We start from the raw sequence: 60,948 nt of genomic DNA, 5'->3' as shown, positions 1-60,948 counted from the left end.
ACACAAAGACCCACATTGAAAATATATTTGAGGAAGTACAGAAATAAGAAGAAGAAAAAAATCCTTTCTGAACTCCCTGGGCGGGGGCGGGGGGGTGGGGTGGATCTTGATGTGTTTTACAAGGTATCAGAAGTAAGAATATTATATACTTAAGTAAACTTTTTATAAACTTAAAAAAGAAAAAGCAACTAGGGCCAAAGGAAAGAGAAAGAGAAAATATATCCACTACAACACAAAACTAAAATTCTGGATATTATTGATATGATGGACACTTTGGGAGAAAGTGAAAGGGACAGGAGATCATGCTAATATATATTTCTTTTGTTATGGTAATAATTTGGTTGTGACATGTTTAAGAAATAAATAAGGAGAAAATAACTAAGGTTATGGTTATATCAGTCAGGACACAGAAACCACATCAGTAATTTATCAGGGAACCTCTAATGTAATAGTTATGATCTAACAGAGAAGGTGGTTCAACTTTTAACAAAGTTAATAAAACTATTGAGAGAGGTAGCAGACAACTATAGAATAGCAAATGTAAGCAGCACTACTACCACTAAAGTTAAGGAAGAATACCCAAGGGAGGAACAAACTTGGAAGAGGCCCCATCCCCAAGGCTGAGATTCAGACCTCCTTGGAGAGGGCAAGGAGCTCACTAGATGACAGAATTTCACCGGAGAGCTGCAGCTCCCAGCTGGGGTGCAGCCTGCAGGCCAGAGGTGGCCAGCTGGAAGGCGTCCACTAGGGTGGCGATGAAATTTGCTGGAGAGTGAGTGCCACTGGGTCTCCACAGGAGACGTCACAGAAACCGGAAGATCCAGGAAGGGAAGCCACCTTCTCTGCTCTGCCTTGCAGTGTCCCTCCAGTGCCCTCTGCTGATAAGGCCTAACATTGTACCAGCTGGCAAATGAGAATGTTCACAGGGTCCAGTTCTAGGTGGCACTGGAGCCGACAAACAAGACATTGATACCTGGCACAGTCCTCCCCCATTTTTTCCCCGCTCAGTGCTATATTGTCAATATTCATCTACGTTCTATGTGTATAGTATGCCTTGAGCACGCTTCCTGGTTATCTTTTTCTTCCATTGTTTTTGGACTGTTTTACAGTTCTGTAAGCTGTAGAAAATGAATAATAATGCAAACAATTTTAGCCTGTAGAAATGGAAATGAATTGTGTCCAGTGAAATACAATTGATTATTTTCCTATGGTTAGACCATTTTGTATCTTTTTGTAAATTCATTCTAGCATTCCTAGTTGCCTATATATGTGTGATTGAGTTCTCCTTTGATCTAGTTGTAACATTTTACTGGTTTCCTCATTAATTAATGAAGGAAGTAAAACCTCTGACACATATTCATTTTGTATTTGTATGCGAGTTATGATCTTAACTTTCAAAAAAATTATATCTTAAATAAGCCAGTCCTAGAGTAGTCAAGTTCATCAAGATAGAAAGTAGAATAGTGTTTGCCACACCTGGGGGAAGGAGGGCATGGGGAGTTATTATTTAACTGGTACCAAGTATCAGTTGGAGAAGATGAAAAAGTTCTGCAGATGGATAGTGGTGATGGTTGCACAAAAAATGTGCATGCTTCATGCCACTGAACTGTATGTTTTTAAATGGTTAAAATGGTAAATTTTGTGTTATGTATATTTTACCACAATTTTTAAAATTAAAAATTATACTTTAACATCAGCTATATTAATTGCTTCTCAAATTCACTCACAGTTCTGCTAAATATTCTATTACCTAAACACTAAATTGTAAAGTTAGCCACCAACAACTTGTATGTGAAATAATGGGAAAAAGAAGAAAATATTTAATATTTACAAATAAACACATACATACAAGCAAAGAGAAAGCTACTATAGTCCTTGTTTCTGCAATGGGTCATGAGCTATAGTTGATATTTATGACCCCCTTCTTTCATTACCTATTTCATATTTCCTTTGCTCTCAGCTAGAAGCTTAGCTGGTCAGTTTCCTAGTAGAGTGACCTAACCTTCATTCTTGAAGCATATCAGTCTTTGAAATTCCTGCCTCTTTTTGGTTACATTTCCTTAATTAATGCTTACTATTGGGCATGGAAGTATTAAGAGATACCCCAGGAAATGCCCTGGGTTCCAGATATAGTCCTGTTTGTACTCAGTGGTTAGCAGCAATCTAAGTTTCCCCTTGGTAGTTGGGATCAATAACTGCAGCAGTACAGAGACCCCTTTTACTGCCTGTTACTTTGTGACATAATAAATTCAAGATGGCCAGCTGGCAGCCTCATCTTCCAATTCAGTGCATGCACTGTTGTGTTCTCTGGTGGAAGCATTTCTCCTTTGGGAACAAAGACCTTTAAAGCAGCAAATCTCAGAGTTGCCAGGATGGGAAGCAAAAATTTGTGAGTGGGTTGTTTGATACAACAGTGAGAGAAGCCACTCCTACTTACACCCCTTGATTCCTGAACCCATGTGTTCTGGGATGTGGAGGTGATACTACTACATATTCATCTCTGATTCAAAGCATATACAGCATCTTGCAGGACAGAACCCTGTCTTTAAAGTTGTCTCATAACTGGCACCATAACTTAGTTTTCAGTAAGCAATTCTACCTTTAAGCTAGAGCAGCCACTTCTAGATGACGAAGTATATGGTAAGACCAGTTAATTCCATAGGTATAAGTTCACTGCTGCATTTCTATTGCTGTGAGATGAGTTTCTTGATCAGAAGCAATGCTGTGGGGAATACCACAATGGTGGATAAGGCATTCTGTGAACCTGTTGATAAGAGGTCCTGGCATAATTATTACGAGTAGAGAAGGCATCTGTACTCAGAATACGTGTCTATTCTAATGAGGAAGATTTTTCCACTCTCTCAACAATGGAAAAGTTCCAATGTAATCAGCCTGCTACTAGATGGCTGCTCATCACCCTGAGAAATGGTACCTTATCAGGGAGGGCCAGTGCTGGTCTCTGCTGTTGGCAGATAAGGCACTCAGCAACAGCATTAGCCAGGTCAGCCTTGGTAAGGAGAAGTCTGTGTTGTAGAGTCCATGGCTAGCCTCCATCTCTGACATGACCATTTTGTTCACGGGCCCATCACTGGGTATCTGGAGAAACAGGTTGTTTGACATCCACAGAGCCTATCGTTTCCACTTCATTATTAAGAGCCTCCTCTGCAGTGAATTCCCTTTGGGGAGCATTCAAATATCTTTACAGTCTGTCCTTTCCAAGATCATCGACATTCCTCTTCTCTGTATGTCTTTGTTGCCCACCTTTCAATCTGCTCCCTTCCCTAACCATCCAACCAAACTGTTAACAACCACACACGAATTAGTGTACGTACATCTGTCTTCTCACATCAGACAAAGCAGATATATTAGTTTCCTAGGGCTTCCAAAACAAATTACCACAAATCAGGTGCCTTAGAACAACAGAAGTTCATTGTCTCATAGTTCTGGAGGCTAGGAGTCTGAAATCAGAGTGTCAGCAGGGCCGTGCTCTGTCTCTGAAGGCTCTAGGGGAGGATTATTTCTCGCCTCTTCCTAGCTTCTGGTGGTTGCTGGCAATCCTTAGCGTTCCTTGACTTGTAGATGCATCACTCCAATCTCTGCCTCTGTTGTCTCATGGCGTTTTCCCTGTGTATTGTGTCCAAATTTCCTTCTTATAAGGACACCAGTCACTGGCTTAGGGCCCACCTTAATCCAATATGACCTTATCTTAACTTGACGACATCTGCAAAGATGCCACTTCCAAATAAAGTCACATTCACAGATTCTGGGTGGACATGCATTTTGGGGGAGAACACTACTGAAGCCAGTACAGTGGATAATCCTGCTGGGAAGATTTCCCTTTGCCACTGCCCATTAGGGTCATTTCTGGCCCTAAGCACGTTGCAGTGAAGTTAAAATTTAATTACAGGGCTTCCTCGGTGGCGCAGTGGTTGAGAGTCTGCCTGCCGATGCAGGGGACACAGGTTCGTGCCCTGGTCTGGGAAGATCCCACATGCAGCGGAGCGGCTGGGCCCGTGAGCCGTGGCCGCTGAGCCTGCGCATCTGGAGCCTGTGCTCTGCAACGGGAGAGGCCACAACAGTGAGAGGCCTGCGTACCTCAAAAAAAAAAAAATAATAATAATTACAAAAGGATAGATAAAATTTCACATATTTGAAAATTAAGTTATGTAATACTGAATAAACTTTATGTTAAAAAAGAAAGTGCAAGAAAAAAAGAAAAGAAAAAAAGTGCAAAGTAAGTTGATACTTAGAAATAAATAGCAATGAAAACAATACATGTGAATACATATATTTATTAAGAAACAAGATAGTTTTAAAACAAAGCAGCTAAGCATTTAACTATGGTATTTGAATAAAAGTAATATCCAAAGAAACAAGAAGGAAGCAAAAAATAAAAATAAGCACTAAAAATAAAGGGAAGAAATAAAAGCAACAACATTTTTTAAAAGACAGAAAATAATAATGAAATAATAGATAAGAAGGGCAGATCTATGGCAAGATTGATGAAAAGAGAGAGAGACAGAGAGAAAATGCAAATAAATAACAATGTGAAAAAAGGGAAATTAACCACAGTCTCAACAGAAATTAAAACTTAGCAAACAGTATTATGAATAATTGTGTGTAAATAAATATGAAAACCTAAATTAAATGGACAAAACTCAAGAAGAAATACAAAACTGCAAAAATATTTCAAGGAGAAATAACTTGAATAGATCAATAAAGATTAAACAAAACAAGATAAAACCTCAAGGCCTAGATGGTTATACAGACAATTTCTACCCAAGTTTTAATGTATAATTAATGTGTAGTATATTCTCAGCAGCAAACATGAAAACAAATAGAGAAATCTTAAATGTATATCTTTGAGATCAGGAAAAGGAAAAATGTGTCCAATACTACTGGTGATATTTAGTATAGAATAACTGGTCTTGGCCAATGGTATTAGGAAATTTTTTTTAAGTTGAAGGGCTAGGGACTTCCCTGGTGGCGCAGTGGTTAAGAATCTGCCTGCCAATGCAGGGGACACGGGTTTGAGCCCTAGTCCGGGAAGATCCCACATGTCGTGGAGCACCTAAGCCCATGTGCCACAACTACTTAGCCTGTGCTCTAGAGCAGGTGAGCCACAACTACTGAGCCCGTGTGCCACAACTACTGAAGCCCACGTGCCTAGAGCCCCTCCTCCGCAACAAGAGAAGCCACTGCAATGAGAAGCCCAAGCCCTGCAATATAGAGTAGCCCCCGCTCACTGCAACTAGACAAAGCCCGCACGCAGAAACAAAGACCCAATGCAGCCATAAATAGATAAATAAGTAAATAAATAAATTTATATAAAAAAAAGAAAAGACACCATTTAAAATAGCAACAATACATCTGTGAAGAAAAATGTAAAACTGCAATAGAGAGCATAGAGGATGATCTGAACAAATGAGAGGACATTCCTTGTTTTGGGGTGAGATAATATTACTAAGATATTAATTTTCCCAAATTAGTCTATAAATTCAATATAAGCCCAATCAAGATTTTAGTTGAAAAATTTAAGGAACTTGAGTAACTCACAGAGAGGAGTAAAAGTCTATAAATAGCTAAGTCAACCTTGGAAAAGTAAAATAAAAAGTAGGTCTTGCCCCATCAGATATTAGGGCATATTACGAAAATATAGTCATAAATACTGGATGTTGTTGGCACAGGAATAGACAAATAGATAAATGGGGGAATTCCCTGGCAGTCCAGTGGTTAGGACTCTGCACTTTCACTGACAAGGGCCAGGGTTTGATCCCTGGTCGGGGAACTAAGATCCCACAAGCCACACAGCCACATAAATAAATAAATAAATGGAAAACTGGATCGCCATATGGAGACAATAAAACTGGATCCCTTCCTAATATTATGTACAAAGGTAAACTACAGATGATCTAAGAGCATAAATGTGAATGACAAAACTCTATATTAATAGAAGAAAATGTAGGAGAATTTTTTTTTTTGAGCAAGGAACTTGGAAGGTGAAAGCTAAACACACACAGTTGACAGTAAGGATGAAGGAAGATATTTCCTAAATATCTTCAGATGGAAGATATTTAGGAGGTTAACACTGACAGACTCCTTAACTTTCCTTTGTACTGCTGTCTCAAAGTTTAGAGGAGATAGGTGAAATGGGTATAAAACGCACATATATTGCTTTATATAATGTAGTTACTTATGATAATTTTGTGGCACAGTGTTATAAAGGGGATAAAATAAGGGGATAAAATTTGGAGTCAGAAGACCTGAGTTTAAGTCATGGCTCTTTCACTTACTAAGTGTGGCCATGAGCCTTAGTGTTCTTATTTCCATAGATCGCATGGTTAAAAAAGATAAAACTTGCAATGTACAGTACTAAATATAGAGCTCAACCCTACCAATACCTGTTTTTCCCACTTGCACAGCCTTCTTCCTGTTATAGTTTGTCTTTGGTCTATGTCTGTATCTGGGAGTATTCTTTCATTCACACATTATAGATAGGCCAATTCAAACAGGATTAAACCAAACAGCAAAACAAAAAGAGGAGGGGGAGTTATTAGCTCTTGTAGATGTAAAGTCCATGGGTAGATAGATCTAACTTCTAGCATGGCTGAATTCAGGTGCTCAAAACGTGTTTCAGAAAGCTATTTGTCAGGGCTTCCCTGGTGGTGCAGTGGTTAAGAATCTGCCTGCAAATGCAGGGGACACGGGTTCCAGCCCTGGTCCGCGAAGATTCCCACATGCTGTTGAGCAGCTAAGCCCACGCGTCACAACTACTGAGTCTGCACTCTAGAGCCCGCAAACCACAACTATTGAAGCCCACGTGCCTAGAGCCCGTGCTCCGCAACAAGAGAAGCCACTGCAATGAAAAGCCCATGCACTGCAATGAGAAGTCCATGCACTGCAACGAGGAGTAGCCCCCGCTTGCTGCAACTAGAGAAAGCTCACTCACAGCAATGAAAAACCAATGCAGTCCAAAAAAAAAAAAAGGCTATAAAAAAGAAAGCTGTCTCTCTCCACCTCCTGGCTCGATTCATCATGGATCAGGTGTGCCCTGGCCTGTGTTCCCAGTGGTTTCATACTTATACCTTCACAGTTTCAAGAAGAGCTTCTTTTGCTGTAAACTCTCACAGAAGTTCTGGATATACATATGCTGGTTGGGTTAAATTTATTCCTTTTTTCATCCTTGAGCCAATCACTGTAGCCAGACAAGTGGCACTTGTTTTGATTAGCTTAAGCCAGTGTCACATGATCATTCTTGGAGTCAGGTGCACCCAAACTATAAGTACTAAAGGTGGGTTGGGGTAGTTTGCCAAGGAAAATGGAATTCTGTAATAAAAAGGGAGAGAAAGAGGTGCTTGGCAGAGAAAAACAATAGATATTTATTATATCTCTTCCCTTTCCTTTGTCTTTATTGTTCGTTCTGAAAAGAGAACACATATATGAAACCATTGCAGGAACCAGAGACCTGGTGATTAGTCCTTAGGGAAGACCTTGACTTGAATTCAAGGATGGCTGGGTATATAAGACACTGGGCTGTGTAGGAAGAGTAACCTGGAAATTGGAAGAGTCACTTCCTCGCCTCCTTATCACACAATCAGAGGGCTTTTTTACTTTTATTTTTTTTATTTTAAATTAATTAATTTATTTTTGGCTGTGTTGGGTCTTCGTTTCTGTGTGAAGGCTTTCTCTAGTTGCGGTGAGCAGGGGCCACTCTTCATCGCGGTGTGCGGGCCTCTCACTATCGCGGCCTGTCTTGTTGCGGAGCACAGGCTCCAGACGCACAGGCTCAGTAGTTGTGGCTCACAGGCCTAGTTGCTCCGTGGCATGTGGAATCCTCCCAGACCAGGGCTCGAACCTGTGTCCTCTGCATTGGCAGACAGATTCTCAACCACTGCGCCACCAGGGAAGCCCTACTTTTATTTTTATTAAAAAAATTTTTTTTAAATGTGGACCAGTTTTAAAGTCTTTATTGAATTTGTTACAATATTACTTCTGTTGTATGTTTTGGTTTTTTGGCTGCAAGGCATGTGGGATCTTAGTTCCCCTACCAGGGATCGAATCCACACCCCCTGCATTGGAAGGCGAAGTCTTAACCACTAGACCACCAGGGAAGTCCCCAGAGGGCTTTTAAATTTTATTTATAAAATTTATTTATTTATTTTTGGCTGTGTTGGGTCTTTGTTGCTGAGGGCGGGCTTTCTCTAGTTGAGGTGAGCATGGGCTCTAGGCATGTGGGCTTCAGTAGCTGTGGTTTCCGGGCTCTAGAGCGCAGGCTCAGTAGTTGTGGTGCTCGGGCTCAGTTGCTCAGCGGCATGTAGGATCTTCCCAGGCCAGGGCTTGAACCCGTGTCTCCTATATTCACAGGTGGATTCTTAACCACTGTGCCACCAGGGAAGTCCCCAGAGGGCTTTTTTTAAAAAAGAACTTTATTGAGATATAGTTCACGCCATACAATTCGTCCATTTACAATGCACAATTCAATAGCTTTTTGTAATTCATAGAGTTGTGCAAATATCATCACAATCAATTTTAGAACATTTCATCATCTATGTACCCTTTAACTATCATTTCTCCTCCCTTAATTTCCTCATCCCCACCAGCCTTAGCAACCATTAATCTACTTTTTGTCTCTATAGATTCTTCTATTCTGGATATTTAATATAAATGGAATAATATAATATGTGATCTTTTATAACTAGATCTTTCACTCAGTATAATATTTTCAAGGTTCAGCTGTATTGTAGCATGTATCAGTACTTCATTCTTTTTTATGGCTGACTATTCCATTATGTAGATATAACATGCTTTTAAAAATCCCATTCTTTAGTTTATGAACATATGGGTTGTTTCCACATTTGGGTATGTTTTTGGGTGGCAATGTGTTTTCATTTCTCTTTGGTATATACCTAAGGGTGGAATTTCTGGGTCAAATGGTAACACTATGTTTAACTTTTTGAGGAACTGCTAGACTGTTTTCCAAAGTGGCTGTACCAGACTTCCTTGGTGGTCCAGTGGCTAAGACTCCGCGCTCCCAATGCAGGGGGCCCGGGTTCGATCCCTGGTCAGGGAACTAGGTCTCACATGCCACAACTGAGTTCACATGCCACAACTAAAGATCCTGCATGCTGCAACTGAAGATCCCGCGTGCCGCAACTAAGGCCCGACACAGCCAAATTAAAAAAAAATTGGCTTGAAAGCAGATTTCAATAATACATATTATGTTTAAAAAAAAAAAAGAAAAAGAAGACCAGGACATCCCTGGTGACACAGTGGTTAAGAATCTGCCTGTCAATGCAGGGGACACGGGTTTGAGCCCTGGTCCAGGAAGATCCCACATGCCATGGAGCAACTAAGCCGGTGCACCACAACTACTGAGCCTATGCTCTAGAGCCCACGGGCCACAACTTCTGAGCCTGAGAGCCACAACTACTGAAGCCTGAATGCCTAGAGCCTGTGTTCCACAAGAGAAGCCATCACAATGAGAAGCCTGTGCACCAAAACGAAGTGTAGCCCCCACTCGCAGCAACTAGAAAAAGCCCACGCGCAGCAACGAAGACCCAAAGCAGCCAAAAATAAATAAATAAATAAATACATTTATTAGGGGAAAAACCCCCACCAAAAACAAAAAACAAGTGGCTGTACCACTTTACACTCACAATAAGGGTATATGAAGGTTCCAGTTTCTCCACATCCTAGCTGGATCTTTTTATTATCTGTCTTTTTAAAAATTACAGCCATCCTAGTAAATGTTAGGTAGTGCATCTCATGGTTCTGATTTGTATTTCCCTAATGGCTAATGATGTTGAGCATCTTTTTATGTACTTATTGGCCATTCATAAATCTCCATTGGAAGAAGGTGCTGTCAGATGATATATTATTTGCAAATTTTTTTCCCATTCTGTGGGTTGTCTTTTTACTTTCTTGATAGTGTCCTTTGAAGCACAAATTTAAAAATTTCGATGAAGTCCAATTTATCCATTTTTTCTTTCATTGTTTGATTTTTTAAAATGCCACCCTTGCTGCTTCTAAACCTGGTACTTTATACAAAACTTATCTCTGTTTTATCTTATACATAAAAACCTCGGAAGCACTTTAGGCGAATCCTAGGAATGTTTTTTAAAAAATGTGACTCACCAGCATGGGACATCAGAGCCTGAATAAGGTGAGGAGGACATCCACATGGGGGTGATGTGATGTGAAGGATCAGAGCCCACATGGGGCTAGGAGGACATCCATGCATGAGGATGGCCCAGCTCTGGGTATTGGAGCCCAAAAAAGGGAGGAAGGGCATCCACCTATGGGAGCAGCCTTGGCTAGGGAGTCAGACTCTGAATGAGCTGTGAGTTCACGCAGGGGACAGCTCTGGGCAAGTGAGAGACCAAATGGAGTGAGAGGGCTTTCATACAGGGGGTGGGGTGGTCAGGCCTAGAGTACTGGGATATAGGTGAGATGAGGAGGGTTTCTGCATGCGGAAGAGGACAGCAGAGGTGACGGGAGATTGATTATATTAGGAGGAATGATCAAATATTAAGGATAATGAGGGCCAGGTTTCTCACTATTGGAGAAAGGATTAAAAGTATAGAAAGGAAGAAAACTAGACTGAACCTTATGGTTGTGAATTAGAATTGGAGGTATTGGTGTAAACTCATGGTTTTTAATATAGAGAGATATAGAAATACAGATGTAACGTATACAGGTATACACACATTTACATATATGTATGCATACACGTGTCCATATAGACATAAATACACATATACACATATGTATTGATTAGATCTGTCCTCTTAAAGAACCTAGGAGTAGTGACATCTCAGAAGCAATGAGCAAAACTGGTACCCAGATATTGATTTCTAAATACCGTTTTGAGGGCTTCCCTGGTGGTGCAGTGGTTGATAGTCTACCTGCCGATGTAGGGGACACGGGTTCGTGCCCCGGTCCGGGAAGATCCCACATGCCGCAGAGCGGCTGGGCCCGTAAGCCATGGCCGCTGAGCCTGCGCGTCCGGAGCCTGTGCTCCGCGGCGGCAGAGGCCGCGGCAGTGAGAGGCCCGCGTACCGCAAAAAAATAAATAAATAAATAAATAAATACCGTTTTGCGAGCAGGCAAAGAATTTGGCTCATAAATGAAGGTAGGCATGGATTATTGGGAGACCTGTCAATTCCAGGAAGGCAGAGAGTGGAGCCACATACAGTGAGAGTACAGGGGCCTGCAGTAGTTTCAGGACCAAGCTTTGGGTCTACACCAAGAGTGAGTAGGATCTCGGCCCTGGATTTGCTAGCTAAGCGATGTATCAGCATCAGGTTCCTTAACATTTCTGAGCCTCAGCTCTTCATTTGTAAACAGGATAGTACAATGGTAGAAAGGGACAATTAAGTCAAATGCCTGGCATGTTCTGAGCACTCAGAATTCTTGGGAACACCAGGAAGGCATGCTGCAGCAGCAAAAATCAAAGAAATAAAAAGTCTGTGAAAACTTTCCAAAATCTTCATCTTAGCTCAGAAGGCCAGGAACTTGGTGGCATTCCAGGGGCTCTCCAGTCCCATATACCAGCCTTGAAATTAATATGTAACATTTTCATGTTAATTAAGCCTATTAATAAAATTTGTGGTAAGAGATCTGACCTGTGTGTTGGATATTCCCAAGAGTGGGGTGTTGGATGGGGCTGGGATGAGAGGAATTATGCCACTTTGATTTTGTTCCACAAAACTAATGAGCTGGGGAAATTCCTATGAAAATAGACAGCCACTGGGATCTCACTACTGCTCAAACCAGAGTATTCTAAGTTTCCTCCCTCTCCCAGCAGTGCTTACATCCGATGAGTCACCAAGACATCCTTCCCAATTTCCCACAGTTGTTCTGTTTCTCTTCACCTCCCCTCTTTAGTTCCAGCCCTCAGTTCTGACTTGATTAATTTGTGCAAAAGTTTCTAACTGGCCTTCCTGCCCCTAGTTTTGATGTTCTCCAAACCATTCTCCATCCTGCCATGTAGTGATTTCCCTTTTTCCAAGCATTAATCTGATCATGTCACGCCCACAAAACTCCCTGAATCCTTTCTTCCAGGATAAAATTGTGCACTTCTTAGATGTCATTCAAGGACCTCCTGCCATACAGTCAGCTAAAACCAATAGAGACCATTTATTCCCTGTCCTTTGGGATGGTGTTCTCACATTTCTACCTAAACTTTTTACCTAAGCCTTCCTTTTCCTTTTTGCAATGATAGTTTCTTTTTATATCCTGCTGTTAAAATATTTTTAATCACATTTTAAAATGCCTATAGAAAAACAAAGAGTCTACACAGACTTAGAGAATGAACTTATGGTTACCAGGAGGGAAGGAAGGGGGAAGGATAGTTAGGGAGTTTGGGATTGACATGTACACACTGCTATATTTAAAATGGATAACCAGCAAGGACCTACTATATAGTCCTGGGAACTCTGCTCAATATTTTGTAACAACCTAAATGGGAAAAAATTTTGCAAAAGAACTAGATACATGTAAATGTATAACTGAATCACTTTGTTGCACACCTGAGACTAACACAATATTGCTAATCAACTATACTCTAATATAAAAGTAAAACAAACAAACAAAAAAAAAAACAAAGAGTCTAAAAGATTGCTGTGTAAAAGTCAGTCCCCTGCCCCTGTGCATCACAACTTCCCTCTCCTCAGAGGTTACAACTTTCACTCGTGTTGATTATTTTCGTATCTTCCTCCATATGGTTGCTACTCAATTTTAAAATTTAAACTTTCTACTGCTGAAGATTTTGCTCTTTTATACACACACACACCCCCTTGCTGTGCACACATCTTGCCAGTAAAATTATATAATAATTTTGCACAAATACATGTTCATGCAAATGCTAATCCAATTTGAGATGTAGTATATTATGACAACTTTTCCTTTTCTGCTTAATTCCCCCATTTCCTTAATTTCCTGTCAGTTTTATAAAATTCCTCCCACCATATTCAGAAGCATCAATTAAAAAAAAATCATTTCATTTCCTTCTGCTTTATCTCTTGTAGAAGTACCCTTGAAGTTTGTCTACAGTTGTTGTTATGGGACCTTTCTTCACTTCTCATGACGGAGGTCATGTCTACTGAATCCCATGTCATCTTCTTTTTTGTTTTACTTCCTCATTTTGGAGAAGCACATTCTTTCTAGTTTCCTAGAGAGAATTCAGTGTACGTATATTTTTTGAGACCTTGTGTGTACTAAAATATTCTTATTCTATTTCATACTTGAATGATAATTTGGCTGAGCAGAAAATTTTATACTGAAAAAATATTTTCCTTCACAATCTCATCATCTAGCTTTCAGGGTTGTTGCTGAGAAGTCTGATTCCATTCTGACTCTTGATTCTGTACGTATGATCAATTTACTTGCCTTTAAGGGCTTAATTCCCACCATATCCTCTGCTTTAGTTAGGATGCCTTCAGCAGCAAGTGAATGGAAATCAACTCCAGGTGGCTTAAAAAATAAGAAAATTTATCTCATATAAGAAGTCCAAAGTAGGATGGCTCCCAGGATACTTAACTCAGTGATAAATGGCTTTATCATTAACCTTAATCTTTCCATTTTCCAGCTTTTCCCCTCGTCTTTTTTCCTTACATTAGCTCTCATTATAGTCACGAGATGGCTGCAGCAATTCTAAGTGTATCAAATATCCAGACACAAGAGGGTGTAAGGGAGAACAAGATAATTCCTTCATAATGTGTCTTCTCTAGGAGTGAAGAAACCTTTTCTAGAAACTCCTAGTCAATTTTACTTCATGTTTCTTTGGTGAGCATGTATCACCTGCCCAAGCCTAAAAATATCGGTAATAAAGCGAATGGTATTACCTTGACTGTTTTAGATTAATCAGGATTCACCCTCAGGAGCAAGCACATGACCAAGTGGAAGAAGTAGATGCCTGAACAAAACCGGAGCTGTAACAGCAAGGAAGAAGGGGAAATTGTTTTGGAAGGCAAACAACAACGTCTACTGCACTCCTGGACATACTTTAATTGATGCTGACTTTATTACAGTTCCTTCAATGCTCATATTTTTAGGCTCTGACTTTGGATTGACTCCTGCTGTTTCTGCCACTGTCTATAGAAAGCTGAAGAGTAGGCTTGATTTTTGGAGTCTTCCTAGGAAATCATTTACCTCTGTGCACTTGACTGTCATTAGATTAACCTTGTATCCTCTATAACTAAAGTTACAGTGTTGATATTGGGTGCTCCCCTATTCCCTGAGATGGGGCCCTGGCTGCATGTTTGTACTGAAGCTCCCCACTACTCCCATCACCACCAAGGCTAATTGGTCCAAGGAGAGGACACTGAACCCAAGTTTAACCAATCAGATTCTCTCTGTATTTGATATCAGAATGGAAAGAAAGCCAGTCTCCATTTGCTTCAAACTATAACTTCAAACTCAAGAGAGGCAGCTGTATTTCAACTTGTGCTTTGAGGACTAGAAAAATCAGCTTGCAAAAAATCAGCAAATGCACAGAGAGAAGCAGAAATGAGATGGAGTGGAGTGCTCCTGGCTTCCCACTTCTTGATTTCAGTCCCTGCCTGAGGGCTGGCTGCATTCCTACCCTTGGGTCTCATGAGATAAGTCAGTATCCCCATCCCCCTTTCCATTTAAACTAGTTCCCTGGAAGTTCTGCTATTTTTAACCAAATTACAACTAAGGGGATTATGACCAGTCCTTCTGGACTAAGGCAATAAAACTTCAGAGCTTGTGACTTTATCATGTGGCTCAGGGCCTCTTTCTCTCTGCCTTATCACCAGGTTTTATTTATTGGTGTACCTTGTGGGGAATCTGGTATGGTTGGGAAGGGGATCTGAGGTGTTGTAAACAAGAACTGGTAGAGAGGGTGTGTGTCTGTTTCATGCAGAGACTGGTAGGATATTTCACTTTTCTTTTTTAAAATATTTATTTATTTATTTATTTATTATTTGGCTGAGTCAGATCTTAGTTGCAGCATGTGGACTCTTCGTTGTGGTGCAAGGTCTTCTCTCTAGTTGTGGCACACAGGCTGCAGAGCACATGAGCTCAGTAATTGTGGCACATGGGCTCTCTAGTTGTGGCATGCAGGCTTAGTTGCCCTGCAGCATGTGGGATCTTAGTTCCTCAACAAGGGATCAAGCCCAGGTTCCCTGCAATGGAAGGCGGATTCTTTTTTTAAAATAATTAATTAATTAATTAATTAATCAATCACTCTTTGGCTGCGTTGGGTCTTCGTTGCTGCGCGTGGGCTTTCTCTAGTTGCGGCGAGCGGGGGTTACTCTTCATTGTGGTGCACGGGCTTCTCATTGAGGTGGCTTCTCTTTGTTGCAGAGCACGGGCTCTAGGCATGCGGGCTCAGTAGTTGTGGCTCGTAGGCTCTAGAGTACAGGCTCAGCAGTTGTGGCGCACGGGCTTAGTTGCTCCACAGCATGTGGGATCTTCCTGGACCAGGGCTGGAACCTGTCTCCTCTGCACTGGTAGGCAGATTCTTAACCACTGCGGGAAGGTGGATTCTTAACCACTGGACCACCAGGGAAGTCCCTCACTTTTCTTTCATGTGGCAGGCATACAGTAAACATTAATAAATATTTGAACAGATGAGCATTCGACACCTCCTAAATCTGAATTTGATAAAAGATTAAATTTTAAACTGATTGTTAATAGCTGTTGCTATTAGACACCATATAAAAACTCAGCAACCATCCTTAATTGTTGCACCTGTGGTCGCTGTGTTGGGGTGTCAGCCTTGCATTTACCAGCTGACTTCCATCTACATGTTATGCAGCCAGTTTGCTGTGGGTAGGACAATTTTAGGGCTGACATAGGAGACCACTGAGAGAAGTCCTGAGGAGTTACCAACAGCTTAGGACCCACTTGAACAAGCACTTTTGCTCAGAATCTTGGCATTGATTGTGTCACCTTGGATATGTGTTTGCCTTCTGGCCAACTTCCATCACTTCTTGACCCAAATCTTCCTATACATGGTGTTTTGGACAAGTTGGAACTACGGTTCCCAGAGTCCCTTTCCTTGTGTGAATTGTGTTAGAGTTGGAGAAAAAGAAGCTGGTATGAGATTTGGTAGGTAGAAGTGAAACAGCAGCCATGTGCTGGGAGAAGCATGCAGAGAGGTTGGCATGTCCCAGCTGGCCCCCACTCTCCACCGTACTGGTGCAGGTTCCATAGGTCCTTGCTCTCCCCTGCTCCACACCCAGCTCTTCTCTCAAGTGCAGGCCCTGCTGACCACCAGTAACTCCAGGTTGGGTGGTTCCACTCTGATGACTGAAGTGCCTGGCTTTCCAGACGAGTTGACCAGCTCCATCTTGCCCACCTGTGCCAGCACTAAAGGAGGGCTGTTTAGTGACTTTTCTCTGATCCTTCAGCTTCTGCTTTCATACGCTTAATTTCTCAGCTTCTCCAACAATAGTGGGTAGTAACTATGTCTTGTTTGCTATCCCAGAAGTCATCATACCTTCTGGCATATAATGAATCCTCAGTAGACATTTACTAAATGAATGATCTTTAGTTTACAGAAAGAAGGAAAGAAAGAAAAAATTTCTTTTCTTTAAAATTAATTGATTATTTATTTATTTTTGGCGGCATTGGGTCTTCATTGCTGTGCACAGGCTTTGAGCAGGGGCTACTCTTCATTGTGGTGCGTGGGCTTCTTATTGCAGTGGCTTCTCTTATTGCAGAGCATGGGCTTTAGGTGCACAGACTCAGTAGTTGTGGCTCATGGGCTCTAGAGTTCAGGCTCAGTAGTTGTGGCGCATGGGCTTAGTTGCTCCATGGCATGTGGGATCTTAATTCCCTGACCAGGGCTCAAACCCGCATCCTCTGCATTGGCAGGCAGATTCTTAACCACTGCGCCACCAGGGAAGCCCAGAAAGAAACTATTTCTGACATTGAACTGGTCCAATTCTCGTCTGCATAATTTTGGCTATGAGGAAAAGGTGCTTTCCAATCTCTTCTTACTTCTTAAAATAATTCCACAGTCATATTCCTTTAAAAAAAATTAAAAAGGCATGGTTGATATAGAGAAATGAGGGACTCCCCTGGTGGTCCAGTGGTAGAGAACCTGCCTTCCAATGCAAGGAACGTGGGTTCAATCCCTGGTCAGGGAACTAATATCCCACATGCAGTGGGGCAACTAAGACTGCGCCCCACAACTACTGAGCTCGCACGCCTCAACAAGAGAGCCCACATGCCACAAACGACAGAGCCCATGTGCCCTGGAGCCCGCACACCACAACTAGAGAGAGAAAACCCACACGCCTCAACTAGAGAGAAACCCAACCAGACCGCATGCTGTAATGAAAAAGATCCTACATGCCTCAACAAAGATCCCGTGTGCTGCAACTAAGACCCGATGCAGCCAAAATAAATAAATAAATAAATAAGGAAAATAAATAAAATATTTTAAAAAATCTTAAAAAAAAAAGAAATAGAGAAATGAAAGTAGCTTGCTTAAGATCCCAGGGCAAGAGAGGAAATAAACCAAAATTAGAACTTGTATTGATACTTATGTTCTCCCTAACTACAACTTAAGCCTACTTAGCAACCCACTGAATTTTATCTTCCTTCCTTTGTCCAGTCCACTTTTGTGCACCACCACCTCTTCTGCCCCTTGCCCATATACATATGTATACTTGTCCAAACGCCAGCACTAAGAAATAAACAAAAGTACTTGTTGAAAGTATGGCTCTCCAAAGGGGAATACATTCAAGTCAATTTAATGGGTATTTATTGAGCATCCTGATGTAAGAAAACTTGCTCTACAGGCAAAGTAATGATGAATAAGAGGGCAAATGTGGTGTGCTGTTCCTGCTGGGAAACTTGACCAAAAAAATCTTTGATGTGGAACCATTGTTGGTTATTACTTAATTCCTATTCTCAGTACTGTGTCTTTTTCTCATTCATCATTTGAGTCTTGGGGTTGTGGTTTCCTCATGAACATACACCCAAAGTAGCTTAATAACATTCAGCAGAAATAGGTCTTCCAGCCCATGGACCATCTAAGAGAACATTTTGTTATTCCCTAGGCCAGTGGTTCTTAAAACTTACCAGTAAAACTTCACCTGGGTAACCTCTTTAAAATGCAGATGGCTGGGCTTCCTTGGTGGCGCAGGGGTTGAGTGTCCGCCTGCCGATGCAGGGGACATGGGTTTGTGCCCCGGTCCGGGAAGATCCCACATACCGCGGAGCAGCTAGGCCCGTGAGCCATGGCCGCTGAGCCTGCACGTCCGGAGCCTGTGCTCCGCAACGGGAGAGGCCACAACAGTGAGAGGCCCGCGTACCGAAAAAAAAAAAAAAAATGCAGATGGCTCGGCTTCCTTCCTCACTCTCCCCCTCCAGCCCTGCCCCTGCAGATTGAATATTCAGGATATCCATGAAATTTGTATTTTTCACAAGACACCAGGTGCTCATCTGACACAGTGGTCTTCAGGCCACTTTTGGAGAAATGTGCAAAAACACCTGAAAGAGAATCACCTGGGAACTTATTTTTGAAAAGCTAATTCTTGATCCCTACCCCCCATACCATCTGAATTAGAATTTTGGCAGCAAGGACTGGGTTATGCATATTAAATTAATTCTCCACTTGATTCTTATGGCTCCACAGATTCCCCCTTTGAGAAGTATTGTTAGATCTCCCAGTCTACATTTAAAGGCCAATTTAGACACAGAATCCTCTGGAGGGAGAAACAGAAAAAAAAGGGAAGGCCTTCCTCTCTAATAAACATTGATTTTAGATTCATCCTTTCTTAACTCTTAGAATCTGTTCCCAGCTTATTGCTGATCTGAGCATTTCCTGGGAAATGGCTGGGTTCCCGAGGTCGGGCAGCACTCACACCCTCCGGGGTGGTCAGGACTGCTGAGGGGACCATCCCAGCTAGCCCTGATTTGCAGACGAAATATTATCTGCAGGCCCATCAAACAGTAATGGGAACCTCAGAAGCCTAGGGGGTGTTGGGAACTGCCTTCCTGGATAATGGGGGCCGTGATCTTTCTGGGGCCAACCTCTGGTCACCAGTCTGTTTCCCACCCCACCCCCTGGCATCCCCCATTCCCAAAGCCGTGTCTAACCCGTCATACCACATGCCAGTTTTGTAAAAAAATAACTCTTATTCAGATCATTTGCAAAGGGCACGATGTGGCTGTGTGGAACAGAACAAGGATCCCGAGGTGGCTGTGGGTTTGAATCTTGACCTCATCCAGTACTAGCCTAAGTTTGGACAAGCTACGGACCCCCAAGACTAAGTGCAGAGTGCTAACTGCTGGCAGGGGCTGTGTGAATCACGAGAGAGCACCGAGAGCCGCAGGGTGATTGCCTCTCTTCCTGACTCCACACTTCCTTTCGACCTTGTGCTTGTCTCTTCAGTCCACTCTTCACTCTCCCGGCTCCCGGACTCATTTGCAAATTTGAGAACCCTTCCTTGCGCCCCCTCCGCCCCCCTCCCCGCTTTGTGGAGGACTCTGCCCCATAAGGCACTACTTTTTCTCACCAACCTCTCATAACTGGGGCCGCCACTGCGTCACCTTTACTGCTGGAATACCTCCTAGGACTGGAAGGGAACATTTACTGAGCACTGCGCATGGGCCAAAAGCCAAGGATTAAAGATACTGCAGGAAAAGTGCTTAGGGAAGGGCTTGGCGGCTTTAGTAATTATAGCTATTATTCACCACTGTTTTGCCATTTATTTCTTACAGTGACCCTGGAGAATGGGTCCTGACTGCTGATCTGCTCCTCTTTGCCGGTGAAAAAACTGGGGCTCAGAGAAAGTTAAGTAATTTGCTCCTGATCACATAGCTAGGAAGTGGTGAAACTGGGATTAAAAAAACCCAGTCTAGAGATGGCTCCAAATCCATACTTTTCAACTGCAATTATTAAGACCTCAGTCTGAGTTACATTCAGAATAAATATAGGAAAACTTTTAAAAAATGCTAGTTTTGGAGATATATACACATATTTAATTATTCTGGTGAAATTACAGTGACTTATCAGTGACTTCAAAAAAATTACCCAGTATTTATTGGGAAAGTGATAGGTTAAACAAGCTTTGCAGATGTGTTGATAGCTGCTGACACTGGGTAATGGAGATTCAGTATTTGAGTCTCTTTGCTTTTGTATCTGTTTGAAATTTTTTTCACTTAAGGGTTAAGAACTAAATTCATTCTACATCTGCCCAAGATCTACTAATTACAGCAGCAGATTACCTGTAGGCCTTAAATTGGTAGTTGATAGGCTTCACATTTCGTGAGGATTCTCTTGTTTTTCAAGATTTTGAATACGAAGTTTTTACTTTTTAAACTCTCAAAATAATGAGAATTTGTATTTATTATATAATATGGGCAAGGCAGTCTTTTAAGTAATGTGTGTTCTCGGTTAATGACCCTGACAGTCCTGTGATGGAAGCATAATTGTCTCCACCTTATGGATGGAAAACGGAGGCACTGACAAGGTACCTTCCTAACTTCAGGGCTCCTTGCTGCTGTGGAAGGAGATTTTGAACACAGTTCATCTCATGCCCACACATATTATGTTGACCCGCTGGAGGGCACCACCTTTAAGCAAATATTCATCTTAGTATCAGTTAGGAATGGTTTTACCACAAGTAACAGAAAACCATACTAGTCGTAGCTTGTGTGGTCAGTCACGGCTCCAGGGTTCCAGCCACTTTTTGTCCTGATGCTCAGCCACCCTCTGTGTGATACCTTTCCACCTTTAGGCTTGTCTTCTTGGCACAAGATGGAGGCCTCTTACAACCTTTCAAGACATCTAAGACAGGAAGAAAAGTCAGGAGCAGTGCTAGCAAATTCTTAAGTATGTTTCTCTCCTTAGCAGAAAACAAAATATTTCCCAGAAACTCCCAGCAGACTTCCTCCCATGTCTCATTGGCCAGAGCTTTGACTGTGGCCACCCGAGTTATAAGGAAAACTGGGATGTTGAGGATGTAGGATAAAATTATGAGGGTTGACTTAAATAACTGGTTCATGAGCCTGGGGACACTAAATCACTGGTCAGTGTTAGATTAGTATTATTTATTATTATTATTTAAAATATATAGATCTTTACTTAAAGTTTTTCAGGAACACAGGGGAGAGATTTATACCACATAGCCAAGCAAAATTTCCTAAATATACTTTTTATTTATTTATTTTTTTGCAGTACGCGGGCCTCTCACTGTTGTGGCCTCTCCCGTTGCGGAGCATAGGCTCCGGATGCGCAGGCTCAGCGGCCATGGCTCACGGGCCTAGCCGCTCCGCGGCATGTGGGATCTTCCCGGACCGGGGCACGAACCCATGTCCCCTGCATCGGCAGGCAGACTCCCAACCACTGCGCCACCAGGGAAGCCCCCCTCTTTTTTTTTTTTAATAAATAAATAAATTTATTTATTTTTGGCTGCATTGGGTCTTTATTGCTGTGCATGGGCTTTCTCTAGTTGCGGTGAGCGGGGGCTACTCTTCGTTGTACTGCATAGGCTTCTCATTGCAGTGGTTTCTCTTGTTGTGGAGCATGGACTCTAGATGCACAGACTTCAGTAGTTGTGGCTCGTGGGCTCTAGAGTGCAGGCTCAGTAGTTGTGGCGCATGGGCTTAGTTGCTCCGTGGCACATGGGATCTTCCCAGACCAGGTCTCAAACCCATGTCCCCTGCATTGCCAGGCGGATTCTTAACCACTGCTCCACCAGGGAAGTCCCTTCTTTCTCCTCTTAACTCCTCCTCATTTCCAGCTCTTTCCTTCTGTGTTTATTTCTTTTTCATGTAAGAGTAATCTAGTCTATTGTGTTAGTTATCTACTGGAGTAACAAATTACTCCAAATTAAAAAAAAAATAAATTTATTTATTTATTTATTTATATTTTTGGCTGCATTGGGTCTTTGTTGCTGCACATGTGCATTCTCTAGTTGCTGCAAGTGGGGGCTACTCTTCATTGTGGTGCATGGGCTTCTCATTGCAGTGGCTTCTCTTGTTGCGGAGCATGGGCTCTAGGCACGTGGGCTTCAGTAGTTGTGGCACACAGGCTCAATAGTTGTGGCTCGCGGGCTCTAGAGCACAGGCTCAGTAGTTGTGGCACATGGGCTTAGTTGCTCTGCGGCATGTGGGATCTTCCCAGACCAGGACTCAGACCCACGTCTCCTGTATTGCCAGGTGGATTCTTAACCACTGTGCCACCACAGAAGTCCCTACTCCAAATTTAGTGGCTTAAAATTGACATGTTATCTCACAGTTGCTGTGGGTTAGGAATTTGAGAGCAGCTTAGTTGGATGTTTCTGGCCCAGGGTCTCTGATGAGATGGCAGTCAAGATGTTGGCAAGGGCTGTAGTCATCTGAAAGCTTAACTGGGGCCGGAGGATCCACTTCTTAAGATAGCTCACTCATATGGCTGTTGACCTGAGGCCTCAGTTTTTCATTCCATGGTATCTCCATAGGACTGCTCAACAGGGTGGCTGGCTTCCCCCAAAGCAAGTGATCTGAGAAGGACATGCAGGCAGCCACATGTGCCTTTTATGATGGAGTCTCTGAGTCATACACAGTCACTTCTACTGTCTTCTACTTGTTAGAAGAGAGTCACTAAGTCCAGCCCACAGTCAAGGGGATGGAAATTAAGCTCCACATCTATACATATTACCTGCTTTAGATTCCAAAATCCAGGAGGGAGCGAAGAACAGGGTAGAGGTTGTGTCCTGACCAATGGGGCCAGAGAGGGAGGAGTTTGGTCTTTTTGTAGAGCAAGGTAAGCCCTATTTCCCCTCAAAACTCATACAGGCACATTCTTCAATAAAGGAAGTAGAGCAGATCTTGGGAAGCCAAAAAATGAAAACTATCCACTACTAATTCCGAACGAACATTGTAGTACTTGAAACGGGAAGGGGAAATTTCAACTTAGAATTCTAATAAAAAAAATATCAGGGACTTATTAAGACACCATGGGAAAAAGAGAGATCCTCCTGGGCGCCTTGTCTTCTCTGAGGTGTTATAAATTAAGTGACCTTGAATCACACACAGTGATGACCCAACTCTTGGGTTTGCAGTTGCATTCATACCGTGTTGGTTTTCTGTGCTGCAAATCAGTACTACAAAACTTTAGCAGTCTAAAAGACCACCCAATTATTATCTCACAGATCAGAAGCTTGGGCTTGGCACAGCTGGTTCTCTGCTTAGAACTTCACAAGGCTGAAATGAAGGTGTCAGCTAGGCCACATTCTCATCTGATAGACCCTTTCTATCACAGGCTCTTCAGAGCCTCTTCCAAGCTCACAGCGGCTGTTGGCAGAATTGAGTTCCTTGTAGTTTAAGATTGGGGTCCCCGTTATCTTGCTGGCTGTCAGCAGTGGTTACTCTTGACTCTTAGAGGCCAGCCTTATGTTCTAGCCACAACATGGCAGCTCACTTCCATGGCAGCTTATACAAAGTGTGTACATAGGTAGGTGGGAATTTTGGGAGCTATATTAGTTTGCTAGATCTGCCATAATGAAGTACCGCAGCCTATGTGGCTTAAACAACATAAATTTACTTCCTTGTCATTTCTAGAGGCTAGAATTCTGAGATCAAGCTGTCAGCAGGGCTGGTTTTCATTCTGAGACTATTCTCCTTTGCTTTTATACGGTCATCTTCTCCTCCCTGTGTCCACACATTGTTTTCCCTCTGTGCATGTCTGAGTTCTAATATTCTTTTCTTATAAGGACACTGGTCACATTGGATTAAGGCTGACTCATATAACCTCAATTTACCTTAATTACCTTTTTTAAAGGCCCTATCTCTAAATACAGTTATTCTAAGCTACTAGGTGTTAGAACTTCAACATATATAGTATTGTGTATATGTCAATCCCTAACTCCCAATCTAGCCCTCCCCCACCTTCCCCCTCCCCCGGTAACCATGTTTGTTTTCTATACCTGTGATTCTATTTCTGTTTTGTAAATAAGTTCATTTGTACCATTTTTTTAGATTCCACATAGAAGTGCTGTCATGATATTTGTCTTTCTCTGACTTGTTTTACTTAGTATGATAATCTCTAGGCCCATCCATGTTGCTGCAAATGGTATTATTTTGTTCTTTTTTATGGCTGAGTAATATTCCATTGTATATATGTGCCACATCTTCTTTATCCATTCATCTGTCGATGGACACTTAGGTTGCTTTCATGTCCTGGCTATTGTAAATAGTGCTGCAATGAACACTGGGGTGCATGTATCTTTTTGAACTATGGTTTTGCCTGGATATATGCCCAGGAGAGGGATTGCTGGGTCATATGGTAGCTCTATTTTTAGTTTTTAGGGAACCTCCATACTGCTCCCCATAGTGGCTGCACCATTTACATTCCCACCAGCAGTGCAGGAGGGCTCCCTTCTCTCCACACCCAGGGATCATTTTAGAATTCTGCCTCCCATATGTACATTTTGGCTAAAGGTGTAAGGCCAATGTTGGCTCTTATAAATATTACTAGAAAATCATTAATTGTCACTCTGCTGTGGGGTTTCAAGTCTTCTTTGAAAGACTCACAACTTGCAAAATATAAAGCACCCCCTGGAATATGAAGTATTATTCTGAACATTTCCAATTCCTGAGATTTAGAATAGAATACTTGTTTTAGATATTCAAGGAAACTATAAAGCTACTTAGATACATTTGAGAGAATTTGCTTAACTTTGGCATAGAAATGAGTTTGTCCTAACATTGTTTTGTCTCTGTTATTTCCTTTCTCAAATATACAGTATATATGAAATAAACCTTAAAAATTAAAAGCATTTTTTAATGTTTTTATTGGAGTATAATTGCTTTACAATGGTGTGTTAGTTTCTGCTTTATAACAAAGTGAATCAGTTTCAATTTCATTTCTTTTTTATGGCTGAGTAATATTCCATTGTATATATGTGCCACATCTTCTTTATCCATTCAACTGTCGATGGACACTTAGGTTGCTTCCATGTCCTGGCTATTGTAAATAGAGCTGCAATGAACATTGTGGTACATGACGGTTTTGGATTTTGGTTTTCTCAGGGTATATGTCCAGTAGTGGGACGGCTGGGTCGTATGGTAGTTCTGTTTTTAGTTTTTTAATGAAATTGAGTTATTTGTAGTGAGGTGGATGGACCTAGAGTCTGTCATACAGAGTGAAGTAAGTCATAAAGAGAAAAACAAATACCGTATGCTAACGCATATATATGGAATCTAAAGAAAAAAATGCTTATGAAGAACCTAGCGGCAGGACAGGAATAAAGACACAGATGTAGAGAATGGACTTGAGGTGGGGAGGGGGAAGGGCAAGCTGAGACAAAGTGAGAGAGTGGCATGGACTTATATATATTACCAAATGTAAAATAGATAGCTAGTGGGAAGCAGTCGCATAGCACAGGGAGATCAGCTCTGTGCTTTGTGACCACCTAGAGGGGTGGGATAGGAAGGGTGGGAGGGAGACGCAAGAGGGAGGAGATATGGGGATATATGTATATGTATAGCTGATTCATTTTGTTATAAAGCAGAAACTAACACACCATTGTAAAGCAATTATACTCCAATAAAGATTTTTTTTAAAAAAAAGCATCACGTTAGGGTGCAGTGCCTACTAATAAGCTGCAGGGGGTGTCCTTTAACTTATTGTTAGTACATTGAAAGTAGAAATGGAAGCTGAGAAACAATTAAGGATCGGTGACTACAGACATAGAGATCAGACTGGTGGTTGCCAAGTGGGAGGGGGTTGGGGGAAGGATAGAAAGGGAGGTTGGGGTTAGCAGATGTAAGCTTTTGTACACAGAATGGATAAACAGCAAGGTCCTACTGTTATAGCACAGAGAGCTATATTCAATATTCTATGATAAACCATAATGGAAAAGAACATTAAAAAAGTGTATATATATGTATAACTGAATTGCTTTCCTGTACAGCAGTAATTAATACATCATTGTAAATCAACTATACTTCAATAAAAAAATAAATATAAGAATTTGTGACTATAGGGGCTTCCCTGGTGGAGCAGTGGCTGACAGTCCACCTGCCAATGCAGGGGACATGGGTTCGAGCCCTGGTCCAGGAAGATCCCACATGTCATGGAGCAACTAAGCCCATGTGCCACAACTACTGAGCCTGTGCTCTAGAGCCTGTGCGCCACAACTACTGAGCCCATGTGCCATAACTACTGAAGCATGTGCGCCTAGAGCCCATGCTCTGTAACAAGAGAACCCACCGCAATGAGAAGCCCATGCACCATGGCAAGGAGTAGCCCCCGCTCACTGCAACTAGAGAAAAGCCTGTGCACAGCAACGAAGACCCAACGCAGCCAAAAATTTAAAAAATAAAGTAAAAAAAAAAAAAAGATAGGATAATCTGAGCACGTAAAAGCTATTGCAGTGGACTGAAACAGTGATTGTAGGTAAAGCTTCCAAATTCAAAGTGAAAAAATGAATAAACGAGAATTGGTGATTATAGTTAGTAATACAGTATTGTATACTTGAAAGTTGCTGAAAGTAGATCTTAAGCATTCTAAACAAACACACACACACAGAGTTAATGTGTTCACTATGTGGGGTGATGGATGTGTTAATTTTCTTGACCTTGGCAATCATTTTATAATGTATATGTGTAACAAAATCATCACTTTGTACACCTTAAATACATACAATTATATTTGTCAATTATCCCATGATAAAGCTTAAAAAAAGAGAATTTGTCTTAGAGGTTCAAGCAGATGACAAAAAATTAAGGAGTAAAATTCACAGATAGGTTTAACATTAGGAAGTCAGTGTTTGAGCAAGTATAAGAAATTCTATGCTTTGAAATAATTCCTTTTTTTAAAATCCAGAATTTTAGTAGATTGTTATTTATTGCCTATGGGAGCTTATATGCATTCTAATTTTAGATTTTGTCTTAAAAAAGGAATCTTAATTATTTCAAGACAACTTTCACAACTGACAGAAAGAGAGGCAATGATTTCTTTTTTCCATATTTCTCCAAGCTGAGAATGTATCTTTTTCATAACTGACTTAAATCTTCAAGGGAAAAGAGCTTTTCTTCCACGTGGGGGGAGGGAGGAAAGGGAGGACAAAGTTTAAACTGTAGGGGCCAATCACAGAACCCTGCATACAGAAAGTGCTCAATAGATATGTGTTAAATTGCCTTAAGTTTAACTGAATTAAAGCTTAAGATGAAATATGAATCACTGAAATGAATAAAGTTAAAAAGTTTATGGATACGGTAAACCTGGAATATTAATATTCAAAAGAAAAAGTTTTAGGACAAACAAAATTTATAACTTTTTATATACTAACTTTAATGAATTCTTTACACAAATATGCCAAAATATAAAATAGGTTAAATTATTGTCCTTTACTAACTTATTAATGACTTAGCACTGAAATATTTATGTGAAGGATTTAGACAAATTCATGGACTCAATCATAAAACTATTTCTGAGAGCTACATATTAGGTTTCATAAATTATACAAAGGCTTAGAAACCATTCATATTTATGAACAGAGTCTACAGTCCAGGTGTTTTGGATTCCTAGTTAGACCCTTTCTATCAGAGCATACCACCTCTTCAGATGGTCTCTACCTCCTCAGGAAAGGAGTTCAATTGATGTGATTTATAATATATTTGAAAAATCAACAAACTGTGAATCATTTTAACTAATATTTAATGAATAATGAGAGATCTCATCTATTGTTTTCTGATTGCTCCTAATTTCCTACTTACTCTTAAAGTAACATTATGAATTAGCATGAAATTGAAATGTCAATTGGACTGAAGCAGATAAATTCTTTGTTTTAATTTGAACCTTATAGGGTGATGCTGTAACATCCCAAAGGCCTCATATATTAAGCTGTGCAAAGAAAGACCTTTCTTCCCATTCTTACAACAAATGTTTTATGCTTGTGCAATGGAGGAATTCAAGTTTTGCTGTCAGGGGCTGAGCTCTTCTGGTGTAAACAGCTCCATGGTAGATGCAGTTTGTGGTGCCCTCCTGAGAGCCAGCCAGGGATCCCCACTGCTCCAGATTTTGTCCTGGGGAGAATCCTGGGCTGTAAATCACATGTCATAGTCTTGGATCAGGATAACGGATTCTGATCTGCTTTGACTCCCAAAGAACAGGAGAATTCGGTACCTAGAAAATTGTAACTTCTGCCTCTAAGCAGAGCAAAGAAGACACTAGCTGAGGCTATTATTCTTTGTTCTGGTCAGAAAATCATGTGTTTACTCCATTAACCTCAAATAAAATGGGTGGGTAGTGAATGTTGTAAGGATACAATGATGGACAAAAGGACATAGAGTCCAGTCATAAGATCCGGAGAACTCAAGGAGGTAGGTCAGGAGTGAAACAGACCTGGGTTAAATTTGACTCTGCAACTTACTAGTTGTGTTATTGTAAGCAAGTCACCTTGTAACCCTATAAACTCTTTCCCCCTTTACTGTATAGGGAAACTATTTTCTTCTTCCCTCCTAAGCTGTGAGGATCAGATGTCACGTAAGATGGCCAAGAATGATGGCTGGCATGGACTAGCTACCCAACAATATGCTTTAAAATGGCTTGATGCTCTAAGTGTGGCTCATGGGAGACTCCTGGGGCATCCCCAGAAATAGAAACAGAAGAGATGGTTTAGGGAGTAGGTGATGAATTACATTTTGGATATGCTGAAATTTTCAGCTGAACAGGATATTCAGGTAGGAAGTTCCCACAAACCAGTGTAAATGCAGGATATGAATTCAGAAAGAAGGCAAGGCTGGCTAGAGATCAGATTTGGGGTTCATCCAAAGAGAAGTGATAATTACATTACTGAGAGTAGAGCCACTGAGAGTACTGCGGTAGAACAAATAGAGGAAGAAGGGCATCACAACTACGGGCATAAGCCAATTTAAGTGGAGGAACAAAGAGGGAAACACGGGAGGGAGTAGCTAGAGAAGTGAGAGAATTAGGAAGGTGATAGTACAGAAGGGTTGAGAACATTTAGGGTTTTCAGTGCTGTTAAGTTCTTTGGTGATTGTAAAGTTTTTGCAGATGAATTACTTTATCACTGTCTTCGAGTTGGTATCATTCCTAGAGAAGTTTTGGGTGTAGCCATGAAAAAAGTGTAGGTTGCACCTGTGATTTACATAATAAGTTAAAAGAAATAAAACATTCCTCTTTGAAAGTAGAACGGATACATATATACTGTATATATGATGAGAAATTAACAGAATGTTCGAAAAGGGCAGTTTCAAAAATATTTACAAGTATATACTCTAACACTCTGCCCTAATTACAATCCTGGGAGGATGTATAGTGTGGTAGAGAGAGCAGAAAATCAGAATCATAATCTTGGGTCAAATCCTGTGACCTGCTTGAAAGGTCTGTTTTTTCCTTCTCTAATAACCGGAAGATTACATCACTAAATAATAGCATCTATTGTTGTGATAATTAAATGAGACAATGTATATGAAGTACCTAGAACAGTGCCCAAAGTACAGTAAATGTTATCACACTAGTATTGTTTTTGTGTTATGATTATTGTCTCCTTTACAGTCCTCCTTGTACTTTAATTTTATCACTAGGTGGCAGCAATGTTCTCTTAACCAGTTTAAATGAAAAGTGGCAACTTTCTGGAATAGATGAGATCAGCGAAGGCTTATCCAACAGGAGGATGTGTGTAGGGCACCAGAAAAACAGGGGGAGAGAGGTCGTAGATAGAGATAGAGACAGAGTGAGAAAAGGAGGGAGGGGAGGAGGGAGGGAGAGGGAAAGACAGAGAGGGAGAGAGAGACAGTGAGAGAGATGTTTAGAAATAATTTGATATTTCAAAAGAAAATACTGAAATAGTGATAATGGGGTGCGGGTAGAACTAGATCTATATTGGATATCCTTCCACATTCTATAGGATTTAGTGTTATTTTTGTTTATAAATTCATGTGGGGGAGTGGTGGTTACCATACACTGTTGACCCCTGAACAATGCAGGGCTCAGGGGCACTGACCCCTGCACAGTCAAAAACCTGAGTATAACTTATAGTCGGCCCTCCATATCTGTGGTTCCTCTGTATCCAAAGATTTATCCATCCTTGGATCATGTAGTACTGTAGTATTTACTACTGAAAAAATCCACATATAAGTGGACCTGCACATTTCAAACCCCTGTTGTTCAAGGGTCAAGTGTATTTTCTCTGCTGATGGTTTTTAAGGATCTATACTGGTCCTAGATGAGATTTAGTAAAATCAGCTGCCCAGTAAATGTCAGTAAAGCATAATGTGTTTTACTGTTCATTTGCATCAAACCATTAATCTCAATTATAAAAATATGGCTATTTTCTTCTATGTAAAATATTCCTTTTACAATAAGATACTTAATGGTACATTAGTTAGCTATTGCTCTGTAACAAATACCCCTAAGGTTGGTGGCTTAAAATGATGAACATTTGTTATCTTGTTTTTTCTCAGGGCCAGGAATCCTGAAGTGGCTTAGTTAAGTGATTCTGGCTTAGGATCTCCCATGAAGTTTCAGTGAGGACATCAGCTGGGACTAGTCATCTGAAAGCTTGCCTGAGCCTTCGAGGACCTGCTTCCAAGATGTTTCACTCACATGGTTGGTCGCAAGAGGCCTCAGCTCCTCACCAGTTGTTGGTTAGAGGCCTTGATTCCTTTGCATGTCAATAAGCTGACTTGAGTGTTCTCCCAACACGGCAGTCGACCTCTTCCAGGGTTAGTGATCTAAGAGAGAGGGCAAGAAGGAAGCCACAATACCTTTTATGAGCTAGTTTGAGAAGTCATGCTCTAACTTCCACCACATTTATTCAAAGTGAGTCATATTTAGAAATAACTAAACACAATTTTCAGGAATAATATATGTACACAGGAAATGGAGTTCCCAAATGAAGAAATCACAGACTGATCTCTCTCAGCGTGACCCTGGACCCACCACATTCTCTCCCTGAGTCTTCGTTTCTTCATCTATAAAAAGAAAACAGGCCACGAAACCATGGCCACTTCAGCTGTAAGGTGGCCTATCTCTGCCCTATCTGGGTGTGACCTCAGTTAACAACTTGGTCTCTGTTTCGTCTCTAAAATGAAATGATCCTAGATGGTGGATTTGAAACTTTTTAGATCCACTAAGAGAACTGTATTTTACACTGAAACTTCACATACACACAGGTATGTGTATGAGTACATATGCATAACAGAAATGAAAGTTCCACAAAATGATACTTAAAAACACTTATTTGCATGTTGTATTCTCATTACTCCTTCCTGCCATTCTACGTTAATCCATTAAAAATATTCGGGTAAAAATCTACTGCTTTGATTTCACAATCCATTAATGGCTTCACCATTCCTTGCGTTAAAATACTAACACCTCCTTTCACTCCTGGCTGCTCCTTTTCCATTGCTACTAAGAACAGAAATGTTAAAGAGCAAGGGAGTCCTCATCTTGTTTCTGGGAGGCACAAAAGTATCCTCTACAGGTGGGTCAACACTACCAGCCAGCTCTAATTAGGCAGGAGCTAGTATCGGAAGTAGCTTGTCAGGGTGGAAAGGCTACTGCGTTTAGCTTCAAAAGTTGGCCCTGTAACTCACTAGCTATCTGACCTTGGGCAGTCCTTTAACCTCTCTAGTTCATTCCCCCTCTCTACAATTGGAATTAGTAATCCCTCGCCTATTACATAAAGTTGGTACTAGGCTCAAAATTATATAATTGGGCACTTACCCCTGTGGCAGAGAATTTACAGACCCGATCTTTGAACCTCACAACAACCCCGTAAGATATAGAATATTACACTTGTTTTATAGGTGAAGAAATTAAGGCTTAGAGAACTTACTAGGCAAGATCTAAAGTCAGCAAGTGGCAGAACTAGAATTCCAAACCAGTTCTGACTCCAAAACCGTCACACAAGAGGTAAGCTATTAATATTTTCATTTGATGTTAAGTGGTGACCACCTGACGTACTAAAATATAGGTTCATTCCGAATCACCACAGTGTAGTGACTTCAGAAACTAGTCCATCAGGCCACGTTTTCAGATCCTATTTTGCCCTTAACACACATGAGGTGTTTCGAGCTTTAGGGTTTAAAGCGGCCCTGACGCACCGGGGCCCGCGGGCACTAACAGCTCTTCCGCTCTTGCAGGGCACCCGTGAGACTCACGCACTGTCAGCACGTCAGAACCGGGCGCGTTTCTGCAAGTGCTGCCCCCAAACCAACACCTCCGGTCGCTTCACACAATCCCCTCACACTCAGAAGCGTCGTTTTTAGGGAAAGGCCTCGCTTACAGCCCTTTCTGTCGCTGTGGGCTTTGTCCCGTCAAGCGTGAGCCAGCCCTCGGCTGTGGGACGTGGAGCCTCCGCCCCGAGGGGACCCCGCGGGGCGCGTGTCCCAGACCCGGCGCCCAGGCCTCCTCGCGGTCGGGGCCGGCGCCACAAAGCCCTTTATTGAGGCTGGGGCTTGACGCAGGGCCGCCCGCAGCTCCCGGCGCGAGCAGGAAGGAGAGGCGGAACCGCGGCGTGTGCGCGGCCATGGGCGACTAGATGGGCGCGCGCTCTGCCCTCGATCCCCAGGGGACCGCGACCCTCCCGGACCCCAGAGCGTCGGTAACCGGGCGTCGGCGGACTCTCCCAAGGACCCGTCTCGCGAGGCCCGGGCGGAGTGGACGCGCCCGCCGCATGTGTGGTGCGGCTGGGAGGGGCGGTGGTTTGAGGCGCGGGCGGCGAGGGCCTGCCCTTACCTTCTTTTCTCTCTCCCCTCACCTCTCCTCCCCTTCCCCCTCCTTTCCCCATCCCCTTAATTCCCCCGCTCCCGGCTCCGGGCCCTGCAGGCCGCGGGTTCCTCCAGGTGTCTCCGCGTCCGGCGAGGGGGAGACTCATCCCGAAGTGTGCGCTGGAAGGGAAGTGGGAGTGGTGCTTGAAGTGGGCCACGTTTTAAGTTCAGAGGTTTTTTTTGGTTTTAAGTTCAGATTTATTTATTTATTTTATTTTATTTTGCGGTACGCGGGCCTCTCACTGCTGTGGCCTCTGCCGTTGCGGAGCACAGGCTCCGGACGCGCAGGCTCAGCGGCCATGGCTCACAGGCCCAGCCGCTCCGCGGCACGTGGGATCTTCCCGGACGGGGGCACTGAACCCGTGTCCCCTGAATCGGCAGGCAGATTCTCAACCACTGCGCCACCGGGGAAGCCCCTAAGTTCACGTTTTTGAAAAAGGAAAAACCTGGGAAGGTTTGTATCCTTTAAAGGGCTCGGGCGGAGGACGGGAAGTTCCTGTGTCCGCAGAGCTATTTGTCGCTTACCATTGCCACAGTCAGACACCTTTTGGTGATGAGGTATTTGAGCCAATTTGGTAGACTTAGGCAATGACAGTATACCGGGCCTGAATGCCGATGCTGTTCACCTGGCATCTTCTCCTTACATGGGAAGACATGATAAAGTGAGTTCCTGGAAAATAAAAGAGAACACAGTTCTACATTAGGAATTCAGTTCAGTGAACGTTGATTAGGGACGTTCTTACATTCAGAAAATATTTTTCTGAATCTTTTTTATTATTTGGATATTAAAAATATTCAAGTGAATATTTTATTTTAATATTAATTAGTTGCATTGCAATCATTTCAGACAAAGTGAACAGAATATCTGAGTCATTACATCAGACAATTAGGAAATTGGACTGTAATAATTCACCATGGCTTATGGCTTGCCAAGAAAGAACGCAGTGGAAACCATTTTGAGGTGCAATTGTTATAAAGTGTAAGTATATTTATGCTGGTAAGCGTTGATTTGGGCTGGGGAGTGTCCTTGTTAAAATAAAAGTATTGGACACCCTTACGTTCCCCATGAGATACCGGACTATATGAGGCATTCTCAGGTGTCTGGGTACTGATATTTTTAAAAGGAAAATGCTTTTGTAAGGATTTATAAATTTTCTTACTTGGTATTTACAACAAAACAACACTGTGAAATGAGGAAACTGAGGTTTGAAGAAGTGGTATGATCCAGGTCCCACAGTCATGTAGTAAGGAAGTGACAGGGTTAGAAGTCTGAGTCTTCTTTACTCCAAAGCAACATTTTCCAATGCAGACAACCACTTTAAAATCCCTCTTTAGATAGTGTAAATCTACCTAAAAACGCCTTGGTGTCAGATATATCTTAACAGAACACTTAATTAGCTGGTACAAAGAGTCAGTTTTGCATCCTGTACATTTTGTCAGGTGATGTGTGGACATCAAGAAGACCTGGGCTCAAAGCCTGGTCCTGCCACTGGCTCCCCATGCTGCCTTGAACAAATTACTTAACTTCTCTGTACCTTGGCTTCCCCATCTGTGAAATGGACATATCAATACCTACCTATATGGTGTGGAATACAAATGAGGTAATGTATGTAAGGTACTTGCATGTTGCCTGACATAATAGTAAACCCATAATAAACATGTGTTGCTACTCTGCTACTCTGTTAGCTTTTTTTAAATTTTTGGACTTGTTTTTTTAAACCTCTCTGCCACAATGTACGACATATTAGCGTGGTGAGTCAATTGAATTTTACTTTTTGACAGTGTTCTAAGAAGTAAATGGAGACACCCCACGGGGTTGTAAGACCAGAGATATGGGAAAACCAGAGAGAACTCATCATTGCATTCTATTTAGATTTGTTAGTTCAGTATGTATTTAGACATTGAACTATAGACAAATACCACTGTAGTCATTATTGTAAACATAATTTTTATAACGAAGATATTCCTGTATCTGGAGAATGATTTAAAGCACTGATTCTGTGGTTTTGGCTATATAGCATTTTATGTCACGAATAATATCTGCAAAACCAGTGTCTTCTCTATCACTCTCACAAGAAAGTATTTGATATTCTATTTATAAGAGCAGCTAAATTAAGAGGAATAGAATGGTAGTAGCAGTCTTTGGAGTTCACTAGCTCAGGTAGCTCCTCACCTTGGGCTTTTTTTGGTTAAGTATTTTTAGAAGATTATAAAAAAATACACTAAAAAACATTCAAACAGTATAGAAGCATTTGAAAGGAAGATAAAAATGTTACCTCTCAAAAAAAAAAATGTTACCTCTCACATCCGCATTGCCATCCCTGCCCTACCCACCCAATCCTGCTCAGGTAAAATGTTTTATGTATTTTTTAGAATTTCTGTCTGTTACATAAGATACACACACACATATGTATATACACACACATGTTTTTACACATGGGATTATATTGCTCCCTCCCCACCTATATGTTGTGTAGCCTAGTGGTTAAGAGCACAGATTCTACAGTCTGACTTTCTGGGTTGAAATTTCAAACCCAAGCCTTGTGACCTTGAGCAAGTTGGTCTCTGTTCTTGTTTCCTAATCTGTAAAATGAGCATAACAATAACATCTGCCTACTTCATAGGGTTACTCTGGTAATTAAATGTGTTTATATATGTATACTGATTAAAACAGTGTCTTGCATGTAGTAGGTGCTAGGTAAGCATTAGCTGTTTTTTTTTTCCTTTCTTTTTTTTTATGGCCACGCCATGTGGGTTGTGGGATCTTAGTTCCCTGACCAGGGATTGAATCCCGGCCCTCGGCAGTGAGAGAGTGGAGTCCTAACCAATGGACCGCCAGGGAATTCCCAGCATTAGCTGTTTTATTGCTCATCTTTCCAAATCAATATATAAGGATAAATCTCATTCTTTCATTACATGTATGTACTACAGTTTGTTTAACCAGGCTGCTCTTTGTTTTTTTTTTGGGAGGGGGGAGTATAATTGCTTTACAGTGCTGTGTTAGTTTCATCCACACAGGGAAGTGAATCAGCCATATGCATACACACATCCCCTCCCTCTTCTATCCCCTCTCATCCCACCCAGCTAGGCCATCACAGAGCACCAAGCTGTGCTATACAGCAGGTTCCCACTAGCTATCTATTTTACACACGGTAGTGTATTTATGTCAAACCTAATCTCCCAATTCATCCCACCCTCCCCTTCCCCCACTGTGTCCACAATTCCGTTCTCTACGTCTGCCTTTCTATACCTGCCCTGCAAATAGGTTCATCTTTACCATTTTTCTAGATTCCACATATATGCATTAATATACGATATTTGTTTTTCTCTTTCTGACTTAATTCACTCTGTATGCAGACTCTAGGTCCGTCCACATCTCTACAAATGACTCAATTTCATTTCTTTTTATGGCTGAGTAATATTCCATTATATATACCTACCACCTCTTCTTTATCCATTCATCTGTCAATGGACATTTAGGTTGTTTCCATGTCCTGGCTATTGTAAATAGTGCTACAATGAACATTGGAGTACATGTGTCTTTTTGAATTATGGTTTTCTCAGGATATATGCCCAGTAGTGGGATTGCTGGGCCATATGTTAGTTCTATTTTTAGTTTTTTAAGGAATCTCCATACTGTTATCACAGTGGCTTTTATCAATTTACATTCCCACCAACAGTGCAAGAGGGTTCCCTTTTCTCCACACCCTCTCCAGCATTTGTTGTTTGTAGATTTTTTGATGTTGCCCATTCTGACCGGTGTGAGGTGATACCTCATTGTAGTTTTGATTTTCGTTTCTCTAATAATTAGTGCTGTTGAGCATCTTTTCATGTGACTCTTGGCCATCTGTATGTCGTCTTTGGAGAAATGTCTATTTAGGTCTTCCACCCATTTTTTGATTGGGTTGTTTTTTTGATATTGAACTGCATGAGCTGTTTGTATATTTTGGAGATTAATATTTTGTCTGTTGCTTCATTTGCAAATATTTTCTCCCATTCTGTGGGTTGTCTTTTCATCTTGTTTATGGTTTCCTTTGCTGTGCAAAAGCTTTTAAGTTTAATTAGGTCCCATTCGCTTATTTTTCTTTTTATTTTCATTACTAGGAGGTGGGTCATAAAAGATCTTGCTGTGATTTATGTCAGAGTGTTTTTCCTGTATTTTCCTCTAAGAGTTTTATAGTGTTTGGTGTTACATTGAGGTCTTTAATCCATTTTGAGTTTATTTTTGTGTATGGGGTTAGGTAGTGTTCTAATTTCATTCTTTTACATGTAGTTGTCCAGTTTTCCCAGCACCACTTATTGAAGAGGCTGTCTTGTCTCCGTTGTATATTCTTGAACCAGGCTCTTCTTGATAGATATTAAGGTTATTTTGTGGAGTTTTTTTTGGGGACAAACAATGCTTCAATGAGCATTCTTGTAAATACATCTTTGTGTATTTGTTCAAGTGCATTTATAATAATTATAGACTTCAAGTCACTCCTTAAAAGTTAGATGATAAAGTAAGAATTAAGCTGGAGGAGGAAAACAGATGGCGTGTGTGTTATACACTCACTTCCCCTACTTGTACCAAAGCAGGTCTTTCATCTTTCCTCATGCATATGAACTCACGTTGACTGTAGATGAGAAACATAGCTGATATTTTAAAGTTCCAAATTAGGATACATAAAACAATCCATTAAAATTTCATTGTGATTATTTTTAAATATTGTAGTTTGGGGTTTCATTCCCTTTTCCAGTTTTCTAAGGATTCTCTTGGTACTAGTGCTTCTATATACACCTAGGTTACATCCCAGCTCTGGTTCTCTGTTAACTTCTGAGTCTTTGTTTTCCTTTTCTACCTCCATGGTAGTTGTAAAGATTAAAGTCAGATCACACACTCAAAGCCTTAGTGTGTGCCAAGCTCTCTGCTCAACGTGTGAGTATTCCCTTTGTTCCTTCCCTGATGTAATCATATTTTTGATCAGCCAAAAAAGACTTGGAGCTTAGTTTTCTTTTTTCTTTTTTTAAAAAATTAATTAATTTTTGGCTGTGTTGGGTCTTCGTTGCTGCGCACAGGCTTTCACTAGTTGCGGCAAGCAGGGGCTACTTTTTGCTGCGGTGCACGGGCTTCTCATTGCAGTGGCTTCTCTTTGTTGTGGAACATGGGCTCTAGGAACATGGGCTTCAGTAGTTGTGGCTTGCGGGCTCTAGAGCGCAGACTCAGTAGTTGTGGCACTCGGGCTTAGTTGCTCCGCAGCATGTGGGTTCTTCCCGGATGAGGGCTCGAACCCATGTCCCCTACATTGGCAGGCGGATTCTTAACCACTGTGCCACCAGGGAAGTCCCAAGCTTACAGTTTTTAACTACATCCTCTTTAAGGACATGTAAAGATTGGATTGACTCCAAAGAGGCTCTTTTTTGAGCAAAAATGTCTGTCATCATAATTTATGGTCATTTTCAGTATATCTCTACATTAGTTAATATAAGCCTCCTTCTCCTGGCTAGGTTTGTAACTCTGTAAAATCCTGAATACTCTCCTGTAAACCAAAATGTCTAGTGGAAAATAGAACTGAGAATTCAAATGTCTTCTCTATATCCTGCAGTAGATGTCTATAAATATTTATTGAATGAATTTTTCCCCTAGACAGGAACCGTGGGAACTTGCATTATTCACAAAGACCTGGTACACAAACCTAGCCAACATCAAGTTGCCTTTCTTGGAAGAAATTGCATTTGGTAGTTCTATACACCTCAAAAAATGTAAAACCATTAAGGATGGTGTGCTCCCTTCAGCAGAATGTAAGTTCTGAAGGAACTACTTTATTATATTTTTTTATTTGAATTTTATTTACTTAATTATTTTTATACAGCAGGTTCTTATTAGTTATCTATTTTATACATATTAGTGTGTATATATCAATCCCAATCTCCCAGTTCATCCCATCACCACCTGCCCCCTCCCTCCGGGCTTTCCCCCCTTGGTGTCCCTATGTTTCTGTAGAAAGTATTTCAATAAATTGCAAACTCTGTGTGTTATTTTAATTATTAGACAAATGTTTAAATCTGATCATTCACACCCATACTCCCTATCTATGTAGCCCTGTCTTGTTTAGTATTCAAGAATGTGAATTTTTCTGTGTGCTAAATATTCAGTTTTGACTAAATTATGCCTGGTGAAAAATGTCAGTTGGATTGCATCATGTATTTTATTTTTCAGCCATCCAACTTGAAAGGGAGTATGAAATGAAGCGCTTGAATAACCTGAAATGTGAGGAAAATGTAGCGAAGGAAATTCAGTTTTCCCTAAGGGAAAGGCCAGTTGGTTTGAGAAGACCTCTCCCACCTAAGTGACAGTCATCTCACAGTTGAATCTGTACTCTGTGCTTTCTGCATCCAAAGAGGATGAAGGACTCTGACCTACCACTGTGTGAAGTTTGGTGCAGTCATCTGAATGCCCCCTGGTGGATGAGCCAGCTCCCGTGGGTTAGTTGACAGCTCTGAACAGATCTTCTGGGTCCCAGTCACATATTTGTACCTTTGTATCACAAGCAACAGTACTGTAAGTAAATGAAAATGTAGCTGGCATCGAGTCATTTGTGCTATTCATTTTGATTTTTGTAAAGTTGCACTAAGGAAAGAAGAAACTCCTTGTCAGAGGCGTCCCCCCACCAAGAGACATTATTTTGAAGAATATTTTGAATTTTCATCTTTGAGACTCCAAGGAGGTACCAAGGAAGGAGAGAGGGAAATTATTTATAAAATGATTAACTTTGAAAAATTTTGTTTAAGAAAAATTGTAGGTTTCATTTTAGTAACTCTCTAGTTTCCAGTTTTCAATGAAACATCATTTACTATTCTCATGTGGTACTTTATTTTTTTAAAACATCTTTATTGGAGTATAATTGCTTTACAACGTTGTGTTAGTTTCTGCTGTACAACAAAGTGAATCAGCTATATGTATACATATATCCCCATATCCCCTCCCTCTTGAGCCTCCCTCCCACCCTCCCTATCCCACCCCTCTAGGTGGTCACAAAGCACTGAGCTGATCTCCCTGTGTTATGCAGCAGCTTCCCACTAGCTGTGTATATATGTCAATGCTACTCTCTCATTATGTCCTAGCCTCCCCTCCGCCCTCTGTGTCCTCAAGTCTGTTTTCAACTCATGTGATACTTTAAAGTGGCAAGTAGAACTTACTTCATTTTTGTTCTTCTAAAAAACCGTCTTTTTTCCTTTTGCCTAATTTCATATTGTCTTTCTGGGATACCCTCTGGAGCATGTGGAACACACATACATGTGTGAAAATGATATGAAAATACAAAGACAGCATCTGTGAGGAAAACTCTTATTTGTACAGAGTGGTTGGAGAATGGGGAATTAACTGGAAAGAACTGGATTTGCATGAACAAATTTTCCTAGAATTAGAATCCAGTAAAGCACACTTGGATGTGAAAGTTATATTTAAGCACAATTTAGTGTTAGATGATCCAGTAGGCATTTTATGATCTTCTGGTATTTTAGCCTCATTATGAAAGGCATTATGGCATAGTATTTAAGAGTACATACTTTAGACCTGGCTGCCTTCTTCAGATCCCAGCTTGGCTGCTGCTAGTGGTGTGACCTGGGGTGAGTTACCTTATATCCTGAGCTTCAGTTATCTTACATCATATAAGATAAGGGTAATACTGGTACTACTTCGTAGAATTGTCATGATTAAATGAAAACTGCCTGGTACACAGTGAGAATTACTCTAGTGTTAGCTATTAGTGTGATCAACATTTCCTTTGTACTGCTGTAATCTTAGTATCGAAGATGTATGACATTGGGCTGACTCTGTTGACCTTTGTGGAGACCAGAAATCTTGAATTTTCAAAAATTTGGTTTTATGCTTGTCAATGTATATGTACTTGCCAGACTGTATGACCTGATTTTTTAAAATTTAATTTTTATTTTATATTGGAGTATAGTTGATTTACAATGTTGTGTTAGTTTCAGGTGTACAGCAAAGTGATTCAGTTATACATCTACATAGATCCATTTTTTTTCGGATTCCTTTCCCATGTAGGTTATTACAGAGTACTGAATAGAGTTTCCTGTGCTATACAGTAGGTTCTTATTAGTTATATATTTTATATATAGTAGTGTATATATGTCAATCCCAAACTCCCAATTTATCTCTCCCTCCCTTTCCCCTTGGTAACCATAAGTTTGTTTCTACATCTGTGACTCCATTTCTGTTTTGTAAATAGGTTCATTTGTACCATTTTTTTAGATTCCACATATAAGCGACATCATATGATAATTGTCTTTCTCTGTCTGACTTCACTTAGTGTGATAATCTCTAGGTCCATCCATGTTGTTGCAAGTGGCATTATTTCATTCCAGCCTGACATTTTAGTTCAAAATCTGGCCACTGTACCTGTGGCATATCCTGATCTTTCTGTTTATAAACGACAATCTATGATAATCAGCTTGTCACTTATGATAATCAGCTTGTCTTTCTCTTAAAAGAAGCATGGAAAATTTGTGTGAAAAAAGCCACTGTGTAACTCAGAAACATATGTATTGGTTTATGTCTGCTCTTAGGAGCCACCAGGGAACCTTAAGCATCTTACTTCTCACCTCAGAGCCTTACACCCCTAGTTAGAAACGTTAATTGGGGGTATGAGTTACATGCTTCCATCCTTCTTCAGAGCCATTGTGAAAATGGATAAAATATGTATCTGTTTGCAAAAAGCTTTCCAGAATTAAACATTTTAATATTCCTTAGGAAAAGGTGGGATTTGAGAAAACTTTAGTTTCCCATCATTCTCTTGGGAGAAAAATCTCTGCTTGCAGCTTTAAGATTCTTCTAATTGTGTTTTTAGGTATATATTTCTGAGCCTGCTTTAAACTGTACATATTTAAGTAAAATTACATCACAAAATATATGTAATATGTGTATGTACATCTCTCTCCTGAAATGACATAAGAAGAGGAACAGTTTCTTACTTATGTTTGTACTCTGGTGCCTTATCTTGATGCCTAACTCATGTAGCCCCTTAATAAACATTTATTGATCGTTGATTGAAAATTTCCATATGGTCAAAGTTTCATAATAGAAGGTACTTCATAGTTGTATTTACTTTGTGCAGTAGGACAATTTTTATGGAGAGGTAGCCATGGTGTCATTGAATATAGGCTCAAACAGTTCAAGACAAAGATACGAATGAACAAATATACAATTTTACATAAAATGTGTTAAAGTTATAAAAATTTGTTTTAAACTGTAACAATTTTATTTGCCTACTAAAATTTTGCTCCTTTACATCTCTGACCCCTTCCACTTTGTTATTGATGTCACAAGTTACATATTTTTATATTGTATACCCATTAGTATAGATTTATAGTTACTTTTTATGCTTTGTCTTTTAAATTCTTTACCAGCATTCAAAGAGCACCATCATTACAGTATCACAGTATTTTGTGTTTGTCTATATATTTACTTTCACCAGTGACATTTATACTTTCAGATGCTTTCACGTTACTATCTAGTGTCATTTTGTTTCAACTTGAAGGACTCCCTCTAGCATTTCTTGTAGGGCAGGTCTAGTGGTGATGGACTCCCTTAGTTCTGTTTATCTGGGAAAGTCTTAATTTCTCCTTAATTTTTTTTTTTTTTTTTTGTGGTACGCGGGCCTCTCACTGTTGTGGCCTCTCCCGTTGCGGAGCATAGGCTCCGGACACGCAGGCTCAGCGGCCGTGGCTCATGGGCCTAGCCGCTCCACGGCATGTGGTATCTTCCTGGACCAGGGCACGAACCGATGTTCCCTGCATCGGCAGGCGGACTCTCAACCACTGCGCCACCAGGGAAGCCCTGTCCTTAATTTTTTTAAATTTTTTTTTTTGCGGTACACGGGCCTCTCACTGTTGTGGTCTCTCCCATTTTGGAGCACAGGCTCCGGACGCGCAGGCTCAGCGGCTATGGCTCACGGGCCCAGCTGCTCTGCGGCATGTGGGATCTTCCCGGACTGGGGCACGAACCTGTGTCCCCTGCATCGGCAGGCAGACTTTCAACCACTGCGCCACCAGAGCAGCCCCCCCACCCCTCTCCTTAATTTTTTTTTTTTTTGCAGTATGCGGGCCTCTCACTGTTGTGGCCTCTCCCGTTGCGGAGCATAGGCTCCGGACGCGCAGGCCCAGCGGCCATGGCTCACGGGCCCAGCCGCTCCACAGCATGTGGGATCTTCCTGGACCGGGGCACGAACCCGCGTCCCCTGCATTGGCAGGCGGACTCTCAACTGCTGCACCAGCAGGGAAGCCCCCTCTCCTTAATTTTTGAAGGTCAGTTTTGCCAGATATAGAATTCCCAGCTGGTAGTTTTTTTCTTTTCAGCACTTTGAATATATTATCCCATTCCCTTATGGCCTGCAAGGTTTCTGCTGAGAAATCTGCTAATAATTTAATAGGAGCTCCTTTATACATGATGAGTTGCTTTTCTTTCACTACTTTCAAGATACTCTCTTTGTGACTTTTAACAGTTTTTTTTATAATGCATCTCAATGAAAATCTCTTTGGTTGAGCCTAGATGGAGTTTTTTGAGCTTTTTGAAGTTGAATATCCATTTTCTTTCTCAAAGTTGGGAAGTTTTTGGTCATTATTTCTTCAAGTAGGCTTTCTTCTTCTGGGACTCCCACAATGTATATCAAGTTGGTCTTCCTGGTACCCCACAAAGTCTCTTAGACTCTTCACTTTTCTTCATTCTTTTTCTTTTTACTCCTCTGACTCAGTAATTTCAAATGATGTTTCTTCAAATCCAGTGATTCTTTCTTATGCTTGATCAACTCTGTTGTTGAACCTCTCTAGTGAATTTTTCAGCTCAGTTATTGTATTCTTCAGCTCCAGCATTTGTTTTCTTTCTTTTTGTGTAGTTTTTCTTTGTTGATATTCTCATTTTGTTCATGCGTCACTTTCCTAATTTGGTTTAGTTGTCTATCTGTGTTCTCTTTTTAGCTCACTGAACATCTTTTTTTTTTTTTTTTTGTGGTACACGGGCCTCTCACTGCTGTGGCCCCTCCCGCCACGGAGCACAGGCTCCAGACGCGCAGGCTCAGCAGCCATGGCTCATGGGCCCAGCCACTCCGTGGCATGTGGGATCTTCCCAGACCGGGGAACGAACCCGTGTCCCCTGCATCAGCAGGCGGACTCTCAACCACTGCACCACCAGGGAAGCCCCAGATCTGCAGTTTTTTTAGGATCAGTTTAAGGAGATTTATTTTGTTTATTTGAATGGGCCATATTTACTTGTTTCTTTGTAGGTTTTGCGATCTTTGGTGAGATTTTGGCATTTGAAAAGCCAGTCTTTACGGACTGACTTTGTGTGGGGGAAGAACTTCAACATATGGGGGAAGAACTTTAACAATCAGCCTGGCCAGAGATTTTGTGGACCTCTCAAACCTTTCTGGAGATACATCTTCTCTGGGTTTGTGTGTATAATTTCCAGGTAAAAGAGGTTTGTCCACTTCCTAACTGGAGCCTGTAATCTCTTGCTCCCACTGTTGTCTGTCTGTGATAGTACACTGTCTCTGGTGCTGTAGCAAACTGCAGTGCTTGTGTTCATTCTCTATGGCCCCCAACATGGTATCCAAACTGCTGGTCTCATCAGTGTTCTGAGTCAGGTGAGACAGAATCCCTTGAGGAGCCCCTGAAAAGAACACTGGATACACAGTTTACTCTTCTCTTTCCTTCCTGAGGGAGAAGCTGGGAGTTGGGATTTTTCTTTTGATCATCCTATACTGTGTCAGGGAGAGGGAGTGGCTAGGGTGGGTAAATGTCGTGAGTTCTGCTACTTGCTTTGATGCATCTCTTCTTGGCTTTGTGTTCACCTGAGGTGGTACAACATCTTAACTGGTTTCTGGAGTTCCCACGAGGGCAGTTTGGTCTGTCTATTGTTAAGTCAGTGTCTTCTGAGGGATCAAGAGCCTAGGGCTTCCTATTCTATGATTTTGCTGACATCACTCTACAAATATGCGATTTTTGTTATGTTGATAGTACACCGGGATTTTAGGGTTATGTATAAGGATGAGGTTGCAAACCCATGCATCCCAATATCAAGTAGGTAACATAAATGAACAAAATGGGCCAGTGAAGCCATAAAGGGAATCCAGAGACAGGAGAAGTGGAGAGCATGCATCTCCTTCAAAGGGGCAGCAGCTTCTTAGCTCTTGCCTATTGATGCCATTCTAGAATGGCACCAGGGGGAAAACCTTCCAATTCAATTTTCCCCAGAGGGTAAATCTTCCAATTTTTCAAGAGAAAATGGAAATAAAGATGAAGAAGAGCACAACTTGTTATTGTGGAAAATTTCAAACATACCTAAGTAGTAAGAGTAAGAAAATGAACTTCCATGTTTCCATCATCCAGCAGCACTTACCAGCTCATGGCCAATTTTATTTCACTTATGCTCTCTCACTTTCCACACCATCCCAAGCCCCCATAACTGGGTTATTTTGAAGTAATTTCTAGATATCATATCAGTTCATCTGTAATTACAGAAATGCAGATTTTATAAATGTGAACATTTCCAATTTTATAAAGGATAGACCAATCAAAGCATACATAGGGGGCCATAATCCACCTGTAGGTCCAGTTTGGTTTCTCATTAGGGAGCTGTATCTGGTGGTTGGTGCTTTAAAATATTTAGAAGCTATTGTCTGAATTAAAATATTTAGAAGCTATTGTCTGAATTATCTTGAGATACTTTCTTCTATCTGTGACATGATGGCTCAAATGGAGATTGTTGCTCTTAAGAGTTTTTATGTGGGTGACCCATTTGACTTGGTGATCCTCAGACCTGGGAAAAGTTGTCAGAAACTTAGGGTCTGTATGCAGCCTTGGTTGTATAACTTTGAGGAGGTGGAACTTCCACATTCCTAGTTCAAGTTTGCCTTTATAAAATTCAGATGTGCTTTGTGTAAGATGTTTATCTGCTGAGACTTCCCTGGCAGTCCAGCCGTTAAGACTCTGTGCTTCCACTGCAGGGGGTGTGGGTTTGATCCCTGGTTGGGGAACTAAGATCCCACAAGCTGTGAGGTACACGGCCAAAAAAGTAAAAAAAAAAAAAGATGCTTATCTGCCAACCAGAACCACTCCCAAAGTTTCTTGGCTGAAAGTCTGGGAGTTGGGACTTTCACTCTGTTACACAATTCTACCTCTTCTTTCCACATCTGTCCCCTTCAATTGTTCTTTCTCCCATTTGACTAGTTTTTTTTTTTCCTCCACCTAGGTTATAATCATTAATATGGCAGCCAGGTTGTTAACTGCTTAAAATGTGGAAAATACCATTTTATGATTGTACAACCAAAGATCAGTCTTTAGCAAAAATTCAGTGTGTTTCTATTTCTTTAGAAATCAAAACCAATTTGCTGTTTTCTTTAAAAAAAATTTAATCACATCCAGCTGTATCAACATATATTTTGGACAGTAGTGGAATTAATTTTGTGTTTATTTTTGTAGTTCACATCCCACCAAGTAGCTTATACTCTTCCCTTTTAGGGTCATTGTCACTAATCCTCCAACAGTTTCCTTGAGAACTGTAAATATCTTCTTATTTAAAGTCCAGAAATATATTGTACAATGTATCTAACGCTGTTGTATTAGTAAGTTTTAATTTCTTAAAAATCAGATATGTAAGACAGTGGTAGAAACAAAACTCTAGGTTTTAGTTAACAGGTCTGAGTTCTAGTCCCCTCCCTCCTTTCCCTGATTCATTATGTATCCTTGAGAAAATTTCTTAATTTCAATGGAACTCAGTTCATTTCTCTTTAAAAAAAATTATCAGTTTTAAATGTATTTTAAAGGGTAAAATAAAGATTTGTTTTCAAAAGCAGTAGTTCTGTGTATCCCCAACACTCATTTCCACTTCTCAGAGGCAACTAATTTTACCTGTTTCACCTATTTTGTTTTTTACCTCCATGTCTCTAAATAACACTTTTATTTTGCTACTTCTTGGTTTTTCCTTTTTAGGCATAATTATGACTTTTTAGGCATAATCTATTGACTTCCCAATGTTGAAGATAGCATTTTGTTTCTTTTCTTTCCTCCATCCTCACCACACATACATAACATTTCCATCTCCCTCTAAATAGAGATTATAATTTTGCTTAGATCTATCTATCTATATATAAAGATATATATATATAGATCAAAGCAAAATTATTTTATATATATATATATATATATATATATATATATATATATATATAGCCATGGCATGCAGCATGTGGGATCTTAGTTCCCCAACCAGGGATAAAACCTGTGCCCCCTGCATTGGGGGCACGGAGTCTTAAACACTGGACCGCCAGGGAAGTCCCCTAGCTCAATATTAAGTGTTGACATTATTATGTGTAAACTCTTCACAGCTGAACCATGTAGTAAACTATGATTATTTTTCCATTCCTGCCACTTATATATGTGTATGTGTGCAGTATTTAGTAATCAAATTAGTAATTGCTTAGTTTTCAATGTATTTATTGCTAAATCAACCCCAAGCTCTTTGCCAGTTGTCAGTGTTCTCAAAACATTTCTATATATTCTATCATTTCATCTTCCTAGGAAGTCCTCTGAGAAGACTTGCTCTAACCTGAACTGTTTATTTCTTCACTCAGAACTAGCTGTCCTGTGATTTCTACATTACCATCTTGGGAATCCACTTCATACTCTTTAGTGTAGGTACTTCTGTTTCTCGTATGTCTAATCACCCTCTTTCTTGCTTTATTCCTTTATCATAGTAGAGCATATCCTCCAATAGTTACCTGAGAAAGGGTATATGTGAGGAAAAATTTTTGAGGTCTTATTGTCCAAAGTCTTTATTTTACTCTCAGACTTCATTGATAGATTGGCTGGGTATGGAATTCTAGGTTGAACATATGTTCCTCTAACATTTTGAAGGCCTTGTTTATTCTTTTTAGTTTTTTGTATTGTTAGTGAACATTCCTAAAGCCATTTTTACTCTGGATCCTTTCCTTGAGACCTGCTTTTTTTTTTTTTTCCCCTCTCTGGAAACTATGGCATACTCTGAGAGTAAAATAAATGTGGTAGCTGAAATGAGAACCCTAAAATTTGTTAGAAGATAAAACAGAGTTTCTCTCAGAAATTCATGTACCTCAGTTCTGGGAAATTACTTTAAATTATTTCATGGATCTTTCCATCTTTTCATTTTCTATATACTTTTTAGATTACTGTTATTCATATACTATACCTTCTGTACTGGCCTTCTAATTTTTAAATCTTTTTTCTCCTGTTTTTCATCCCTTTGTCTTTTGCTCCAATTTCTGAGAGAAACTCTGGTTTATCTTCTAACCATTATAAGGTTCTCATTTCTGCTATCATATTTTTTTCCATCTGAAGGCTTGCCTCTCTCCTTTTAAAAAAGTAATCTGGGGCCTTCCCTGGTGGCGCAGTGGTTGAGAGTCCACCTGCCGATGCAGGGGACACGGGTTCGTGCCCTGGTCCGGGAAGATCCCACATGCCGCGGAGCGGCTGGGCCCGTGAGCCATGGCCGCTGAGCCTGCGCGTCCGGAACCTGTGCTCCGCAGCGGGAGAGGCCACAACAGTGAGAGGCCCACGTACCGCAAAAATAAATAAATAAGTAACGTGTTTTATTCATAATGGCTTATCTTCTCTTATCTCTCTGAGAACACAAAATAGATTTTTTCTCCCAGCATTCTACGCATTTCCTCAACACTGTTTTTGTTTGTTTACTTTTATTTCTATCTTTTTATGTTAAAGGCTCTCACAATAGTCCAGGCGTGATGAACAGCGTAACTTAAGGAAATAATGGTGGGATAGATAATACAGGTCTGGCTCAGGAGTCATGGAAGAAGTAGAAACCATAGGATGATGTCATTGATTGGATGTGTCTGAGTGAAAGAATTTGAGAATTTAGGATGACTTCCAGATTGTGAGCTTGGGAAAGGAAGAATTGTCTTGGGTGTGTAGGAGATACATTTAGTCTTAGATATGTTGGTGTCTGAAGTTCTTGGGAGACATTTGAGTGGAGATTGCCAGTAGTAGTGGGCTTTACAGGTGTGCTGCTCAGGAAGGAGATTGTGTAGAGATGAAAGGGGAAACCGTAGATATCTTTAAGCTCATCCATGGGGCGTACGTAGAACAAAAGGGGAGGGGTAGTGAACATTCTGAAACTTTGGTTGGCAGTGCAGAAGAGGCAGAACTTCAGGGGAAAAAATGGACTAGATACCTAAATCCTAAGTGAATTGCATACTACATTTTATTTTTAATGAAAAATATTCTGGCATAGAAATTTTTTTTTTTTTTTTTTGCGGTATGCGGGCCTCTCACTGCTGTGGCCTCTCCGATTGCGGAGCACAGGCTCCGGACGCGCAGGCTCAGCGGCCATGGCTCACGGGCCCAGCCGCTCCGCCACATGTGGGATCTTCCCAGACCGGGGCACAAACCCATGTCCCCCGCATCGGCAGGCGGACTCTCAACCACTGCACCACCAGGGAAGCCCTGGCATAGAAATTTAATAGTAAATAATTGAAATTTTTGGAGAGAATCTTTATTTTCTTTCAGTTGACGAAGGTTCCTCAATGAAATTTCTTCAGTGAAAACATTTAATCAGGGTCAGAGGAGGAAGACAGAAGGCAGGAGAGGAAAGAGAAAAAAAAATTTAATAAGAACTTAGATGCAAAAATTATTTTAGGTGTTCTATTCATACCCTGTAGTCCTCACAACAGCCCTGCAAGGAAGAAAGGGCAAGAACAGAGCAGAGCAGAGTTCTAGCATCAGGGGAAGAAAGTCTAGGGACAGAACTGGGTCAGGGCTTTGATGTAGCAGAACTTATGCCGACAGTTGACAGGGCAGCAAATATGGAGGAGGAAACAAAGGCTTCTCCTTTTTCTCACAATCTCTAAGTACTTAGTCTCTAAGTACGTCTTGTTTTCACTCAGTTTCTCTAACGTCTTTTCATCAGAGTCTTAAGAACAATTATCTTCTTTTCTGTTCCAGTAAATGGCACCATTTCCATTCCTTTGTGTAGTTCAGAAGCCTAGGAATCATCTGTGACTCCTCTGTGTTCCTCATCTCCTCTTCCCTCCCAGTCCAATGCATCAGTAACTCTTGTTAGCTCTACCTTCAGAATATGTTCCAAATGTACTACTTCTTTCTCCACCTCTATCACCCTTGTCTGAAACTCCATTGTCTCTTGTTTGGAATATGGAGAAAGCTGCTTAACTGACCTCGTTGCTTCCATTCTTGCCTTCCTACTGTAGTCTATGCTCAGCTGCCATAGCAATCTTTAAAAAATGGCAACCGTATCGGGCTTCCCTGGTGGTGCAGTGGTTGAGAGTCCACCTGCCGATGCAGGGGACACGGGTTCGTGCCCTGGTCCGGGAAGATCCCACATGCCACGGAGCGGCTGGGCCCGTGAGCCATGGCCGCTGAGCCTGTGCGTCCGGAGCCTGTGCTCCGCAACGGGAGAGGCCACAACAGTGAGAGGCCCAAGTACCGAAAAAAAAAGGCAACCGTGTCATTGCCAAAAAGATCATGTCCCTCCCCTGAGTAATATCCTTTCCCATGGCCCATGAGGCTCTATATTATCTGACACTTGCCTTCCTCTTTGACCTCATTTCTCCCACTCATCATCCAGCCCTACTGGGTGCAAGCACATTAACCTACTTCTTGTTCTCTGACATATCAGACTTGTTTCTGCCTTGGAACTTTTGACCTTACTGTTTACTTTTCCCCAAATTCTCTTCCCTCAGATTTTCATAGTGATGTCTCCTAGTTATTTAGGACTTAGCTCAAATGACATCTCCTGAGGGAGGCCTCCTGTGACCACCCTAGATAAATTGGCCTTTCCTTTTACTCACTTACAATGATAGCGTTCTGCTTTAATTCCTTTATAGCACTCAGTATCTGCAATTATTTATTTGCTTACTTATTTATTTGCCTATATTATTTCTCTGTGGTGGCTGTACTGTCTATAATAGTATCTACCCATAGTAGCTACTCTATCAGTATTTGTTGAGTGAATGAATGTATTACCTTAAAAATTGTTGAGAAGGTACCATTTCTTTTTTTTTTTGCCACGCCCCAAATGTGGGATCCTAGTTCCCTGACCAGGGATAGAACCCGTGCGCCCTGCATTTGAAGCGTGTACTCTTAACCACTGGACTCAGGGAAGTCCCAAGGTACGACTTTTTAAAATCAGTGTATCTAACGCTTTAAACAAAATTTTTTAAATTAAAAATTTAAATCGAAGTATAACGTACATGAAGTGCACAAATCTTAAGTGATAGATTTTTTAAAAATAAATTTATTTATTTATTATTTATTTATTATTTTTGGCTGTGTTGGGTCTTCATTGCTGTGTGTGGGCTTTCTCTAGTTGCAGCAAGCTGATGCTACTCTGTTGCAGTGCGTGGGTTTCTCATTGCGGTGGCTTCTCGTGTTGTGGAGCGCAGACTCTAGGTGCGTGGGCTTCAGTAGTTGTGGCACGCGGGCTCACTAGTTGTGGTGCATGGGCTTAGTTGCTCCAGGGCATGTGGGATCTTCCCGGACCAGGGCTGGAACCTGTGTCCCCTGCGTTGGCAGGCATATTCTTAACCACTGTGCCACCAGGGAAGCCCTAGGTTTTTACATATGTGTACACTCATGTAACCACCATCCAGATCAAGATATAGAACATTCCCAGCACCTAGCAGTCTCCCTCATGCCCCCTCCCAGTTAATACTTTTTTCCTTCTGAAACTTTCATTTTTTTGTTTTGTGAAAGACTTCAGTGCTGTTGTGTTTTCTAATGTGGTTTTGATATTTTGCGGCAGCTTGAAGTAGGATCTGTTTCCTGACTGGGAGTCAAATCCAGGCCTCGGTGGTGAGAGTGCTGAATCCTAGCCACTAGACCACCAGGGACCAGTGTAGTTTAACCTGTTTTTGAACTTTATATAAGTGGAGTCATACAGTATGTACTCTTTAGTGTCTCTTTAATTTTGCTCAACAATCGTGTCTGTGAGATGGTTCCACATTGTTGCATGCAGCTGCAATTTGTTCATTTTCACTGCTGTGTAGTATTCCATTGTACATCTAGTACAATTTCTTTTTTTAATTGAAGTATAGTTGACTTACAATGTTGTGTTAGTTTCAGGTGTACAGCAAAGTGACTCAGTTATATATACATATATATTTTTTTCAGATTATTTTCCATTATAGGTTATTACAAGATATTGAATATAGTTCCCTCTGCTATACCGTAGGTCTTCGTTGTTTATCTGCTTTATATACAGTAGTGTGTATCTGTTAATCCCAAACCCTAATTTATCCCTCCCCTCCTTTCCCCTTTGGTAACCATAAATTTGTTTTCTATGTCTGTGAGTCTGTTTCTGCTTTGTAAATAAGGTCATTTGTAATATTATTTAGATTCCACATATATGTGATATCATATGATATTTGTCTTTGACTTACTTCACTTAGTATCATAATCCCTAGGTCCATCCATGTTGCTGCAAATGGCAGTATTTCATTCTTTTTTATGGCTGAGTAATAGTCAATGTATATATATACCACATGTTCTTTATCCATTCATCTGTTGATAGACACTTAGGTTGCTTTCATTTCTTGGCTATTGTAAATAGTGCTGCTATGAACATTGAGGTGCATGTATCTTTTCAAATTAGTGTTTTCATCTTTTCTGAATATATGGCCAGGAGTGGGATTGCTGGATCATATGGTAACTCTATTTCTAGTTTTTAAAGGAACCTCCATACTGTTTTCCATAGTGGCTGTACCAATTTACATTCCTACCAACAGTGTAGGAGTGTTCCCTCTTCTCCACACCCTCTCCAGCATCTGTTATTTGTTGACTTTTTAATGATGGCCTTTGTGACTACAATGATGGTGATACCTCACTGTATTTTTTTTTTTTTTTTTTTTTTTTTGCGGTACACGGGCCTCTCACTGTTGTGGCTTCTCCCATCACGGAGCACAGGCTCTGGACACGCAGGTTCAGCGGCCATGGCTCACGGGCCCAGGCGCTCCGTGGCATGTGGGATCTTCCTGCACCGGGGCACGAACCCGTGTCCCCTGCATCGGCAGGCGGACTCTCAACCACTGTGCCACCAGGGAAGCCCCTCACTGTAGTTTTGATTTGCATTTCTTTAATAATTAATGATGTTGAGCATCTTTTCATGTGCCTGTTGGCCATCTGTATGTCTTCTTTGGAGAAATGTCTGTTTTGGTCTTCTGCCCATTTTTTTGATTGGGTTGTTTGGGGTTTTTTTGTTGTTGTTGTTTTGTTTTTGATATTCAGCTGTATGAGTTGTTTGTATATTTTGGAAGTTAATCCATTGTTGGTCACACTGTTGCAAATTTTTTCTCCCAATCCATAGGTTGTCTTTTTGTTTTGTTTATGGTTTCCTTTGCTGTGCAAAAGCTTATACGTTTAATTAGGTCCCATTTGTTTACTTTTTCTTTTATTTCTTTTGCTTTGGGAGACTGATCTAAGAAAATATTGCTATGATTTATGTCAGAGAATGTTTTGCCTATGTTCTCTTCTAGGAGTTTTATAGAGTCATGTCTTATATTTAAGTCTTTAAGCCATTTCAATTTTATTTTTGGGTATGGTGTGAGGGAGTGTTCTCTCATTGATTTCATGTGGCTATCCAGCTTTCCAAACACCACTTGCTGAAGAGACTGTCTTTTTTCCATTGTATATTCTTGCCTCCTTTGTCAAAGATTAGTTAACCATAGGTGTGTGGGTTTATTTCTGGGCTCTCTATTCTGTTCCATTGATCTATATGTTTGTCATTGTGCCAATACCATGCTTTTTTGATTACTTTAGCTTTGTAGTATTGTCTGAAGTCTGGGAGGGTTATGCCTCCAGTGCTTTTTCTTTTTCCTCAGGATTGCTTTGGCAATTCTGGGTCTTTTGTTGTTCCATATAAATTTTACGATTATTTGTTCTAGTTGTGAAAAATGTCATGGGTAATTTGATAGGGATCGCATTAAATCTGTATCTTGCTTTGGATAGTATGGCCATTTAATTCTTCCAATCCAAGAACATGGGATATCTTTCCATTTCTTTGAATCATCTTTAGTTTCACTTATCAGTGTTTTATAATTCTCAGCATATAAATCTTTCAACTCCTTGGTTACATTTATTCTTAGGTATTTTATTTTTTTTGATGTGATTTTTAAATAGGATTTTTAAAACTTTCTGATATTTCATTGTTAGTGTAAAGAAATGCAACAGATTTTTGTATATTAATTTTGTATCCTGCTACCTTTCTGAATTCATTTATCAGTTCTAATAATTTTAAAACCAATAATTTTGGCTTTCTAAATAGAGTATCATGTCATCTGCATATAATGACAGTTCTACCTCTTCTCTTCCAACTCAGATACGTTTTATTTCTTTTTCTTATCTGATAACTGTGACTAGGACTTCCAGTGTTATGTTGAATAGAAGTGGTGAGAGTGGGCATCCTTGTCTTGTTCCAGAATTTAGTGGGAAGGCTTTCAGCTTTTCACCATTGAGTATTACGTTGGCTGTGGGTTTGTCATAAATGATTTTTATTTTGTTGAGATATGTTCCTGCTGTACCCACTTTTGTAAGAGTTTTTATTATGAATGGATTTTGAATTTTTTCAAAAGTTTTTTGTACATCTATTGAGATGATCATGTAGTTTTTGTCTTTTCTTTTGTTGATGTGGTGTATCACATTGATTGATTTGCATATTTTGAACCATCCTTGTGACCCTGGAATGAATCCAACTTGATCATGGCATATGATCCTTTTTATGTGTGGTTGGATTCTGTTTGCTAATTTTTTTTATTTTTTAACATCTTTATTGGAGTATAATTGCTTTACAATGGTGTGTTAATTTCTGCTTTATAACAAAGTGAATCAGCTATACATATACATATATCCCCATTCTCTTCCCTCTTGTATCTCCCTCCCTCCCACCCTCCCTATCCCGCCCCTCTAGGTGGTCACAAGGCACTGAGCTGATCTCCCTGTGCTATGTGGCTGCTTCCCACTAGCTATCGGTTTTACGTTTGGTAGTGTATATATGTCCATGCCACTCTCTCACTTTGTCCCAGCTTCCCCTTCCCCTTCCCCATGTCCTCATGTTTACTAATATTTTGTTGAGGATTTTTGCATTGATATTCATCAAAGATATTGGCGTGTACTTTTCTTTTTTGGTAGTGTCTTTGTCTGGTTTTAGTATTAGGGTGATGATAGCTTCATAGAATGACTTAGGGAGTGCTGCCTCCTCTTCAATCTTTTGGAAGAGTTTGAGAAGGTTAGGTGTAAGTTCTTCTTTGTATGTTTGGTAAAATTTGCCTGTGAAGCCATCTGGTCCTGGGCTTTTGTTTGTAGGGAGTTTTTAAATTACAGATTCTATATCACTTCTAGTGATTGGTGTGTTCAGATTATCTATTTCTTCTTGATTCAGTTTTGGTGGGCTGTATGTTTCTAGAAACCTGTCCATTTCTTCTTGGTTGTCCATTTTGTTGGCATATAACTGTTCATAGTATTTTCTTATGATTTTTTATATTTCTGTGGTATTGATTGTTATTTCTCACCTTTTATTTCTTATTTTATTTGTTTGGATCCTCTCTCTTTTCTTCTTGGTGAGCCTGGCCAGAAGTTTTTTGATAAAAAAAAAAATTTTTTTTTACTGAAGTATAGCTGATTGAAAACGTGCCACTTTTGAAGAGTGATTAGGGGATTTGATTCCTGCTGTTTCTTCCCTATATATGCTTTGACACACATTTTTCCCCCAGTTTTATTGGGGTGTCATTGGCTATACCATAAACTGCACATATTTAAAGTACAATTTGATGAGCTTTGACACCTGTAGGATCATCATAACAATTAAGATAATGAACATATCCATCCCCTCAAGAGTTTTCTTGTACCCTTCTTAATTCATCCTTTCTCATTGCTCTTCTCCCATCCGCCGCCTCCCCCAGGGAACCACTGATCTAGCTGCTTCCTGGTACTATAGATTGATTTGTAATTTTGAAAATTTTATATAAATGCAAAAATACAATATGTACTTTTTTTTTAGTCTGGCTTCTTTTGATCAGCATAATTATTTTAAGAGTTATCCATGTTGTTGCGTATATGTTCCTTTTTATTGCTGAGTGGTATTCTATTGTATGAATGTACCACTTTGTTTATCCATGAACTCATTGATAAACATGTGCATTGTTTCCAGTTGAGCGCTTACCAATGAAGCTGCTCTGAGCATTGTATGGACATATGTTTTAATTTCTCTTGGGTGGATACTTCAAGGAGAGGAATGGCTAGGTTGTATAGTAGGTGTATGTTTAACTGGCCTATTTTCAAATCCTTATTTTAGTTTTGAAGGAATCAGGGGGCTAGATGAAGGATATGTAACTTCCCCAAGGTGACACAGCTTTTCAAGGAGTGGAACTGAGATGCAGTTTTAGATCTGTGTGAATTCAAAGTACAACCTTTTCCAGAAACCTGTGCTGTTAAGCCATCTGCTTGGTCCAGTTTGGCCTGGCTGCCTGTATGACCTATTGAGAAAGCTCATATCAGAGAATATGGCTGGTATGGGGCAAGTAGGAATTTGGAATGAGACAGATTTCCTCATTTCATTACTGGCAGCCCTGGGCCACAGCAGGCCTTCTGGGCAGCAGGGTGATTTCCAATAAGTGTACTGTGTGCCGAGTTAAGAACATATGGTTTCTCTAGGATGTTAGCTTCCAAGGGGAAGAAAGAGTGAAGAAATTGGGCCACATGTGCCCACTTTCTCCCTCCAAACTTATCAGTTAACTCCTCTTCCCTTGGGGTGGAGTGAATAAGGGGGCAGAAGGAAACACCCAGAATAGAAAAGTGTTCCTTCTCATCACCTTTATGTGTGATAACATACAAGACATAAGATCTTCTTGAGACAGAGTAGGAAAAAAGATGGTCTGAGTCAAGGTGAAATTTAGGAGGTAAGATTGAAGGACATTTCTTTGCCTTCCCTCATTTGGCTCACTCTAGACCCCGTGACTTTTGTTCTGTATATTTTGTTCTGTATATTTGGACAGTTCCCAGGTGGTCTTCTGTATGAAGAACATATTGAGACCATTCTTAAATCCTTTGTGACTTTTAGGAGCGCCACTTCCAGGAGATCTGGCAAGACCCACATCATTTTAGATCTCATATGACTCTGGTAGATAATAAATCCTGAGAGAGCCTCACATTCCATCAGAAAGTGGTGGGAACCAACATTCACTGAATGTATTCTATGAGCCAGGGACTGCAAGGTGCTAGTGCTTCTGAACAGTTTTCATGTCATGGCCCATGTAGAAAATTATAATATTTTATCCTGGAGTAAAAGATGAATGAGGTTGCTCAAGGCCAGAGGTGACTGGCCCAGGGGCTCTAGGCAACCCAAAGGCTGAGGGATCACCTCCTTGCCATGTGCATCATTTAGTCACAGTGCAGCATTGCACCCAATGGTTGGGAAGCCCTACACTACATATCCAGGATCCCTTATCCCATTAATCCTCTTATTTATAGACAAGGAAATTGAGGCCCAGGGGTTAAACACCTTGTCCTATGTTGCACAAGCAGAACTTGGTGTCATACCAAGCTTTTTCATAACCTAAAACATACATTTTTTTTGCACCACATGATGCTTTCTTCTAAAGGATCTGTGAATATTTCGGTCCAGCCCTGCATATCACTCACTGGATAATTTCTTATTGGCAGTTAATTCAACTGTTGTTCATTTCAATAAATATTTATTTGATTCTGATAATCTGTCAGCAGTGCTTGGTGCTAGGATTTAAAGATGAGCAAGACCCAGTCTTGTCCATTTTTAAAATGATAAACATTTTGCTTGTTTCCAGTTTTCATTATATAGATAATGCTTCAGTGAACATACTTAAACATGTCTCTTTATGCACATTGTGTGGGAATTTCAATCCAGACTCTGTGCCTAGAAATGGAATTTCTGCATCATAGAATACATATATTAGTTCTACAACATAATGACAAATTGCTCTCCAAGTGGCTGTACCAATATACGCTTCTTCTAGTAGTTTATGAGTATATTGGACATTTGCCTTTTTGTTTGTTCATTTTTGGACTGCCCAGAATCTCACCTCATTTCTGTGGTTTTGTGAGCTGAAAAGCCAGGTTCTTGCTCTACCTGATCCCAAGAGCCTGGGCATAAGCATGTGGCCAAAATATGCCAACTGGATGCTTCCTCCTGGGATATTGAATCTGGAGTGAGAGAGACACAGAAGCCAGGCTGGTTTGGCATTGATTTCAGTGACAGTGTCATGCATCCAGTGTCCAGCGGCAGAGGTGGAAGTAACATCAACAGTGATGTCAGGTGCATCTTAACAGACCCTTCCCATGTCAAGATTTTAGCTGTGATTCTGGGTTTCCTGAAGTCCTTGGACCTACCTGTTTTCTGAATCTTATTTTCTAGCCTTCTTATTCATACAGTTCATACCATGAGCTCTCCAATGGCCTTCCAACAAATTCTAATTCTCCTACTAGAATTGAGTGTAGTGTACTGTTTTCATACTGTTAATCACAGTACATTGGAGGGTTACGAAATCAATTTAGTGGGTATGACCAACATTTAAAAAATGAAATAGTATAGAATCGAATAGAAACATTAGTGTTCATTGACTGTGGTAAGGGTAGGGATTGTTTCATGAAACATACACACATGTAACGTGTACAGATATACACATATGTGTACTAAGTTGCTAAGTAAAGTGCTTTTCTTATTTTAGGTTATCATTCAGAGATTTGAAAAGTAGTGATATAGTGTTTAAGATCATGGGCTCTGGAATTATCTGCTTATGTTCCAGTCCCACTTGCCAGCCATATGGCATTGGGCAAGTTACCTTAGCTCTGTACCTTGCTTTCCTCATTTGTAATATGGTAATATGTAGAGACTGCTAGTTTTCTGCCAAAATTATTTCCCCTTCTTTCAAAGCTAGGGTATTTTTTAAGTCAGTTCAAGCTGTTATAACAGAATACCAAAGACTGGGTGGCTTAAACAATGAACCTTTATTTCTCACATTTCTGGGGGCTGGAAGTCCAAGATCAGGGTGCCAGCATTGTCAGATTCTTAGTGAGTGCCCATCTCCTGGTTTACAGATGGTCACCTTTTGCTCTGTCCTCACATGACAGAGAAAGAGATCATCTCTCCTGTTTCTCATAAGGGCACTAATCTCATTCATGAGGGCTCCACCATCATGACCTAAATACCTCCCAAAGGCCCTACCTCCAAATAATATCACAGTAAGGATTAGGGATTCAACATGAATTTTGGGGAACACAAACATTCAATCCACAGTTGTGTTGTAGCTGAGAACATGACAGTGCAGCAAGGCCATATTTGCTGGTTGACTTATAATTAAGTGTGGGGATGCAGTTAAGTTCTTGCCAATGGAATGTATGACAGTAATGTGTACCACTTTCACATCTGAACCTTGAAAGGCATTGTGTATACTTCCTCCATTACCTTTTCCTTTTCTTGGTGGGTGGAACCCTGATGTGATGGCCATCCAGCTTTGGCCATGTAGACAATGATAATGTGGACCAAATAGACAACAAAATGGAAGGGGCTTGGGTTCTTAAATGACTGTAGAATTCCACCAACATGTGCTACTTACATCAAGACCATTGAATATGAGAGAAATGTCCTTGTTCTCTAAGCCATTGCATTTTGGGATCTCTTTGTTATATAAATCTTATCTTTACCCTAACTAGTACATGATATCATGGAGCTGCTGAGGATTATTTGAGCAATTCCTCATGTATAATAAATACTAAATCAGGTATACCTGTTATTAATTTTTTTTTTTCCGGTATGCGGGCCTCTCACTGTTGTGGCCCCTCCCGTTGTGGAGCACAGGCTCCAGACGCGTAGGCTCAGCGGCCATGGCTCACGGGCCCAGCCGCTCCGTGGCATGTGGGATCTTCCTGGACCAAGGCACGAACCCGTGTTCCCTGGATCAGCAGGCGGACTCTCAACGACTGCGCCACCAGAGAAGCCCAATGTTATTAATTTTTTGAAATCAAGAACCCTGATTAGTAAAATTAGGGGTGAGTTTAGCTCAGTGGTTCTCTATGAGGGGTGATTTTTTCCCTCTTCCCTCTCCCCCTCAGGGGACATTTGGCAATGCCTAGAAATATTTTTGGTTGTCTTAACTGTAAGGTATCATAAAGGCATCTAGTGGGTGGAGCCCAGCGATACTGCTAAATATTCTATAATACACAGGACAGCCCCCCATAACATAGAGCCCCAAATGTCAATAATTCCAAGGCTGAAACCCTGATTTAGCTGATTGGTTTAAGCTACTCGGGATACATTGCTGAAACAGAAGTTTAGGTCAAACTGCATGGCTGAGAATCATGAGGTGGGGTATTTCCCCAAAAGAAATGACATGCTATTTTACTATGGCAGGAGGAGAATGACTGCTGGGCAGAATGAATAGATGTCTCCAGTACCTTTTTGACTACTCACGTTCATTCACACACTCTTTCCATATATAAACCCACTCACTTATTCCTCAAAATCATATCCAGCTACTGCATCAGCTGCAAGTCCAGGATTTCAGGGTGATATACAATCCTTGTCTTTAGTCTGGATCTTGCAACCAACAGCTAAATAATATGCCATTAACTCTAACACAGTTGTTATACCATGATGGAGAGAGAACAAGATAACTACATACAAGACCATCTTGTAGATAGATGGTCTTAGGTCACAAAGCTACCATTCCTTCCTTGGTATTTGTGGACAGACAGCAGAGGAGTTGCTGAATCTATTCAGACTTCACTGAGCCACCAATCCAATATTATGGAGCCCAAGGTGAAATCCAATTACAATTTTCTTTTGCTTCATTTGGGAGTTAAAGGGGTAGGAAACAAGACAATAAAGGCACTGACAGGGAGGCTTAGAGATGTTTTCATTGTCCCTCAGAACAGATACAACCTATGAAAAGAACCTAGTGACCTTGGCTTACTTTATTTATAATTATGGGCATAATCTATTAGTCTTAATTGATCCCTAGAGAAGGAAAAAGTTGCCAATGTACCAGGCATCTCAGTCTATTTTGGAATTTTCTACTAATAGGCTCCTACCCTCCATTCATGTGCTCCTTTTAGTTTCAATCCCTCTCCTTCTCTTTAAAGCATCTACCTCCACTCTAAAGACTTGTTTTTCACTTTGAGACTTTCACAGTATTGGAATGTAGGTGTAACCTC

At 40.7% G+C, this 60,948-nt stretch overlaps 1 protein-coding gene and 1 long non-coding RNA gene across 5 annotated transcripts; one reads left to right on the top strand and one right to left on the bottom strand.

Moving 5' to 3' along the window:
- Window positions 1-13,436: 13,436 nt before the first annotated feature.
- LOC141278806 (uncharacterized) lies at window positions 13,437-32,362 on the bottom strand. Of its 3 annotated transcripts, none has more exons than XR_012332108.1 (5): window positions 32,229-32,362; window positions 30,545-30,672; window positions 20,627-20,773; window positions 13,845-13,931; window positions 13,437-13,473 (listed from the first exon to the last, which is right to left on the bottom strand). It is a non-coding gene; the product is annotated as an uncharacterized lncRNA (long non-coding RNA). The 3 variants fall into 3 exon arrangements; XR_012332107.1 differs by lacking the exon at window positions 32,229-32,362 and adding an exon at window positions 31,779-32,034; XR_012332109.1 differs by lacking the exons at window positions 13,437-13,473; window positions 13,845-13,931; window positions 32,229-32,362 and adding exons at window positions 19,503-19,559; window positions 31,779-32,034.
- A 24-nt stretch (window positions 32,363-32,386) lies between these two features.
- On the top strand, window positions 32,387-41,757 carry C5H4orf36 (chromosome 5 C4orf36 homolog). Of its 2 annotated transcripts, none has more exons than XM_073805439.1 (4): window positions 32,387-32,546; window positions 33,560-33,691; window positions 38,336-38,490; window positions 38,909-41,757. In XM_073805439.1, the coding sequence occupies exons 2-4, from the start codon at window positions 33,627-33,629 to the stop codon at window positions 39,040-39,042; spliced, it is 354 nt and encodes a 117-aa protein (XP_073661540.1). In that variant the 5' UTR covers window positions 32,387-32,546; window positions 33,560-33,626; the 3' UTR covers window positions 39,043-41,757. The 2 variants fall into 2 exon arrangements, with proteins under 2 accessions (XP_073661540.1, XP_019782327.1); XM_019926768.3 differs by having other exon boundaries at window positions 32,387-32,625.
- Window positions 41,758-60,948: the final 19,191 nt, after the last annotated feature.

This window comes from Tursiops truncatus, chromosome 5, assembly GCF_011762595.2.
Source record: "Tursiops truncatus isolate mTurTru1 chromosome 5, mTurTru1.mat.Y, whole genome shotgun sequence".
Lineage (NCBI taxonomy): Eukaryota > Metazoa > Chordata > Mammalia > Artiodactyla > Delphinidae > Tursiops > Tursiops truncatus.
This window is presented reverse-complemented; position numbering and strand designations above follow the sequence as displayed.

Bases quoted from the DNA above. Each gene is read 5' to 3' on its own strand.
- C5H4orf36 (XM_073805439.1), top strand. From the start codon at position 33,627: ATGGCTTATGGCTTGCCAAGAAAGAACGCAGTGGAAACCATTTTGAGG. The intron at 33,692-38,335 runs GTAAGTATATTT...TTTTTCCCCTAG, and splicing joins AGGTGCAATTGTTATAAAGT to ACAGGAACCGTGGGAACTTG. The intron at 38,491-38,908 runs GTAAGTTCTGAA...TTTATTTTTCAG, and splicing joins TGTGCTCCCTTCAGCAGAAT to CCATCCAACTTGAAAGGGAG.